The sequence below is a fragment of the Glycine max genome, chromosome 9 (genome assembly GCF_000004515.6).
Source record: "Glycine max cultivar Williams 82 chromosome 9, Glycine_max_v4.0, whole genome shotgun sequence".
In the NCBI taxonomy this organism is placed as follows: Eukaryota; Viridiplantae; Streptophyta; class Magnoliopsida; order Fabales; family Fabaceae; genus Glycine; species Glycine max.
In genome coordinates, this window is record NC_038245.2 from 6,794,123 (window position 1) to 6,866,211 (window position 72,089).

Genomic DNA, 72,089 nt, shown 5'->3' on the forward strand with positions numbered 1-72,089 from the left:
AAATGCCATTTCTTCTCCTTCTTTCTTCCAAAACCATTTCCAACGTTCCAAGATCTTTCTCCATCACCCACAACCACCAGTAGCCACCACAAACCGCCATTGTTCTCTGTTGAAACCCCACACCGAAAGGGACCCTTCAACCGAAGCGGAATCTTCCAACTTGCCTTGCGGCTTCGGTAGAGAACGAAGCCCTAATCTGACCTTTCATTTTCCTTCGAGGTAAACATGGTTCTACGCTTGTTTCTTGTTAGTTTTATCTTACCTTTGCATCATTTCTAAGTTTGGAAACCGTCATTGCATGTTTTACGCTTCCTCTGAACAACCCTAGAGCAAATAGACTTTGTAAAAATTATCCTTTTCTGAAATAGGTGCTATTTTCGTGACCTTCACTAAACCCCGATCACATTGGCATGATTGGAATTTCAAAATGATGTCCATTTGTAAAACCCAAAATGCTCTCAGCCCTTTCATGTAGTGACGTGGGTGTTTGACCCAGAGCATTGTTATTAGCTTTGTTTTCTGAAATCCATATTAAGTCTCCTTTGTTTTGGTATGGTAGAGGCTTGCGTGGAAGCGACGAGCGAGGACGATAAAGAAATCTCCAAGTGACGTGATGAGGAACCCACGAGTAGCTCACAATAGGTGAGGGGAGTTTATTATAAAATTTACCATTTTAACACCATAGTTAAGGTCGGGGAACTTAGCTATGAGAATAATTGTTTGTCCCTATTGCATGCTGATTTTTCCTTTATAGAAAATGATGTTTTTAACTAATGGGATGCAATATAATTGTCCTTGATGTGCATGCGGGTTTTCCAAGAGAAATAATGTTTTAACTAATTGTAGAAGCAAGCTTCATGATGTTGAACCAAGAAATTTTGATGATGCCAAAAGCCCAAGTGATTGATTCAAGATTGATTCAAGACTTCAAGATCAAGCATCAAGAATCTGATCCAAGATTCAAGATTCAAGAGAAAAAATCAAGAAGCAACAAGTCAAGACTTCATATAAGATAAGTATTAAAAGATTTTTTCAAAAACCAAATAGCACAGTTTTTTTTTACAAAATAAATTTCTCAAATTTTCTAAGTTACCAGAGTGATTACTCTCTGGTAATCGATTACCAGTTATCAGTAATCGATTACCAGTTACCAGCTTGGTTTTCAAAATGTTTTCAAATGGTTTGCAACGTTCCAAAATGATTTTCAAATAGTGTAATCGATTACACTATATTAGTAATCGATTACAAGTGAATCTGAACGTTGGAATTCAAATCCAATTGTAAAGAGTCACAACTTTTTATAAAATGCATTGTGTAATCAATTACACCTTTGTGGTAATCGATTACCAGTGAACAGTTTTGAAGAAAAAGTTAAATTATAACTCTTAACATGGTTTTCTCTAAAGTCACAACTTTTCCAATGGTTTCTTTGACCAGACATGAAGAGTCTATAAAAGCATGACTTTGGCACACATTTAAAAAATATATATGATATTCTTCCAAACAATTCTTTTTCACAATCTTTCTCTAACCATTGCCCATTGTTTTTTCTTTGCCAAAAAGCTTTCTAAACTTTGTTACAAAACTTTGTTTTCCTGCAAGTGGAAATTCTGCAGAAAACAAAAGTGTGCTATCTTTTCATCCCTTCTTCCTTTTGACAAAAGATTCAAAGGACTAACTGCCTGAGAATTCTTTTTTATTCTCCCTTCCCCCTCTTGACAAAAGATTCAAAGGACTAACCACCTGAGAATTCTTTTGATTCTTCCCTTTCCCTTTAAACAAAAGATTTCAAAGGACTAACCGCCTGAGATATCTTTTGTTTCCCCTTACAAAGATTCAAGGGACTAACCGCCTAAGAATTCTTTGTCTTAACACATTGGAGCGTACATCCTTTGTGGTACAAGTAGAGCGTACATCTACTTGGGTTGTTATACTGAGAATAAGATAGGGTACATCTCTTGTGGATCAATTCAAGTGGAGCGTACATCCACTTGGTTGTACAAAGAGAACAAGGGAGGGTACATCTCTTGTGGATCTTTGCTTGTAAAAGATTTTACAAGGTTATTGGAAATCTCAAGAACCGGTGGTTGCTTGGGAACTGGATGTAGGCACGGGTTGTTGCCGAACCAGTATAAATCTTGTGTTTGTCTTCTTCTTCCCTACACTCTTTAATTTTCGTTGTGTACTTTTCATTTCCACTTTACTTTTTGTCTAAGTTATTGTTTCTATTCTTTACTTTCTCATAACTTAGTAGTAAAGCCTAATTGAATCTAGTAATATTAAGAAGGATAATTTTTAATTAGTCAAGACACGTTTATAATTAATTCAACCCCCCCTTCTTAATTATTCCGAGACCACTTAACACTAATGGGATGCGATATAATTGTTATTGATATGCATGCTGATTTTTAGGAAAAACTATGTTTTGACGAATGGGATGCGATATATATATTTATTGTGATGAATGAAATTGGTGTCTTTATTTGATTTATGTTGTTTGAAGACCGGGGGAGTGTAAATCTCAGGCATGAAAGAAATATATATGTATGGAATGCAATTTATTGTTGATGTCTCTATTGAGGATTTTAATTGATATGTGGTGATATTGATAATTATGATGATATTGATTTGAGATGATATTGTTAATAAAGATCATGTCAACATGAATTGATGTTATTGTTGATGATTATGTGAATATGAAATGGGGTTGTTGTTGTTGTTGATAACGTCATTGAGATGAGATGATGTCTATGTTGAGAATGATATGAAAATGGAATGTTGATTGATGTTGGAAATGCATTAGCATGTGCATGTTGTGTATGTTCATGGGGGGTGCATTGACCTTGTCAGATGGCCCATTCGTGGGGGACTAGAATGGTTAAAGAATCTAAGCATTCACTGCAGGGATGCTTAGGCACTTTAATTTGTCCATCGTCATTGCACTTGATGGTGTCCATGTTCGATATGTTGGATGTTGTGTATGTTCGTGGGGGGCGAAGTGCATTGACCTTGTCGGATGGCCCATTCGTGGGGGACAAGCGTGGTTAAAGAATCTAAGCATTTCTGAGGGGATGCTTAGGCGCTTTAATTGGTCCATGGTCATTGGCACTTGCTTTTGGTCATGTTCATACGTCGTATGTAGTGTATGTTCATGGGGGGAAGTGCATTGACCTTGTCAGATGGCCCATTCGTGGGGGACAAGCGTGGTTAAAGAATCTAAGCATTTCTGAGGGGATGCTTAGGTGCTTTAATTGGTCCATGGTCATTGGCACTTGCTTTTGGCCATATTCATACCTCATACGACACAGGAAAAAAATAATTGTGGCAGAGTGTACTTTGTAATGAGGGGGCGTGTCACCTGGTAGGGAACTCCTTTGGGCCCCAAGCTGATCACCTATGGGGGGCAGTTACGTGCACAACCAGGTGGTCTTGACGAACTCTGCATGGTTTCCTAAGTGAGAGTACCGTGTGGACACGTTTAGGCTATTTCCTGGGATTTGGTTGTTGGTACGTACCACATTGCATCTGAGAGTTGAGTCAGGTGCATGCATCATTCTATGCAGTCTTGATTGGATCAATGGATGGATGATGAGTAATTGTTGAATATGGATGATGAGTAATTGTTGAATGTGAATGATGAATAATTGTTGGATGTGAGTGTTGAATAATGAATGTTGTGTAAGCTCATAATGTTCTGCTTATGTTTCTTGCTAATTGTGGTTATTTGGATTGGTATTGGTTCTTTTTATAATGAACACACCCTTGCAATTTTGTATCGTGTGGTTGATACCTGTGATGATCGTGAACATTATTCGTGGGAGCAGAATGACAGCAGCAAGGTGCAAGGAGTAAGATTCTGGTGAGGAGCCGCCAAGCCAACGTGACGACGTTGGCATTATTTTGGGAGAGAGTTGTATTTTGTTTATCAACTCCTCCATAGTTGGGTTATGAGTCATTTTGTTAAATCAAAGATGTAAACTTCAGATTTTACTTATATGCATGAACAAATTTTAATTTCCCATCATGTGGATGACGTGTACTAAGTTGTTGCTCCTATATATATATATATATATATATATATATATATATATATATATATATATATATATATATATATATATATATATTCACCTAAGTAAATGTGTATGTTTTAGCGAATGTATGTTGGGGCAAAATTACTTCTATTTTCATAAGCAAATTAAGGGAATTCTTTTTTTTATAAAAAATTGAAATTATCGCACATTAGAGTGTTGATATCGTAGCGACGAGGCGGGTCGTTACAAAGGGAAGGAATGACTTCTAATGTTTGCTTATTCTTTTTCTGGCCTTTGCCTTCTATAAAAAATTGTATTCTCTTGAATTATCCATGTGTTTTTCCTTCTTCTCTTTCCTTCTTTTATAAGTGCAAATCAGCTTAGTTTTCATGCAACCTTCGCGTACACACTTGTCACACTTAGTGAGTATGGCGGTAATCCTCGTGCTTAGGGCGTGACTTGCGCTAAACGCGTCTTTTTCCTCAATTAGCCCTACTTTTCTAAATTATCATGCTAGCATTAAGCGTGATGTTCCCGCTAAGCCTGAGCCTCGCGCTAAGCGCGCCTCTTTAGATTTCTAATTTGCTCTTTTGGACTTTACTTTACTCACTAAGCATCACAAATTCATTAACTTTTAATATTTTCTGCACAAAAACTTAAATGATGTTAAAATAACATTTATTTGCACAAAAAGGAAGAAATATGAGAGAAAAAAATACCAATCCTTATATAATTTAATCCCAAAATATACCTATAAATAGAAATTACCAAATGTCAAGCCTATGAAAACTCCTATGCATGCTTCCAATCCTCTGAGAAAGACGAATTAGGTAAACTAGTAGATTAGACAATCTACATAGGCATGATTAGATCTCTTTTGTATCTAACCTCAAGTAAACCTGATATTATGCATAGTGTATGTATGTATGCTAGATTTCAAGTTAGTAGGATATTGTTATGCAGACTATGTAAGAGATAGAGAAGAAAGAAAGAGCATAAGTGGAGGATGTCACTATATTGAACCTTGTTTGATATCTTGGGCAAGCAAGAAACAAAACCACATTGCTCTATCTACAACTGAAGTTGAATATGTGTATACTACAAGTTGTTGTTCACAACTATTATAGGTAAAGTATCAACTGGAAGATTATTCTAGTTTTGAAAACAATATACCAGTATATTGTCACAACACTAGTGCAATAAACCTATCTAAAAATCCCATACAACATTCAAAGACTAAGCATATTGAGATAAGATATCATTTCATTCATGATTATATGCAAAAAGGTGTCTTTGATATAAAGTTTGTAGACATAGATCGTCGATAGGTTGATATCTTCACTATGCCTTTGTCTGAAGAACACTTTGTTTGTATAATGAAACATTTAAATATGATTAGTTTATTAAATTAATGAAATACTTATTTTCAAACAATCACATCGTCTTATCTTATTAACCTATTGGACTAATGTTTGTTGAAGTGTTTAGACATAAGAGGAAATGTGTTCACAAAGACAAAAATGTTTCAGTTTTTATTGAGAAACATGGACCACGATTCCTATCGTGATTGAAAAATTATTTTCAAAATATTTAATGAGATTTGATAGGTTACATCAAATTCTCTTTCCTTCTCTTTTTGAAAACTATAAAAGGCAAACACAGGCACTTTGAGAAACTCTTAGAATATATAAAACTCTCAAAAGTATTTATGCTTGTGCAAATTCATCATCTGAAAATTCAAAGACTTCAAATACTCTCTATTTTTTCCTTCTTTTCAAAACCTTTGTGAACAATGGCACCTCCAAGGAGGAACAAGTCCTCTAGAATCCACATCATCAACAATGTTGACGATGTCATTCAAGCCTTCCCCGAAGGTTGGTTTATCCCTAGAAAGTGGATAAACTTTCAAAGCTTGAAGGAAGAAGGCTTTGACATCAAAGGACTTTGATAAGGTTGGTTGGACACCTTTTCTAGAAAAGTTCAGTACCTGGCATTATAGCCCATACACACTCTTCTGGGGAACAACATGGCAAGATGGAGTTAGCATCAAAGGGACTATTGTTGAGACCTAGGTGGTGATCTCTCCTATGACCATTGTTGTTGCGTTTGGATGTACACCAGAGAGTCTGACCATGAGTAAAGACTAAGAAAACAAGATAACCCAGGAGACTATGGACAAGCTGCTCTATGGAAAGGCTTGCCCAGACGAAGGTGACACGAAGGCTCTCAACACCTTCTTGAGGACAACAAACCTGACCTACATGTGTAGGATGATCCACAACATGTTGTTCAACATAGTCATGCGCAGGGTTGGCTTCAGAGATCGTTTCTACATCTATAAGATTATGGTAGGTGAAAAGGTGAATCTTCCTGAGATCATCTTTTTAGATTGGATGCAAGTGTTTAAGGATAGGTTTAACCCCAAGGTGAAGAAGAACCATATTCCTTTTGGAATATTCTTCACCCGGATCCTGAGGCTTGCTGGGGTGGAGGTTTCCTTTATGGAGCCATCGGTTAGTGCCACTCAACTGAAGGGGGCAACCTTTGTGAAGATAGCAATTGCTGAAAAATTTCCTAAGTATATGCAAAGGCACATAAAGAAGAAAGTGAAAAAGGAGGTGATTAAGACTTCTTTGTCTTATGATGATTAGATGATAGGAACTCAAGTAAATCCTTTGTATCTTGAGTCTGAAGCATCTTCTCCACAGACGTAGAAGGAGCAAGTCAAGCCTAGCCAACCCAAACACAAACTACCCACCAAAAGAAAAGATCACCCTCCATCATCTAACTTTCAACCCCCACCTTCAACCAAAAAACCAAGAAACCAAGCTCTATGTAACCCTAAAAAGAGAAAGAGTTCAGACTCTAACCGAGACCATACACCCAAACTCAAGAAACCTATCATTAGAATCAAACCATTCCTAGCTTAAGCAACACTATCCATACCATCATCTCCCCAACCTACTCTGAACACTGAATCTTCCCAACCTACACTAGCCACACCATCATTTAAGGTGGAAATCCTAGAAACACCTACCCATGCACCCTCACCTTAACTAGTCCTTCCTTCCCAACCATTACCCAAGTCTATTTCACCCCCTCCCAGCATGGCCAAAGTTACTGCCATTGCCAAAGCCAAGCAATACTCTCTTGCAGATGCTGAGAGAAGAGCAAGAGCAGAAAAGGCCATGAAGAAAAAGCAGCAAGGAAAGCTACCACCCTTGAAGGATAGGCTTCATAGGAGATCCCTGAAGAGATTATTATTGAATCTTTAAAGACCTTGACAAGGGAAAAGGAGCTACGACAGACAACTACCAGTGATCAACTACCTAATGAAGTGGTACTTGAAGCTGTCAAACCTAGGTTTGAAGAAAAGTTGTGGAAGGCAGAGTTTGATGTCAAAGTACAATCAGCCTTGGAAACAAGTGCTAAAATATTTTCTATAGCATCTACTGCAAGAGACACAGAGCTCCAACCAACTATGGTTCATGAAGAAATAGTTGAGGACGAAAGATAAGCTCTACATGTTGCAATGTTTCAGTCTGTCATTGAAGTATCATTCCAAGGGTTTGATATTGGTGTCATTTCAAACTCTATTGAAACAAACCCTAGAGTTGCACCACTGCACTCCCATCCAGTAATAATCGATGATGAAGCTATTCTTGATGCTTTGCTTGCTAAACCAATGTCATAAGTAGCATTTCAAGATTAGAAAGCATTTATGGAGCCACTAAGTTTGTCTCTTTTGATGCAATTAAGGTTAGATTAGAAATCAAGAAGAGACTGGAGACTATTATTGCACCTCAATTCTATTGAAACAAATCCTAGAGTTGCACCACTACACTCCGATCTAGTAATAATCGATGATGAAGCTATTGTTGATGCTCTGCTTGCTCAACCAATGTCATAAGTAGCATTTCAAGATTAGAAAGCATTTGTGGAGCCGCTAAGTTTGTCTCTTTTGATGCAATTAAGGTTAGATTAGAAATCAGGAAGAGACTGGAGACTATTGCTGCACCTTAACTCTTAATTGATATTTTCAAAAAATTGCATCAACTTCTGAACAAATCATACAGAGACTCAACTGATTGGTTATTGCCTTCAAGATCTCAACCTCATACTGAACCTAAGCCAATGCATGTTTCAAACAAAAACATCAGATTTTATCATAGCTTCAAGGTATACAAATTGTCTGAAGAGAAAATCAACAACCAAGCATGGAGAAAGAAGATGGATATAGGCAGCCAACGCTTGAACCCATAAATGTAGAAGATTGAGCTTCAAAAGTATGATTTGGTCAAGCTATGGAAAGGTGTTGATCCCTTCTCTTACTCCTCTTCTGAGACCCTTGTCCAATTACATTAATGATCGAAGATCTTGTCCGACAAAGCCAATTAACTGACGATGATGGGAAAGAGGTCATCAAGGTACTTTGTACTCACCAGTAGAGATGCAAAGAAGTAGGCACGGGGGTTGAGAGAGAAAAAGAAGAAAAATAATTTGGTGTAAAGGATCCATCCTATTATTGTGTAAATCTTATTAATCTAAGGGTGGGCAAAAATGATCATCATATATCACATGATCTCCTTATTTTATCCTAGAAGTCGACTTTATTTTATGTTTAATTATAAAAATGATACTAGAACTGTTGAAAACAAAAGACAATACACAAGATAAGATATATAAAAAAATGTCATATAAATGTTTTATTATCCAAACCACAACCTTATAAGGCCAAAATTATTCCATTTTTTTCCTTTAACAATTCACTCTTCTTCATTGCCAACCGAAATTTTGATAACTATAGCATCATAGCATGACGTTACACCACCGACCATAACCAACTTCAAATTTCAAACATTCGAAAGCTTATTTATTTTCACATTAAAATATAATATTCAATACATTTATATTAATTAGAAAACTTTATAAGTTTGACGTTTATATATTTAAAATATGATGTATATATATATTAGTCTTAAGCAAATTAATATATCTAACATAATATAATATAATGTTATTCAATATAATATAAAAAAAATTAAAAGTAAAAATAACTGAATAATAAATATTAAATAATTGAAAATACAAAAATATTGTCGTATGCCTTTCCAGTTTCCATAATAATGTAAAATAAATACTGCACAGTACAAGGACATTATAGTAAATTTTGGATTGCTACTTTTGTGTGCATGAAACAACATTACAAAATTGTTTTTATAATAAATCGATCATCCTCTAATTTTTTTTTTTAAATTGATCACCAAATAGAAAAATGAACAAAAAATAGTCCATCCGTCATCTTATTTTGTACACTGTTCTGATTTGTTATAGTTTGTGTATCAAACTCGTCCGAATTATTTTTACTAACATAAGAAGAACATTGAATATTCCTATATTTCTATTAATTTAGGGATGATTATACTTTTTTTTCTCCTAAGGTTAACGTTAATTATACTTACACCCTTGAGAAAGCATTGACTTTTTACTTTGTTATTTTTAAGGGTATTGTGTGGAAATACATAAAAAAATATAAGAGGTACGTATAGTTTTTAAAAAATAATAGATGCCGACATGTGAAAATAATATATAAAGTGAAAAAGACGAGTGTGGTTTTTCAATAAAAAAAATGTCTACTTGTTGGTGATAAGCTCAAGGAATGTACGCAACTTGTTTTACTAGAGGGAATCAATCTTTTTTAAAAATACAGTAATAATAACCTAGATCAAACTTAAGTTTTCATACATTTATTCAACCCTTCCTCACTAGATCAACCCTAATAGATTGAGGCAATCAATCGTCTAGTTCTTTTATAACTAGTCAGGCAAATTAAAGTAATATATGATAGGAAGAGATTTAGTTAATGTTAACCTTAAAACATGCTGTTTTTAAAAGATAAAACAGCATTCCAAAGAAGCTTTCAAGTTATAAGAAATAAATATGCAGAGGGAGAGAGAAAATTCTCTACAAATGAAGGAGTTTTATCCAATTTTGGCAATAATTAAATTGAAAAGAAAAAGTTATATATGGAAAGTATATCATTATATATAATAAATTTATTAACTTTTAAAATAATTTAAATAATAACATATTTATAATTAATATGTTTGAATAACCGTGTAAAATATTCAAAATGGATAAACATTAAATTTAAATAAAAATTTATTAAGGAAATAATCTCCCAATATCAAGAGAGACCCTTAATATAAAAAAAAGTGTAGGGAATTCGTTCAATTATGGAATTCTCTTATTCTTTTTTGAATAACTCTGATTCTGCAAAAACAAAATCTTCTATAATTGACTCTCTTTCAGTGTAGAAAACAGAAATATTCTTTTTTTTTCCTTTTCCCCAATTAATTTCCCAATGATCGATGAAAGGAAATTAGCAAGTGGCCACTGCTGTTTTCTCTACTATTTTCAAATTCTGTAGTGCCACTCCGTCTGACCAATTATGATAGCAATTTACGTGGGAAAAGTCCTGTTTAACAACTCAAATTGCTCTACTTGCTAACTCCCCCTTTCAAAAAAACTAATAATTAGTGTTCAATCTCGCAACACGCCTCTGTTGGAAAGAGACATTATTATCCAATTATCATATACAAGGATTTAATGAAATCTTAATAAACCATGTATAGGTCTCTTTACCTGTGATGAATAGAAGCAAATTTGATTTCCGAATAGATACAAAATTGTTTTTTAGCATTTAACCATAGAGGCTTCCCAAAACCCTAGGCAAAGAAAAAGAAAGAAATAGAACGTGCAAGAGATACAGGACACTTATCTACAAATTAATTTCTGGTCACTCACCCATCTTTGTTCACTGCCCCCCTTATAGTACATTTTTTTGTCTGCTCCTCTTAGTCTTCTCTAAAATAGTAAATATTCCATGACACATTATATCCAACTTGCAAGAAAAAAAATTATATTCTCCCCTTCAATGATAACATAACCACCACGTCTTTTAGCTTAACTACTTAACATTAATTGATTTTTTCTCAATAAAAATAAATTAATATATAAACCCCCTCCAATAATTCCATCATCTAAACTATAACCCCCATTGGATAGATAAGGGTGTGTACTGTAGTTAGTTGTCTACAAAACAATATTCTTCAAAACTTGTGTTCTCTCCCAATTTCATCAAAACAAAAAACCCCATCATGGGCGATGTTCTAAGCCCCTTCACAATCTCATCCCCTCCTCCACCCTCCTCCCCATCAACCAAGAACAACAGCATGCCCATGTTGTACTACGGTCTCGTGGTGGTCGGAACCGCGGCCATAGTGCTAGCCATATACAACCTCGTCCTCCTAAGACGGAGCCAAACGCGCCACGCGCGGCCGGCGCAAAGTATCACGCATAATAGAGATATTGTACAAGTTGTTTCCGAAAGAACAAGGAGCTTCGAGGACAGCCAACAACGAAACTTGTTGTCGAGCTTCAAGTACAAGAAAGAAGTAGTGGCAAAAGAAGAAGAAGAAGAAGAAGAAGAAGAGCAAGATGATGAGTTTGAGTGCTCCGTTTGCTTATCGGTTTACGAAGAAGGCGAAGAGGTGAGAAAGCTTCCACAGTGCAAGCACTATTTCCACGTTCTTTGCATAGACATGTGGCTTTACTCCCACTTGGATTGCCCAATTTGTAGAACTCCCGTTGATGTTTTGTGTCCGGGGGAGAATTCTCCTGATGGGATGATGGAATCCGGTGCTGGAATGGCAGCATCTCTCTAGATTGAGTTCACAAATTATCGTGTAGGTGGAGAGAAATAATTAGATAGTCTCATATTAATCATATAATTTTGATCAGTTTTCATATCACACATAATTAAAATTGAGTTTAATGACAAATACTGTAAAAAAAAAAAATCATTGACATCTAGTAAAAAATTATCAGAATTGGTTTTTAAGATAATTATTTTTTAAAGTTAATAAATTTTTTATATCTAATATTTTTATCAGATAATAATATAAAATTATTTTTATATTATTATATTTTATACTTAAATAATGTGTCACAGTTAATATGATGTGAATTATATGGATTTTGAATCATACAATAATTTATGGTGGGTGGGGCCTTGCTTCTTTGGTGATAGATGTGACATTGAGTCAGTGATCGACAACTTGAACACCACACACTAGGTTCTCCTTCGGAGCAATTTAGGAATTAGCACGGAGGAGCAAATTTTTACCTGTTTTTTCTTCTTCTTTTTTTTTATCACAGCACTTTTATTTAACATTAAATATGTGTAAATTATTTTTATTTAGATTTTTAATATTAAATATGTGTTAGAAAATAGACATATTTTTAATACAATTTATAGTCATTACACTTGAATGCAAGAAATTTTTTTTAATCATCATAGTTAGAATTTTTTTTCTTTTTCGGTAGAATTTAGAGATATTTTTACAAACTTCATTATCTTGAATTAATGATGAGATTAACTCTCAATCTAAAATTTAGTTATATTTAAAGTTATTTTTCTCTTTCAAAAAATATATTATGTGGAGAATTACAAATATCCAAAGACAAACATGCTTAAAGCATTATTAGACACTATGAATAAAAAAACATTATTAAGCACTAAATACTTTACCAAAAAAAGAAGAGACTAAATACAAAAGCTTTTCAATTTTTTATATTAATATTACTTTTTTCTTTAAATCCTAATTTTATTTCTTTTTTAAAAAAAATTATATTATTTTTTCTCAAATCTTAGAACTTTGTTTTCAAATTAATTCTATTTTCAATTTTTATAAATTTATTTATCCTGAATTTAAGTCATTATATTTGTTTATTTGAATTATATATGTTTTATTTTGGAGTTACTTCAACTGAAAAATATCTGCATGATGCACGAGATATTTATACTAGCTTTATGTATATATTTATTTATAGTTAAATAAAATTATAACTATAAAGATCCATAGTTAAAATATGGATCAAGTTGAAGATTTAGCCCTTTTCAATTTACGGGGCCAGGGCGGCTTCTAGCAGCATTCTATTGGTTGGGCATATACCATTGGTTGTGGTCCACTTGTGTCCACATCTTTCAACTGCCTTCTTTCCCTTGATCTATTGATTATTGCTGGGTTGTTATTATAATTATAAACGTGTGTCTTAAACATATTATTTAGTAATAAAATAAATAAATTTCTTTATATATTAAAATTTAGAATTCAAATTTTATGCATGATATGTGTTAAAGGGTTTTTTATTGCCGACCTAATATAAATCTAAATATAACTTTTAATGCAATAATTATAAAAATCTACTAAACTTACCGTAAATATTAATATGTAATTCAATGATAATGTAGAATCCTTTTGGTATATAAATTATTTTCTCTCTAAGTTATAGTAAAAATATATTAATAATAATAAATTTTATATTTTATTAAAAAATCATTTTTAATTTCTTAACTGGAGTCTACTTATTATTATTATTTGGAGTTTGTACTTTATCATTATGAATCCATTTAAAATAAATATCGATACATTCACAATTAACTTTTACAAAATAAAATTAAAATTCTAAATTCAACAAAAAAAAATGTTTTAATTTTCTCACTTTAAAATCTAGATCAATTTAGAATAATTCTTTACCGTTTTAGCGTGTGGCAGTTGAGCTGCATTTATACCGTTTGTCCCTTGATGAACTTCGAATGTCAATTTAAGACGTGGTAAAAAGTACTTTACATATGGGAAAGTTCTCATGACTCATGGTGTAGCATCTTCAGCTTCAATTCCGGTCTATTTGGAAGATAATGTTCGCAAGGAACAAAAACGACGTATAGCATATAATACCAGAATTCCATAAACAAAAATCGACACCAAATTTGTGTTTCTTTCTTTTCATTTTTTATTTTTCATATTTAATTAATTTACAACAAAAAGAGGGCAAATTGCCCTAAATGTACTACTTTTCCAAACTTTTTTCTCAAATGGTGCTGTTTTGAAATTTATTCCTGCATATGTCTGTTTTTTTTTTATGTAAAATGCAGGCAGGAAAGAAGGAAATTGTCAGTCCCATATATTGGCGAGTTTGGATTGGCGTCGACACGTGGCGCGGAGTGCAGTGATCTCGCCACTTGCACTGGCGATTTGACCATGCACGGGACTAGCCAGTTTGACTGACAAGTTACGCTAGGGGGATCTGCTTTTCATGATTGCAAGCACGCATAACAGAAGAGCAGGGTGCAATGAAGGCAGCAACAGCAGGTGGAATCGTAGGCTTAAGTGGCGATTTGATGTTGGAGGAAATCGCAAGCTTTAGTGGAGATTTGAGGTCCATAAATCCCTCCCTCCTCCCTAAACGAGCATTCACTTAAACGCAAGAAAGAAGCAATTGGTGTTGGTGTTGGAGTGAAGCTTTCCCAGAACAAGAACGTGTTCTTCCACTTTCAGTTTTCTCAAAACTTGGTAAGTTTGTTTAATTTTATTTTTATTTTATTTATTTAATTGTTTGTATTCTGATAATTAAATTAGTTATTTTAGATATTATAAAATTTGTATAGAGTTTTAGGTATAGTAAATTAGTAGTGTAAGTTATTAGTTTTCTATGTTACCTTAGTTTTATTTTTAAATGGTAAATTAGATTTAGTTTGATAATTTAGTTATAGTTAATGTAAGTTATTAGTTTTGTACATTAGGTTTAGTTTTAGTTATATGTATTTTAAGTTATTAGTTTTGTATGTTAAATTAGTTTTACTTGTGGTCCAATTGTAAGTTATTATTTAAATATATTTAAATTTTCTATGTTAGATTAATTATATGATACCTTGTATTAATTTTGTATATATATTATATTAATTTTTTGCCACAAATATATATATATATATTATGTTATTTATTTAAATTTGTGTTTGCATGTAATTTAATTTATTTATAGAATATATTTAAATAATGTTTTATATATTTAAATTATGTTATATATTTAAATTTTGTGCTTGATGGGTATCTAAAATAGTTTTAGTTATAGGTAGTGTAAGTTATTATTTAAATATATTTAAATAATAACTATGTTATTTAAATTTTGTATGCTAGTTATATGATACCTTAGTTTGTAGTAATTTTGTATATATATTGTTTTAATTTTTGACCGCAAATATATATATATTATGTTATTTATTTAAATTTATGTTTGCATGTAATTTAATTTATTTATAAAATATATTTAAATTTTTTTATTTGTATAATATATTTTGTTATTAAAATATTTGAATTAAAAAATATATAATCTGTTAATTATTTAAAGTTATGTTTGCATATATTTTAATTTATTTGGAGACTACATTTAAATTTTATTAGTTGTATAATATATTTTGTTATTCAAATATATATATTTTGTTATTTGTTCAAATTTTAATTATGTGGTATATATATTTAATTAATTTTTTGTAAATATAGTTAATTTTTTTTCTTTACAAGGAATGTATAAAATTTATTGTCAACTTATTATATTATATTTTATTTTGCAGTATCAATGACATCTTTTTTGTCATGTTCATCAAATATACAAAGTAAGTCTGGTCCAATTGATGATGACGTTTTATGGATGCAAACCAAGCATGTTTCAGAACATATTTGGAATGAGAAAGACGACAGAAAATTACACATCAAACGAGTTGTCCCCACGTATCAAGGTCAAGAAGAAATACCAGAGGAAATTATTCCTCTACTTCGGCAATTTGGTTTTTACTGAATTATGAAGATGGGATACTTTAAAATAAATGCATCATTAATTAGTATCTTGATTGAAAGATGGAGACCCGAAACACATACGTTTCACATGAGATGTGGAGAGTGTACTATTACTCTTCAAGATGTGTCTGTTTTGTTAGGTCTCCGTGTGGATAGGGCAACATTAATTAGTTCAACAAATCTTGATTGGGCTGATTTATGTGAAGAATTGTTAGGGGTCAGACCACAAGAATGTGAACTTCAAGGTAGTGTGGTTAAATTAAGTTGGTTAGCTCACCATTTTTCACAGTTAAATAACCATGACGGCAACGTACAACAACTAGAAAGGTTTACCCGTGCATGGATCCTTAAATTCATAGGAGGTGTCCTATTTGTTGACAAAGGCAGTAGCAAAGTTTCCCTAAGGTACCTGCAATTTTTACGTGACTTTGCACAGTGCAGCACGTATGCATGAAGACCTGTCGTGCTTGCTTATTTATATAGAGAGATGTGCAGCGCCACCGATTACAAAACTAAATCAATCGGAGGTATGTGCATCTTAATCCAATTGTGGGCATGGAAACGATGCACAACTTTGGCTCCAAAGAGGACTCCTCCCGTAATAGAAAATAAACCCCTTGAACACAGGTTAGTCGTTTAAAAAAATTGATTTCATTTGAAAATAATTAATAATGTAACGTGTCAACAATGATGATTTCATATTTTTTTTAGGTGGTTGCGACGTGGAAATCAGCATATTGGCAATGATGATCTGATAGTTTTTCATCGCAAATTGGATATCATGAAACGACATGAGGTAAGAAGATCGTAATGTATTGGTTAAATAATAAATAATGTCATGTTTCAGTGAAAATTAACAATTGTCTTGTTATATGCAGTTTCTGTGGGAGTCTTACACAACAACTGTTATGTCAGCGCTGCCTTCAATTTGTTTGATTGGAAGTGTAGCATGGTGTGCAGTGGTGCCACTCATTTGTTTCCATGTTGTTGAGTGGCATCAACCCGATCGAGTTTTGAGACAATTTGGAATGCAACAACCTATTCTCGGGTGTCCTTCGCAACCGTGAATATTCATGGCATAACGCTGAAAGACAAACAAGATGGAAATTGGGGACAATTATTCGCCCCAATTATTAGTCAATGGAACAATCGAGATGAGTTTAGGGTCGACGTTTATCCTCGACAAGAGGGCCTATTGAGTTTTAACTCCGACTACATGGTCTAGTATAGGCGAAAAACAAAGATGTTTGTTCACCGGAACAATGCAAACACAGCTACATTGGTATTTTATTTGTTTTTGAATATTTAAGTTCAAATTATTTTTTAAAGCATCGACATTAATTTCCTTACCCTAATAATTGCAGGCTGAAGTTGCGGAGACATTACAGTATATAGTGTCACCACATGGGAGGAACACATGGACAGTTGATAATCTCGTGCCTTATGTGGAGAAGATAACGATTTTATCCAAAGAGCAAGTGAGAATCATTGAGCCCGTGTCACATGGTCCAGCATCAGAGCGTCAATTTCCAGCACAAGAGTTTCACATTCTTCAGTCAAATGTTGAAACTCAGGGTATAGGCAGACGAAGGGAGGCTGTTGAAGCAGAAGAATATTCGCAACAAATGGTGGACCGTGGCCATGGAATGTATTACACGCCACCAACATTTTCTCAGTATCCTTCACAGATGTATCAATATCCTTTCGAAGGTCATCACATTGATACTTTTGCAAGCGAACATTCGTTCGGTGGTGTTGCGGAAACACATCCTCATTTTTCATGGCCGACTATGACCCCTTCACAGCAACATGATGTCCCAATTGTAACACCTAACGCCAGAAGAAATCCTGATCGTCAAGTACGAAGATTATGGGATCAACCATGTGTGCCGTCAACTTGTATGATTGGCTTATAAAACTTGAAAGCCTCTTTACATTGACCAAAAGTCTAAAACACTCTATGAAACTGACGGTGTTCGAGACTAACCGTATTCCCAACAATAAAATCATCATGTAGTATTTGAAAATATGATCCAGGAGAATGATTTTGCATGTGTGTTAGCCACGGCGAAAGTTTAGAATATGACTCTTCCCAATCGTCATATTCAAGTGCAATGGTTTTTTGTTTCGCCAACCAAGCTTTTTTGTACGACACCTTGTAGGCAAATTCATTGTTAATCCTCTCTTGAATCAAAGAAACTTTTATTGATGGATCTTCTCTGATCATGCATGTTAATAAAATAACAAAATTTAAATGACAATTAACGCAAAAGTAGCATAATATGAACAAAAAATACGTACCTACTACACAAGTGGCAATTAAATCTGAATCAAGCTTCTCGTGATCTTGTGTCATGATCATATTGAGACGTGTGTGGTCCACCCCATTGTGTGACTTTCCATGAATCAGTTTTTAAATTGCCCTCATATAGAAAAGGCAAGGACACTCTGTACTTTTATTCAAGCAACAAACGACATACTTGTTCAATTTGCTTTCAACAACTTTGAAACTTTGATGCACCTTCATAACATATAGTTTGACTGCATTTTTGACCGCATCTTTACTATCAAAATCCATGTCAACATATAATTCTTGGCCAACATTAAAACTCGATGGCATCTCCAAACCACAAATGTCTTCCTCATCAGGATGACTCCAGTTGATATTGTTATAATGCAAAGCATCATTACAAAATGGATTTTGAATTCCTTGTACACCTAATAGTTCAAAAAAAAAATTCAAATCATACTTATTTAACATTAAATACAATTGTCATCAAATGATAAATGTATTCACCTATTTTTTATTTAATAAATTATACCTTCTGCTGGGTGAACAATTATTACTGGTTGAATCATGTCGGTGACTTCATCGTCTGTATCAGATATACCGTCAACACTATCATCTTCGTTTAAAGACTCTTCAACGTATGAGTTAGACACAAGATAATCATCATCATCATCATCATCATCATAATCTTCATCACCATGTAAGTTGCTCACATTTCTTGGCAGTTGCGCCTCATTATTAGATAAATTATTTCCACATGATGTAAGAGAATTTGCAAAATGAAACATAGAACCACCAGCCACATCCTTTTCTATGTACAATTCCAAAACTAACATTTGGTTTTGTTGTTGAAAAATTTCCAGCATGGTTTCAACATCTTCGTCATCACAAATTTGCAAATCAACATATTTTCCAGAAACTAAAAATCTACAATTGATAGCAGAAATAATTTCATTATTTTCTAACTTTACCTTATCTCCAATTTTTTTTCTAAAGCATTGAAACTAATTCCACGTTTAATCTGAATCGCTTTTTTATTGTCTTCAAATATTATACCATCATTCTCTTCATATACCATTCCATTGAAATACAACATTGTTATAACTGAGTTCATCATGTACCTACAAAAACACTATTGTAAATAATTAATCATAATAATAATAAATTCAAAATAAAAAAATCTAATCACAAAAAACCTCTTTACTGAAACTTCACATTAAAACTTTATTCTAAATAAAAATTATTAACTTCAACTAAATATGATGAAAGAGACTTAAAAAAGTTGAACGATTTGAAGGTACTAATTTTAAAGGCAAAATAATCCATCAATGAAGCAAAAGGTAGTAATTAATCTTAACAATAATAACTTAAAAATAAATAAAGGTCATTAATTAAATATGATGCCACAAACTTAGAAGTAAAAAGTAAAAATTAAAAAAGGCAGAACAAAGGAACGCTTTCAAAGTAGACATTTTAATTACATTACAAAGCATCAACCAAGCTATTATTATAAAGTCACACGAACAAAACATCAACAACAAGCTAATCTAATTAAAAAAAAAATACTACACACTTCATATTGAAAAAATTTTCCGCACTCAAAATACTTACTTCAAATAAATATGATGCCAAATAAATTTTTTATTTTAAACAGGGTTGAAGTTCAAGGCTCGTAAATTTTTAACACACACGAACAAACCATGAACACCAACCTAATCTAATTAAAAAAAAATACTACAACTTCATATTTAAAAAATTTTCCACACTCAAAATACTTACTTCAAATAAACATGATGCCACAAAAATTTTGGATTTTAAACACACTTCAAAAAAGGCTCATAAATTTTTAAGACAGTAATACAACATCAACACCAACCTAATGTAATTATAAAATGACTACAAGCTTCATATTCAAAACAATTTCCCGACTCTAAATATTTTGTTCAAATAAATATGATGAGACAAATTTTGTTTTTTAAACAGACTTTTACTTCAACCCTCACAAATTTTTAACACCAACAAAACATCAAATACAAAGCTAACTTAATTATAAAAAAATTATAATAAAAACTTCATATTCAAACTTTATTCCGGCGTAAAAAAAATTACTTCAAAAAATTTAATTTCATGCCACACACATTTGATTGTGAACTTCAAACCTTGAAGGCTGACTTGAAGAATAAAAGGTTCAACAATTATCAGAAAACGGAGAGCAAACAATTTTAAAAACTGAGCAATTTTTAAAATGCACAGCAAATGTGGGAGAAGCGCCTATTTAAACCTGATGATCTCGCCAGTGCCACTGGCTATATCAGTGATCTCGCCAGTAGCACTGGCTATTTCCTTGTCATCTCGCCAATACCACTAGCTATATGCCCTGAAAAGGCAGTGCCTCTGAAAAGCTGCATCTGAACCCTAAAAAAACGCTGCCAAAAGTTGATGCCCTAACTGTGCAAATCGCCAATACGAGTGGCTACTCCCCTCATGGTCAAATCGCCAATATGACTGGCGAGACCATTGCCACGTGTCGACGCCAGCCCAAACTCGCCAATGGGGCTAGCGATTTCCTTCTTCCTTGCATGCATTCACGTACAAAACAGACCCATGTAGGAATAAGTTTAAAAACAACACCATTTGAGGAAAAAGTTTGGAAAAGTAGCCCCTTTAGGGCAATTTGCCCGAAAAGAGAGGTATCATTTTCTCTTGCTTTCTAGGTTTATACACCGTTAGTTTGAAAACACATTATTGTGTTTAATTTAATATCAAAACAAAAAAAAGTATGCTTTATTTATTTGGTTTAGATTGTCTTGAAGTTGGAGATTAGAGGGTGCAAAATCATGGACCAACTTGGCTGAGTCAAAGCATGGGCCTTATTATTCAATGGGTGTAGCTAAAGTTATCAAACTCAAAAAATTTCATAAATTCATATGAATTATGTAAACTCAACTAATAGACTTGAATAATTTATTTTATATAAAAAAATAATAAAATACTTATAAAAATAATATTTCAATTCAATATTTCAACATTATAATTAGGATCAGTCTTGACGTTTTAGGGGTTATAGGTGAAATAATAAATAATGTTTCTAATATATTGGCAAAATAATAAATAATAATTCTAATATTTTTTTTGTAATTATGTTATTTGTATGAAATATTTATTGATTTTGCTGAAATTTTCAACAAGAAAACTTGACTAAGAACTTTTAATAGGACATTTTTTCCAACCACTTTTTTCATCTAAGACTGAAATCTGAAGCTTTATTTCTTTAAACTACTTCAACTTATATACATATATTTAAAAATGTAAATATATTTTGCATAAAGAATAGACACCTGATTTCATTAAAAATGATACATTTGATTACATTCAACAAACATATGATTTTCATTCAATTTATGTCATCCAAAAATTTACATACAGCCAAGTATTTATGTATAAGGTTACATCTTAAAGAGAAAACATATACACAATATGCATATATAATTTGTTTATGCAATTTGATTTCTTAAAAATTATCTTCATTTTCTTTTTCTCTTTTCTATTCTCTTCCCATCATAAATTTTTGTTCTTTATTAATATACTAAATTTTAAAAAATTATAATTTAAATTGTTGTATGTGCTTCTTATCTTGTTAAAAATAAACATTTTAAGTTATTATGATATGTTTCTTACATATTAATTTCTCACATTTACTTAAAAATTCATTTAACATGAATTTATGAATATGATATGACACATTAGAGAGAAAAAAAAACTATTTTTTTTTACTTTCTACTTATATGTCATATTTTTATTTGACTAAAAATAAACATAAAACCAGAAAATAATTTTAACTTATTTATAAAAACAATATAGAAAAAAAATTCTATATAATTATATTTAAAAAAAAATTGGGTCTCTTTTAGCAATGGATCCTAGGCAGTTGCACTCCTGGATTATGCTTAGGGCTGACCTTGACCATAATATTGCAAAATAGCAAATCATAAACTTCATAATACTAAAATAATTAAGTGTAATAGTAAATCACCACTAGATAAGTTCAAACTCCACCAAATAAAACATAAATAATAAGTTCACACGATTACAAAACATAAGTTCTTAAAATTGATAACACTTAAATAACTAAAAAATGACAAATATCACTTAGATAATCCATAAAATAACTTAAACAATAAAATGTAGTACATTACATGAACATTTTGAGTTAATTTTTTTAATTCGATAAACTCGTACTTAAACTCACGACCTTACTCAGTTTGCTCCAAGTCTACCGAGTTTACCTGATTTTGTGTGAGTTTACTCAATTTCTGAGGGTTAATCCATGGAGACAAAGTGAACTCATAAAATCGTACGATTTTACAAGTTAAAATGCGATTTCGATAACCATGGGTGTAGCTTTAACACATCTTTTGGGAGGGATAAAGAGTTTAAGTGTGATGAAGCTCTGAACCGAAGATTAGTATTATAGTCGGCCTAAAGAAATTCAGCTAGCATGTGAGCTTTTAGCTTTCAACTCTTAGTTTATACCTTATAAATTTTTAAGTAATTTATCAATTAGTTTTATCAAATATAGCCTAAGTTTGTGGGATGCTTTAGAATAAAAAAAAAAACAAACATGTTAATTAAGGTGATTTAAAAAAAATGTGAGCCTTAATGCTGTAATTCATAGCTAAATTGACCAATAGCCGACCTACCTTGCAATCTACAAGTTCGAGTTTCTATAAAACATGTGTTTTAAGAAATCAAATATGTTAAGGTGATAGTCATGGACTACGGATGGTTATATAGAAAATAATGGCAGTGATAAATTGGTGATTATAATACTATATAAGATGAATCTTACCACCCAAAATGAGAGAACAATGAAGACAAAGGCTGAAAATGTTTTTTTCATAAAAATGTTACCCTTGTGGCTTGAAAGGACATTGGACTCGTGTCTACCATACACGTATGCCCAAATATCTTACTCAATTCTATCAAGTATCCACTAAGGAAATGAAAAAATGTTGCTGAAACAAATTTCACCCAATACAATGACAATGACGATATATATTGACGCAACACATTTTGATGTGTTAGAAGTCCTTTAGCAACTCGAAAGGAAAAATTAATCACTTGATTGATGGTGAGAATGTTTGCATGTGAATAACAAAATCCCAATACACATGTATCTTATAATTCAACACATACTCAATTTATCATTTGCATATAATCTTAATCACAATTTCATAATCTCAATATAATAATTTGGCACGTATCATGAATCATATACACATCCATCACACTCAGTAGTAATATTTGCATGACATAAAGCATATATATATATATATATATATATATATATTAAATCAAACTATATTATTTTAAATTAAAAAGAGTTTCTAAAATAATTAAATTAAAATTGTATCAAAAGAAATTACTACTAAGCATTAACTATACAACTTTCTTTGATTTATTATTTTATTACTTTTATTATTACAATGTATATATAACATGTTGATCATCATCGTGGGAAGATACATGACAAAGATAATAATTTGTATAAAATAAGCAATTAAAGAGAAGATTATTTAGAGTACAATTCATGTTAATTGGAAGAAAAAAACCAAATTTCTAGGATTCACACTCAACACAAGAACACATCAATTTCACAGCAATTTTGTTTTGGGACATCAATTGGCACGTCAAACATATATAATTCATTGTTATAATTGTAAAGATAGAATCAAAATTGCATCAACACCCCAAAACTCATCCCAATTGTTCATCTAAAGATCCCTACACATGTTCTCACTACTCCCCAACTTGTGAATAACTCATCACTTACCTCTAAGCAGGTATGTGTGTAGTCTGGTAGCGATAGCGGCGTCTCTAGTGATTCTCTAAGATTACTCAACCTTTTCCTTTGGCTGCTCTGGTAGGGTTTCCAAGCGTTAAAGAGAAGGAGAAGGGATTGAAGCCTCAATTTCACTATCTCCATGCGAAAATGAGTTTGAAGGTGATGTCTAAATTTCAGGACGATCCAACGGTTAACGAGACTAGGATCGTAATTTTAATGAAGCAGATTTGAGCGTATGCAAGAAAAAAACAGGGTTTTGGAAGAGGAAGAAGGAGAACAAATGTGGAAATAAGAGAAAGCGTAGAAACATATCGTAGATATAAAAATTGACCTAGTATGTTTTTATTTATAGTCATGGTACTCTGAGTCTATTATTTACTCTATTTTTTTTCTTTATTTTATTATTTTATAAAAATAAACTCTATTTTACTCTTTCATTAAATAAATAACCAATTAAAACATCTCTTTATTTTCTAAAATATATTTTCTTTATTTTTTTCTAATACTATGAAACTCTTGTTTTAATCAACAAAAACTCTTTCCTTTCGTTTATTTACTTTCTAAAAACTCTATTAATTTTTAAATAATTTTTTTTATACAAAAAATAGGGTGCTACACTATCAACTAGAGATGACCTTTAGACAAGAAAACTTCCCACAAGCCTCAAGATAGATTGATCAAACAAGCACACAAAGAGTCTCAAAGTTGGAAAATCATAAAGGCATTAACAAATCAAAAATATGATTTCACAAGGCACAATAAGAAGAATTCACCATCTTTTCAAGTTGATAGAGTTGATGAACTATCACTTCTTAGGGTTGATACAATTGAAAGAAATTGTTGCCCTTTTAGGTCAACATCCTTGAGCTACGAGAAAAAAAAGAAGGAAATATCCATATTGGGAAAAATGAATTACCCAAAGCGTTAGGTATATATGCCTCAACAAGTTCATACCTTATGTTATCATAAACTACCAATTTTTGTCCCCTATTTTACTCAATTTGTAATTTTTGTCCCCTTATAAAAAAAAATAGAGTTGGAAGACACAATAAAAAAAAGTAGCATTACCTAATAAAAATATATGACTTCGCAAGGCACAATCAAAAGAATCCACCATCTTTTCAAGTCGGTAGAGTTGGTAGAATTGTGACTTCTTAGGGTCAATACAATCAAAAGAAATTGTTGTCTTTTTAGGACAACATCTTCAAGCAACAAGAAAAGAAAATAACCATATTGGATACATTAAACTACCCAAAGCATTAAGTAAGTCTCAACAAGTTCATACCTTGTGTTACCACAAGTTATCAATTTTGGTCTCCTTATTTTACCTAATTTGTATTTTTTATTCCCTTATAAAAAAAAAATAAAGACAACCGGATGCCCTATTTTTTAAAATCAAGAATTTTCGTTCAAACATCAATTTTAGGGTGTCGATAGTTAATGGAAAACATTGACGGCTAAATCATTGATGTGACACTATAATATTATATTTTTAATTATTAATTTGATTTGTAGAGAATTTAATTTAATAATAATTTAATTAAAAACTATTAATCACTAAAAAAACCTCTTTAAATCAGCTAAAAATTTAATTAAAAATTTTAATATTATAATGTAACACCGACGATTTAACACTCAATGCCTAAAAATTAAATATAGAACCAAATTGTTGATTTTAAAAAATAAGGAAACTAAATATCTTTATTTTTTTTATAGGAGTCAAAATTGTAAATTGAATAAATTATGGAGACCAAAACTATATTTTAGTCTTATTTATATTAAATAATTTTTAATTTCTTACTATATATTTTACAATCATTTTTTCATTAATGATAAGCATATAAAATATTTAAAAGATTAAGAAGACATAATAATACAATTAAAATTAATAATAAAAATAACCAATTAATATTATCATGAAACTTTTCAAAGGAGAAATATATGAAAAAATTATTATAAATTTAAATAGATAAAAAGAGAATACAACGAAGATAACTTACCAAAAAACACACTGAATTATTATTTTTTATTAAAAAAAAGGCTTACGACATGGGTTTCCTAGGAACTGATGTAGTAAGGTTGTTTTAGAAAAAATAATAAATACAAGAAACCAATTTCTCAATGTCAAAATGAAAAAAAAAAAATAAACAAAGGTGAGAAATCGATGTGGGAGAACCGATTTCTCACCTTGTACATTGATTGGTACCATTTATATTTATGTTGAGTGTTTAAATATATGTATTTTTCTTAAATATTATTTGAGATAAATTATACTTTATTATAAATTAAAAATCAGTGTTTAATCAAATTATCTTATAGAAAGTATCTTGTATCGTGCACGATATTAAAAAAAATAACACCTGGAATCAGTTTCTGGTTAACCGAATTCATAATGTAAAAATGAAGGTAAAAAATCAGTTTCACCTTAAATAGTAGTGACCTGTATAATTTGTGTAAATATTTTTTGAGTTGTATTATTTGAATAATTTTTTAATTTTTTTGTATTATTTGGATGAAAAATTCAATCATTGTGAACTGACCATATATGTATTTTGATACATAAGAATAATAAAAAAGTCGGGAGAAAAAAAAAAAAAAAACACACTTGATTGTTACGTGACTATTCCCATTAGGCCAAGCCAGGGTGCGTTGCAAGCGTTGTATATGCACGGAAGGACGTCAGTAGTCAAATATGGCGTCATGTGGAAACTAGCCAGCGACACACCTTGTGAAACATGTCATGTGAGGTAGGCACAAGCTAAATTTTCCTTTTGTTCTTTAAAGAGGCAAGTCCTGGTACGATTATGAACGTGCAACATGGAGTTTTGTCTTCCCAAACGACAATTCCAGAATGTTTTCAACCATTATTTCGAACATGATTCAAGAAGCTATATAGTAACCTTAAAAATGACCATTCTAAAATATATAAAAATATTTTTCTTTTTCAACCATTATTTTTTTATTATTATGGAACATAAATTTCAAAAATTATTTTTTTTTACTATTAGTAACACCTATTTTAGAAGGTGAAAATTATTTTTTTACTGTTATTAAACATTTATTTTGAAAAAACATAAGTTATTTTTTATTGTTATGAAACACTCATTTCAAAGACGAAAACGGAAAGAGGAGGATGTCTAGAGAAGGAGACGACACAGGACAAGAAGGATCTGTCGTGGGAAGAAAAGCTGTTGCACGGGAGGGAGCTGTCGTCACGGGTTGGAGGTGCATCGCGGATTGAATGGTTTCTTAAGGAGGAATTGTTAGGGTTAGGGAAGGAGGAACTAACTTATTAAAGGTAATTTAGTATTTTACAAACTAAAATAAGGAATGCAATATACACATATAGGAGTGTAGGATTCAAATCTCGTCACTGAAAAATGGTCTTCCATTAATTTGCAGCTTGACTTTGTCTACGTCATTATTAATTTTTTGAAACTACCAACCCAAGTGTCACAAATGAGTTGAAGAAATACTGTATAGTTTGTATATTATTCTTACACGGTATAGATAAAATTAAGGATAAAATGTATTAGTTCCCTTATTTTTTCTTCTTATAAATAGTGAATTCTATCTCCCATTTTAGTATCCTAAGTTTTATGAAGAGAAATTAAATTAATCAATTTAAAAAAATAAGAAAATAATATATAAATATACTAATAATAATGTGTGACATTTACGTGATACCTGCTTTATGTTCAAAATAGAAAGTGATTTTTTTCCAACTTACATCATAAATCATCCTTAATATCTCTTTTTAAAATAATTATTATAGAATTTCACAAACATATATGATAATAGATCATAAATGGATGTCCGTTTAAAGTGCATGCCTAGTTCATTTTATAATGTATTAACATTTCATCAAAGTTTTGAAAATTGGACAGAACCGAGTTCTATCGGTTGAACCGAAAATCGGCCTGTCATTTGGTCCGGATAATCTCTGAAACTGGCAATTAACAATCCGGACAGGAAACCGTTAAACCGGTGTAAAACCGTGAAAACTGATGGTTTAGCGGTTTTCAACTGTTTTTGGAAAAAATTTCTCATTTTCTCAAAATTAAACGTGCTTTGCTACGAATTCAGACACGCAAGCTTAAGCCACTTTTGTACCAAGTCTGCAGGGAGCTGACACCGTCACAATGCATGAAAAGAAGGAACTTTGACTAAAGTTAAAAAGTTAAAACTTAAAAAACTAAAAAAAGAAAGACAAAATTATAAATTTAGTCTTCCATTTTATCTCCAATTTCTAATTTGGTCATCATTAATTTAATTCACAAAATTGGTCTTTCAATAATTTAATTCACAAATTTGATCCCTTATCTTATAAAATCGTGCAATGTTGGTCTTTCAGATCACAACGTTGACCGTTAACATGTGACCGTTAACATCACCTGTTAACGGTCAACGTCTAATTGTGATCTAGAAAATCAATAATAGTGTACGATTTTATAAAATAAGGGGACCAAATTTGTGAATTAAATTATTGGGGATCAAATTCAAAATTGGAGATAAACTGAGAAATAAAAATATAATTTTGCCAAAAAAAAAAAATGAAGATTACAAACTGAACTATATGCTATGCATAATTAGTGACATCTATTTGTAAAAAATAAAAATAAAAATTAGTGACATCTACTTTTATTTTCCAGAAACGATTTTAATTCTTCTTCCCGGGAGTTCACACATCAAAAAAATATTCAATATTGTTTAAAAAGCCATTAAAGTAACATTAATTAGTTTAGACACCTTTGCAATAAAATTAACGGATAAATATAAGAGTTTTTAGGAAGTTTATTTAGATTTATGTAATAACCTGTTACTCTAATAAGTTTTTTATGACTTATTTAAATAATTTTTTGATAAAAATTATTTAAACTCATATTTTTAAATTTTCAGTGATTAAAAAAGAATATTCATGTTATTCTAAAGTTAAACGTGATACTCTTTCAACTGTATAAAAGTTTGACAATAGTTAATCCATTGATAAAAAAAATGGCGTTAATTTAAGTCTTTAATTATTAAAAATATCATTTTTATTAAAATAAATTAGTGTTATTTGTATTAGATTAAAAATATATATTACAGTATGTCAAATGTGATATTATATTTATTTAGTATTATTGCATAAACTATTTAATTATTACTATCTTATTCAACCACAATTCAATTATAATTAAACCTTTAAACTTTGGCCGATTCAATGACCAATTCAATTTTAAAAACCTTCCATTTTATAGTCTGAGCAGAGTTTGGATTCAATACTAATTCAATAAGCAAATTACATTACTAGAATTAAAATTCCCACGTTGATATATACTGTCATTTGAAGATATTCTCAGAGTCACGGGACATTATTCCATTTTTATAATATCCCTACAACTACACACATCTTAAAAACCCATTTTGACAACAATTTACTTTATGCACGAAGAGAATCAGTGCACATCAAAATATCAATCGATATGTACATTAGATACACAACCTACACACTGTTACTACAAAAATAAATAATTCAAAGGATACTCCATGTTACACAACACTATTTATTTAAGAAAACCATCATTTTATAACCATGAGTTCATCAAATCCTCGCACAACTTCTCAATTATGCTATATGGTACAAATGAGCATCAATTTTCCCAGTAAAACTAGAGTCCCTGATATCATAGAGGAAAGATTACATCTTTCTTAAATTGTCTAACCTTGCCTGTAAATCACTATCTATCCCTCCATCATCATTCCCAGTCGTTTCAACTTGTGGTACCTTTGTCTTTGCAGCCGGGGCAGCAACAGCTGATGATGGTGCATTTACAAGCTGTATACATCAAACAAAAAACTTATTAGACTTTGTTATAGTGACCCGGTCATTTACTTTTTTGGGTGAAAAGAGATGTTGAATGGGGGAAACCATAAGCATACCTCTTGGTTAATGTCAATGCCAATCTCATCAAGAACTTGGTTAACTAGGTCTTCAGTTTCCTCTTCATCTTCTTCTCCTTCCAAAGCATCATCTATTGCATCTCCCATCATCTCAGATGTCAATTCCATCTTCTCATTCTGTCTCTCAAATTCTTGCATGATTTTCTGCAATGATGGCAAGTTCATCTGCCTATTCATTTGCCCCATGGCCTTTGTCACGCCTTTCATAGCCTCACCCATTGCTTGTGTTGATTTCAAAGTCTGAACAATTGTATTACAAAAGAAACTACCTTTTAGTACTTGAATATCAAAAGACACATCTGTTTTGATAAAAGTTTTGAGACTGTTGGCCAGTTAGTTATATACCAATAAAAACAAAATGCCATGAATCTTAGGGAAGAACCATTATCCTATATTAACCATATATGCTAGAACAAATTACAAAGAAATAGATACAGTCACCACAATAGCATACCTGAATTCTGAGTGATACACCTTGGAGCTGAGATTTTAGCTTATAAAATTTCTCAACCTGATGCCTTGTTCTAACAAGATCTTTTGCCATAACTCTAACAGCTCCCTGGACAACATTACATGAAATACAATATTGGCATTTGGTGAAAGTGAAACATTTGCCACCCACCTTAAAGGTTAAATAAAAATTTAACTATAAACAGCAGATAAACACGTTAAGGCATTACAGACAAATATAGATTTGGGGTAAAATTCTAAACCTGTCGGTAAAAAACATTGAAACGAAACTAGATTTCATCATGAGCAAGCCAGTTCCACTATCTAGAGGAACCACATTAGTTAACATTTCACAATTTAATGCCATACTACTTTTCAAATTAGAATCCTGTAGTAGATAGAAATTGAGATAAACAAGAGAACAGAGGAAAAAAAAGGAAAAGAGGAGAGTTCCTCAAGCAAATTAGAATGATCTCATCATGCTATTTTAAGAGGGATACAATGGTATTTATTTACAGATGATTCAGATTAAATTTATCCTGACTAACCACTAGATCTGAACAATAATCATGAATAATGCCAGTCTGGCAATCAGTTAATTATCAATTGACTGTTACATCTGTAACTACTGCAACTACCTAGCAGAACAAATAAGTTAAGCTAATAGCTAACACTGTGTTTCTACTCTAGCAGTGTCCACTCAAACTCAAGTAGGCTCAACAATTAAAAAATTGTTCAACCACTTTGAGTTTGCTTCTTACATCACAAAATCTGGCGTTGCCTAAGTTTGGTAAGTATAACAACAATCTGATCATGAGCTGGTATATGACAAACACTGAGACTTTTAACCCTTTCTCTTACGAAGCAGAGGTCCAATTCCATGAGTTCATACAACAGTTAATTAATGGATTATAAGCCAGTGACAGTACTTAGGTAGTTATCACAGTAGACAACAGGGGTTACAATAGGAATTTGTAATTCTTGTAGAAGAGACTGAATCATAGGACCTCAGTTGTAGTGATTGCCAAGCTGTGATATTCGGCTTCTGCAATAGAGCAAGCAATCAAGGTCTGCTTCTTTTACTACCATGAGATCAGATTCTGGTCAAGGTAAATGCATGCCCCAGATGTTGATCTTCCACCATCTGGGTCTGAGGACAATCAGCATCACAGAATGGGTGTATGGCTAGCTATTTGAGATCAGAAGCGGGTTGAAAAGGTAACCCATAGTTGATCATGCTTTGGAAGTATCCAAGAATCCGCCTGACTATATTCCAATGATTGTAAAGGGGCTGAGATAATAACTGGCATGCCTAAACTGTGGCTTATTTCTTGCCTAACATTTGTTGCATATTGAAGAGCTCCAACAATTAATATGTAGATGCTGGGGTCCTGAACATAGTCTGATCCAAACATGGGAGAGTTTGGAACCTCCAATCATGGGGTGTAGAAATTCCCTTTTCTGTTGACTTGTTGGATTCAGCAAGCAGATCATAAATATATTTCCTTTGACATAAGAGGATGGAGCCACTACAGAAATATTTAAATTCAATTCCCAAGAAGTAATCTATGTTGATGTTACCCAATTGTTTAAGGGGAAAAATTGAGTTAAGATTAGTTATCAGCTGCTGAATGAGGATGAGTATTTCCCTTGTGATTAAAATGTCATCAAGATAGACTAAGATGTAAATAAAGCGGCTGAAAGTGGTTAATATGAATAGAGATGAGTCACATTAGAGAACATCTCAAGTAGGGCATGTTTTATTCCATATAATGCTTTGTGGACTTTGCATAGAAGAGCTTTGTCAACAGCTTCAAGTTGTGAAGGCTGGACCACATAAAGCATTTTTAATATCTAGTTGTTGTATTGGTCATTTATTTGTTAAAGCAAAATTATGTCTCGGATAGTGACAGGCTTAACTACCGGAGAAAAGGTATTTTTATAGTCAAAACCATGTTGATGAAATCCCTTTGCAACAAGCTGAGCCTTATTTTTATTGATTGAGCCATCTGAGTTTTCTTTGACCTGAAAAACCTCTTCACATCCTCTTGCTTGCATGTGAGAAGGAAGGGGTACTAATTGGCAAGAAGAGCTGAATATTGAGCTTTCTAAACAGAAGAGGGTTCCCGTGTGACAAGAGAGTAGATAAAGGCTGAGGTTTGTAGATGCTAGACTTCATCTAGTCTGCATTCGATGAGTGGCAAGGAGGATCAGTACATATGTTGAGGACATCCTGACAATCAGAAGAGGCAGTGGAAGAAGAGGGAGGCAGAACAATGTGAGAATGAGAAGAAATGGTGGAAAAGGAAGAGATGAGGAAGTGGAAGATGGTTGGGGATAAAGTCAGGGATAGAGGAATAGACAGGATTTCATTGAATAAAACATTCTTGGAAATTTATAGCCTCCCATCAGAAGAAAGGCACTTGTAGCCTTGTTGACTTGTTGAGTAGCCAAGAAATATACACTCTGTGGAATGAGTAACAAGAAAGGATAGCAGGCACACTCACACCCCCGATCATATTAAGAGAGGAATATGCAGGATTTGACCTGAATAGTTCGGTGAAAGGAATTTCACCATTGATTTGACCTGTATGGCTGTATCTTGCTGAGACTGAGATACACCTCAACTATATATATTCACCAATATAGTATACATGATTCAACAACATAATTCTCATATTTTCCCTAAATTGTGTAATGTTGCAAATAAATGACATGGTAGACTAAGAATTTCAAAATTGAAAATGGAAATTGAAGTGGAAAACACATTCAAGACACCCAATGAAAGAAGGATTCCAGTGCTGCAGAAAGGTAACATTTTCAAAAGGAAAAACAAAACTTCTGATGCATTAGGAAAACAGGTATCATATTGAGTCTGCAACAGCACTAGGAAAGCAATTCCCAGTGACAAGCACAGCAACAACAAAAAGTTTCATCCTCAAAATCAATGTGAATATATATCTTAGTTAATACAAGTGATAACATTAAGTAATACAATTTCCCAAACCACAACTATCAATAACAAACAACCCACACAGCAAGGAACAAGGAAATCATAAGAACAAGAAAAAAATAAATAAATAATATCATCTCAGCCGCCAACACAATCAGACCCTCTTCCTTCTTTCTAAAAAAGAGCAGCAAATTCCAATCCAAATTCTCTACCAGACAGCAGAGGTTGGGTGTTTTAAACTTGCATCGAAAAACAGCTAAACTAACATATTCACAGTAAGACATGTTCACCATACATACCATTAAAAACAAAAGGCAAATAATACACAATTAACACACAGTCACTGTACCATCTGGCCCTGTTTGGCACTTTTCTTTATCTCCGCAATCAATTTCTTCTCTTGCGTTTGCAAGCCTTGCCGCTCGCGCTCAATTTCTCTGATTGATTTGTCCAGCATCCTCTTATTTTCCCGCAGAAGCTCTGAAAGTCACAAACTTCATGGTCATGTACTACGAAATCAATATGCAGTATTTCATAATTGCAATACCCTCACAAAGACACCCCCATTTGAATCAGGTACACAACTAAACGAGCCAGCAAGTAGTTCATCAAAATTATGAATTATGATTCTCATAGTTACAAAGCATAATCGAAATTGAAAAGAAAAGGGATACAAAATATAAATCATAAGGCAATTTCTGAATCTTATCAGAACTAGGAGACAAAAGCTAACAAGAACATAAAATAGAACAAATCATTAGTTAAATCTGCAAAACAACAACCACACAAGAAAGAAAAGCAAAGAATTTAATATTTGCATAAACGAAAAGGTTTTGCGGTACATCTGATTATGTCGAATTGAACATAAATTAAAGAAAATGTAAAAAAAAAAAATGATGATGGGGATAACTCTACCATCAAAATTGAGCAACCCCATTTTAAAAAATCATTTTTTATTTTCGACAGAGAACGCGATGATGAACAAACCTGCGGGTGTTTTTCGCTTTCCGAAGATGAAACTCATGGCGGTGGAAGGAACAACCTTGGTTGAGATCGAACAGAAAATTTTGTAGAAGACGAGAGAACAGCGCCTAATAGATTAGCCTCCGATCCCGTTGTTATGATATGCGTTTGGGATTTGGTGATGATGCTTTTGGTTTGATCACAGGTTGAGGTTGCTTACGCGGTAAGCGTTGAAACGAGGAATCATCAACGAACCATGATCTCCGTCGTTTTCCACACGTGCTGCACTCGGTGTCGGACCCACCGTTGCGTAGTTACTCAGTTAGTTACTTAGTTTCCTCGAAATAACCACACCCTAGGGGTGGGTATGGTTGCGGGTGAATTTGATAGTGAAGAGTAAATAATGAAAAAAAAAAAAAGTCTGTAAAATATTTTAAGTAAAAAAGAGAAGAACAGAGATGTGATCCACACAAAATTTTGAAATTTTCTCATAGTTTTTCTCTTTTATTTCTTGATTACTAAACACACACTAACAGACTTTGAGTTAGGTTTGTATTTTATTCGGATTTTAAAAAATTATTTTAACATGCTAAAAGACCTCGAAGGAATGCTGTGATTATTAGAATTTTTTAAAAGACTTTTTATTATTAATATTTTAAGTTTCAATTTTAATGAATTTACATATTAAGAAATTTAAAAATATTTCATAAATTTTATAAGATTTGAAATGATTTAATAGATGTAAAAAAATAGTAAAAAATTATTGGAGTCAATGAAAAAAAATAACAAAAAAATAATGAGGTTTGAATAGAAAAATTAATATGATTTTATAAATCTTTGTGAGGGAGTTTGTTCACGAATAATTTTTTAAGTCACAAGAATAATTTTTCTTGGGAATATAATATTATTCTCGTGTATTATTAAAAAATATGTTTTATCAACTATTAAAATTGATGGAGATTATTTTTTATATTCACATGAATATGATTAAAACATATGTTTGATTGAGTTATTTTTTTTGGGAATATATATTATAATTATTAAAATATCCTTATTACAAAAACTTTCATTACACTTATTTCCTCTCCATGTGTTGGATGATTACGATAAATGAAAAAAAAAAAACAAAAATTGCCTATTAAAAAATGAACATTGGAAGAAAAGGAAAAATTATCATAAGATGTAGAAATAAAATTAACACTAAAACAAATTGCGGGGACATTAATTGGGCAGGAATGAAATTTGTGAGATTGAAAATATTTAAGCATGCATTATGAAGGAACAACAAAGAGTGGTAGAGTAATGGTTAGTAAAAGGATATATATGAATTTTTATTCATGAAGATGTATTCATGTCTCATGGGAATAATTTTTCTCCACCTCCTCTATTGGAACCAATTGATATAATATGAGATTATGTCCTTTCCAAAAATAAAATATGTCCAGGATTAACTTTTTTACAACCTCATAACAAATGTGATATAATTTTCCACATCTTTTATTCTTGGGAATAAATGAATAATTCATTAAACAAACATCTCCTAAATAGTTTATTTATTAATATATGTCCTTGTATACTATCCTTTTTCTCCATCAGTGTCTTTTTTTTTCTGCTGGTTCCTCTTCTTGGATTTAAACAACAGATACAAAATTATCATTTTTGTTTTCTAATAATACTTTTTAAAAGTAACAAAAGAAATTATTATTACTATTATTATTATTATTATTATTATTATTATTATTAATTAGATGTAACTTGTACTTAAAAGATATAACTATGGTTGGAAGTTAAATAAAATATTATGACAATCGATTTTTTTTATATTAGATTCTTTTAGTTTTTTAGTTGTTTGCAAGACATATTTTTTCACATAATTTTAATCTTGGTTATGGCCTTTTTAGTTTTAATATTTTTTATATTTTATAATTTTTATATAAGTGAATTTAATGAGACAACTTTTATGTCTTGAATTAATAAAAAAGATTTAAAATTATGTCCTAAAATTAAAAATGAATGTTATAATAAAAGAACAATATTAACTCAAATTTGAGTTAAGGAATCAAAATAATTTAACAGAAATAAAAAAAATATATTTTGAGTAAAAAGTAAGAATTAAAAATATATTTTAACCTTTAAAATATGATCCTACGTAATATATATTTTGTTTACGAATTTTATACTTAGAAATGAAAATTATAGGCATGATTTGACTGAACCGTTCCTTAAACGCAACTTAATATCCTAATATCTGATTTTTCATTTTGCATTAATTACCAACACAGAAATCACAACAAAAGAAAAATTATTCATTTTGCAATAATGGGCCTCTCTGAGTTATGATTCCTTTCTGGGCTTAGGAAAAGAAGCCCATGATCGTAGTTTGGAGACAAAATCTAGCGGTGGTCCTCTCTGTAGCTTATCCCTTTCATTCTCTCACAATTAATATTTTTATTATTATTTACTAATTCAAAAAATAATCTATGTGCTTAAACTTGCAGGTTACCTATATACATAATTGGGTGTAATTGATTTGGAAAGAAATAAGTATTGTTGGAAGTTAAAATAAAATGTTATAGTAATTTATAATAATTGAGAATAAAAGTGTCTAAAAGAAAGATGACACTTAATGGGATTATTTCTTTTATAACAGTTGATGATAAAAATATTCAGAAGAAATATGACATCAAATGAAATATTTCCTTTATAATAGTTATAGATGAATTAACTAATAGGTTTTTTTTTTTGTATAATAAGGGAAGAAGGAGTTGGTTGAGGGTTTTGTGGTTTTTTTACTAGGTGGTGGGCATGAGGACATTCATAAAGAAGGAGATATGCTTGCTTTAGGGGACTGCATAATATTTTATTGGAAAATATCAGAAACTAGCATCAACAGAGATGGTCAGGTTTGAATGCTAATAAAGCAAATTATTAGTGCTAGTTTTTGTGATTGGTTTTTATCAGAGGAGAGGTCGTTGATGAATAATGTATTTTGTATTATGATTGGTGTGGCTGTGTGGAGCAGGAGAGATTATCTGAAAACTGATAGAAAAAGAAATAAATTCTAGCAAAATTTCAAAGATTTAAATGAGATTGTTTAGTGAGTGTGATATTTATATTTTTTTTTACTAAAAAATTACATAAAGTTTATCGAAATTCATCCTAGACAATAATCAACTGAAATATGTATGATTTTGAATACCATAAAACTTCTTTTAAGTTGTGAATAATCTCAATTGAATACCATCGAATTTCATTGTCGTAAAAAAATAATCCTTAAAGTGTTCATTGAATATCATAAGATTTTTTTATCATGTTTAAAAATCTTAATTGAATACCACTATAAAATCCTAATTGAATATCTCCCCAAGGAGGTGCAGGAAGCAATAGCCTGAAATTCAATATAGAAAATGATTGAGCAAAAGCCATGGAGGGTGTGACACATGGATGATCTATGATCATTACCTTATAGTGCAAATTTGGTTTCCAAAATTTAATTTTCCAATAGCCAAAATTGGCAAAAAAAAACTAATGTGTGGATTTGCTTCCCAGGTTTGAATCTTGTTTATTATGATGAAAGCATTTTGTTGGAACTTGCTTCTGTAGTAAGTAGGTCGACTTATCAAGGTGGATAACCATACTTTGGATGTTTGACGTGTGCACTTTGCTCATGTGTGTGTTTATGTCGACATAGATTTGGGTAAACCTTTTGCCGGGAAGGTTTGGCTGAAGGGATTTCGGTTTAATCTCTCTCACACACGAACTCTGCAGTTGTTCATAAAAGTTGTTCATATTTTATTCTTTAATCGGTGTCCTCAGAACAATGCTATAATTGTTAATCAGATCACAAAACTAGTTTTTTTTCTCTCACTATTGGCTCATGCAAGTTCATTTATTATGACATACATCTGATCTGAATGTAGGAGTTGCAAGTTGGATGCTTAAGAAACAAAAAGAAAATGAAGTAGATTCATTCTCTGTATCCAATTTCAACAGCTATATAATTTACACCCATTACTTATAAGCTTCGACAAAACAATAGCTACTCTGACTAACAGAAGCTACATTTACTCCCTAGATTCAAGAGAATAACTAGAGGTATATATAGCCCAAGGTAGAGGTGCAAGTAGCACTAGTTCTAACATCTGATCCTCTATGGAAGAGACTTTATATAGCAAAAATATAAACTAAGCAAATTAATAAGAAACACCACCTCCACATTTTGTGAACCATCTGCAGCCACCCCTTTGAGAATTCTCACAAGTATTGTTCATGTATTCTGGCACGGTTCTCTTCCCACCACAGTCTAGCATGCATCTCACCAAACTTTTCTCGACTGCATCAAATATGAGGAAACACCAAAAGAAATAAATTTCATACAGTTCTACATGAGAATTATAACATGCTAATGAAATTGAGAGCAGAATGGCTAACAGCAGACAAATCAGAATACAACATATAAAGCATCAGAGTAGTAATTTGAACTTTGATGTCAGTTTTGACTTTAAACTGACTCTAGTCTGATTGTAAAAACTTCTACTATGATTTGTACACTACATTCCACAGGCTTAAAACAAAGGTACTGTCAGCGAGTTCAGGACTAATGCTAGATTGAATTATTTGTCAATCCCATAAGCAGATAATCCTGAGTTCTATTGACCAGTGTGGCTTCTCTAAATGAAGCTGTGAAGGCAAGATTGCATTTCAACCCATTTGAAGATACAGATAGTTGTCTGGCCCTTGTGACACAATCAGTTCAATGTTGTAGGAGGATTGACCAAATTTTGTAGGATGGTGAGAAAATTAATCGTACAGTTGTCAAAGGAAAAAACGGTGATTTACTTTTCTTTTTTTACCTGGTCAAACAATCAAGCTAGATAACCTAGACTTTATGCATGATCCATAAACTACTATGAACAATCATTGTCAAAGGCCATCATTTCAAAAATTAAAAAACTTAAGCTGATGAAGCATGAATCATGAACCATGCTCACTATATAACTTGTAATTCAACTTTACTTTCATCATGAAAAATGGGGGAGCATTTGGTCATAAAGCTTTATGTCAATTACCAACTAGTCATAGATCTTTAAAACCTTATTTATAACCTGTGTTGGTCTAAAGACACAAAATTTGTAGCAAGCATACCTGAACCTGACTCGTCTGAGCTCCTTTTTGCCACCTGGGAGAGCTCTGATGGTGATGTAAACCCCAGGCTCATCCTGCTCAACCCATTCAGTGTCAAGGTCACTGGCATTGCTGATTGACAGGTCCCCAGAGCGATCAGCTTCTCTAGAAGAGCTACTTCTTATGGAAGCATCAACATCCATTGATGATGAGATATCTGTCTTGGCAGCAGCACTAATGGTGGAAGAAGCTTTTGGGGTTGAGTTAACGTCATTGGGGTCATAGTAATGCCGGGATGATTGCATTGAGTGATGATCAAATGAATCTGAGGATGAGTACCCCATTCCCATCCCTCCTCCTCCTGCACGGAATAAGTTACATGGTGGCCTTTCCCTGCTCAGTGGAGGTGTCACTGGGAAATCTTCTATTGATTCACGCTTTGAACTCTGCGTTCAGCCCACACAGAAAAGCAAATCAAGAAGAATAAAAAAATGTGGTCAAAAGTTTCATCTTGGTAACTATGAAAAACATGAAGACAGGGATGGCAAAAGCATATAACTGTAACAAAGACAGGTGGCTTCTAGGGTGGGAGAATAAATAAAAACTAGTTTTACGTTTATTTTAAATTATTGGGATTTTTTTGCTGAATAAATACAAAAAAACCCAAAGAATTTAAAATAAACGTAATTTATTAGCAATATCGTAAGTTTTTTCTGAACAGAAAAAGAAAAATAATTCCACATTTTTGTGATGAGAAAATAATTTATTAGATATAAAGAAAGACGCATGTAGAAAACTAATTTATTCCAATGTAATTGTGTAAGGAATTGATATATTTAATATATTTTTTAATTTGTTTCGGTGTGGGGATGTCTATGATAATTCCACATGTATCTAAAAAAAGGTTTATATCTTACGGATCATATTTGTTTCCCCCGGTTGGAAATTTGGTGTAATGCTAACCTTGGAAGCCACCAATAAAGACATGCATGTTTGGATTTGAGTTCCAAAAGCAACCCAAATCTTACTTATATAAAACTAATAGTTTTCAAACACTTCACCAGAGTTGTCACTAACAAACCAAACATATAATTCAACAACAACAACAAAAAAGTATGGCATACCATACAAGATAGAATTTCTGATTTTTAGATACTCAAAGTAGCCATTACATTCTTATTCTTATTTTTTTTTATCACATCATATTTCTTTATCATATTTATATTTTAATCTGTATCTCTCTCCCAATATCTATCCATAAAACATTTTTCTACAAAATAAGTACTATTTTTATTTCAATAACTTTATTCTTACTTCAAATTCTAGATAACCTTTTTACAACTCATTTTCTTGTGATTCTCTCTCATACTTCACTGATTTTACAGTTTTCTATCTTCTATTCTTATTTCTTTCCTCGTCAAGTGTTGTGGAAAAATGAGTAAGGATAACATTATTATGTTTATATGATGTACTTAACTTTATAAATTAAAATGATTTTAAATATTTAAAAGTATATTTTCATTGTTAAATAGTACTGCTATAATCTTTTCAAGTGGAGAAACTATTAATAGGACTAGAATAAAGTCAGCGTTGGTATTTGCACCACCACACGTCTGTATCTACATTCCAAATTACAAACAGTTCACACAGCGTAAATTCAGAAGTTACCTCGTCTTCAGATCTAGGCGGAGTTGGAAGAGGGAAAGCTTGACGATTAAGCCTTTGCACATTGTAAAGTTCCATCACCTTGTCATAGTTCTCTGCCCACCATCTTTGAGCTTGCCATTTGTTAAATATCTCACGGCTATACATAAAATATAAACCTTAATTTAGTTCACCACTCAGTTGTTAAGTCATCATATCATATGAACTATCGTAACTAACCATCCTAGCTAATAATTAATATTTACCGATAAAAAAAATGATACATATATAATTTTGAAATTAACAATGATATCTTAGTCTAATAATAATAAAAAATAAATAAATATTGACAGCTGAACCTTTCCTACTTTTTCATTTTTTGTCTTTTTGTCAGTTCTGTTGTCATTTTTTTCTCTTCAATCTTGCTAATTATACAATTATGCTTTTTCTATGTGTACCAATGTATGGAGTGGTCCGTGAAACTAGTCGCAATTTGCTGCTATGATGATTATGTTATGTTTTGTTGACCAAAGTTTTCTTGGAAGAATTTTTAATTGTCAGTGGTACATGACACTGTTCTCAATTATGTTAGGTCACTCGAGTAGATGCTTTTTGACAAAGAATTCTCTGATGAATAATTAAAAGCAAACCCGATCATTCCGTGAGGAAAATAAAGTTTGTTCTAAGGCCAACATTGACCATACAGTGGAGTTGTCTAAGCAATCGAAAGCAGGTGGGTCCAAACTTTAGTCTCAACTACATCACTAATCACGCCAAACAAAGAAATGATTTAAATGTTTCACTAGGATTTAATATATTAACTTAAGATGTGTTGGAATTTGATCGTGATGTGAACTTTCACATGAAATAAGAATAAAAAAATTAAATAATATATAAATGAAAGAACTATAAATCTGAAATTTAAAATTTTGGGATAAAGTTTGATTTTAACCCTTGGTTTCCCAACAATACCTATCTACTTCAATTTCTGAGCTAAAATTCATGAGGAAAAAAAGGTAAAGAGAAAATCATTTATACATTGACCCACCCACCAGCAACCCTACAGCCATATTGGTTGGGATTGCACCACAAGTCACCTAGTAGGACGTAAGATATAAACTGATACCATTGATATTTGATGCTTTTATCTCACGATGAGATAAAAGACAAAAATATAAAATTTGGAAAAAAGAGGACAACACTATAAGCTATGATATTGCTAGCTATCTAGTATCTACAACTTTACTAGGTCCCCACCTTGCAGATGTTCACATTTTGTCTTGTATATAGTTATGGAGTGAAAGATGTGGGAGCATTCCGCAGCAAATTGCAGATTAAAAGACAAAAACTGTTATAGGAGGAAGACAAAATTACGAAAAATCAAGCAAGCATGAAGAATAACTATTATTGTTTGTGGAAAATATATTTACTGTTTGAACATAAAAACAATTGGCATCATATATGAAAATGAAATTACATATATATAACTATTTCCATCTTTCATTTTAATTCTTTTTTTGTATATTCATGTCTTAAAATACTCTGAAATTTAAAAAATATTATCCCATTTTATCCTTATTGATTTCCTAAAAATAATGCATAAGAGCTTCCTCCGACCAAACGACAAGACCCGATTTTAAAGGTTCCAAAAGACAATTAACTCTGGCCCACATCCACTCTCAAGCCACAGTAAGTTTTACTTTTGGACCCACTTTTTGGATTGCTTTTGGCAAAGGCGAGAAATAACAGGGGAAAGTGGACCCACCTAAATCCTTTCATATATGCAGAGGACGATTCATTCATATTAATTATCACTTGTTAGGACGTTGAAAATTTGGAGTTTTTAGATGCTACACAGTAATCACATATATGGCATAATAGACAATAATGATCAGAAAGAAAAGGATCAAACTTATGTTACCTGTTCCAATCCAAGTTCTATTTCTAACAAAACAAAATAGAGACAATGGTTTGTTTGTCAGCCTAAAGTTATAAAATTTGGATTTATTTCCGAAAATAAATATCCTCAGATGTTTGTTGGAGGATCATTCTGATATGCTCAAATGCTTGTTTGAAGATCATTCTAACCTCATGCAAAAACATGCATCACGCGACTTAAAAATGCCTTTCTATGGTCTAACACTCAATTCGTAAATGTTTCATTATTAATTCATTGCGCAATTTATAAACGTCTTCTATATTAATAAGTACTTTTTAACTTTGAAACCACTTTAAAAGAAATACTAACAGATATTTCTTTCATGACACATTTTTTATTTTTTTGGTAAAAGAGGAAAGTGAAAGACAATAGGACAAGTTAGAGGCCCCGTTATGGATACATCACACCCGCTTCATCAACTAGAAGAAGCAGATCATGAGGTAGCACACCAAGCTTTGCTAAAATTTACTTCTTTCAACACAAGTAACATTGACTGCCCAACCCAAATCACTTTAAATTTAGGTAGAATTAAAATTGCAAATTTGAAAGAGAAAATATTGAAAATTATTTAAAAATATTGCAGATTTTTTCTAATAATATTCTATTTTTTGTACAATATATTTATAATTCAAATTTTTTGTTATCTATTTGATTAATGTTAATGCAGCATATATAAAATTTAAGAAACAAAACTAAAATCATTTTTTGGTAGAAAATATTAATTTGTTAGATCATTATTACATCCACACATTCAATTATAAACTGATAAACATTTGCATTTTTTAATATAAATTTATAAATACCTTTTTTTTTGGTACATAAATAATTACCTAGGCTGGTCACATTTTTCAATTTTTTTATTAAAGTTCTAGTATTTTTTTTGTTAGTTTTATCCTCTTGTATGTAAGTATTAATTGTTTATCTCTAAATACTAGTAAAAATATATGACAAACTACGTTATATTTCACCAACCAGAGGTGTTCAAAATAAAAGAAACAAATCTCTTAAAATAAACTTACTTCTAAAGTGAATAAATGAACCCTCAATTTAATATAGAGTAGATAGTACATCTTTTTAACTTTAATTAGAGTTTAAAATTGAAGTGAGTTTAGATACTTTTTTCAATACCAATGAACAATTATTTTAATGTGAAATAAAATAAAATAAAACCAATCATCATACTTGTCAACATATCCCTGTTAATTTCATAGTTGCTATGAACCAAACAAAACAACACAAAGAAACCGAAGGCATTAATCTCAAAACCAACATATGAACTTATAGTAAAACAACTGGAGTATATAAACAAAGTAATTTAAACAGAAGATTAGTATGTAGCGTTGTTATCAAAATCGAACCAACGAGTTAATTAACTTTTAGTCCCTATAATTTTAGATAATGGAACCTGAAATATATTTAGATTATATAAGTATAGAGAGAGCAAATAAATAATTAAACTTTTTTAATTTCAAGAACTCTGTAACAACTCTTATTAGAAATGCTGTAAGAAACTTAAGAGTCATTGTTTTTTTTTTTCTGAATGAGAGTCATTGGTTCATTTGTACTCATTAAATCGACTAGGTCATTTATGCACTAAAGAAAATTTGCCAAGTTACATTATATTACACCAGTTTTGTAATGTTTCCAATCCAACAATTTCCCAAATTAATTATATCACTGTTCCTAATCAGACTGAATATTGCAGGACTGATAACAAAATGACTAAAGCAACTTCGCCATAGTTTGTATGACTAAAAATGTTGCAAGTAGACAGATATTATGTAATTTTTTAAAAAATTATAAAATGAGTTTAATCATCACTAACAAATTTTATACTAATGAGACTAGATGAGTTGTGAAATCATTTTAACACTGTTAACTCTTTTTTCTCATAAAATTTACATGTTAGGATTTTTAAAAACAGAAATTGTTAATTGGATTGAACCATTGACAACGGATGGTCCCATAGGATTGGTAGGCATGAGATGAGTTACAGATTAGTGAGAGCATTTGAAACAGTTAAATAAAATACATAAATTATTATAAACTTTTTAATACTAATATTATTTTTTTATTTTTACAGATAAAACAATAATAAACAATCAAACAATAACAAAAAATAAGCAGCTACTGTCGCAATCACTAGGGCAGCCACTAGCCCGAATCTAAGACCATGGACCAACTAACACTACTACAGTGTCACCGTCCAAACTCTAAACGGCACCCAAACCTAACAATTAACCGATTAATATACAGCGAAGAAGAAGAAAAAACATACAGGAGATGGTGGGAATTTGCCCGCAAATAAAAATTAACAATTAACCGATTAACATTGGCCGAGCACGTACCTGAATCGTATCCGTTTGAGATGGTTCCCGCCACGGGGAAGCGACACGAAGGTGATCAAAACGCCGGGCTCAACCTGCGCCACCCACTCCTTCGGCTCTTCCTCGTCTTCAAGCAGCAGCACCACCCTCCTCCCGCTCGAGCTCGGCGTCCCCTCCCCGCTCGATATCCCCTTCAGCCGTGCCTCCAGCTCCTTCCCCCACCGCCGCCGAGACGAAGACGACGACGACGACTCCGAGTCCAACTCGGTTCCGCCGCCGCGACTCACTCGACTCGGCGGCGCCGTCGCGCACGGCCCGCCGCACTGCTTGTACGCCCCCGACGCCTTCAGCGCCATCTCCTTCAGCTGACCCGTCAGCGACTTCACTCCCCGCGAACTCGGATCCTCGCTCGCTGCCGAGTCGCCGACGAGTTTCTTCGGACGTGCTATGCACGTAAGCATTATTTTTTTTCTGGTGTTTTGGATCGAGATAGCGAAATGAGGTACTTCTTATTGGGTTACGGTGATGTAAGGGATTCTTCGAAGGGAAAGGAATTTAGGGTGTGTGGATTTTGCAAATAAAGAAATGAGAAAAGAAGGAGCTAGCATGTGCTGGGTCTCGGAGTAATGGAGGATTCTGGTGGGAATGGGAATTGGGAGAAGGGGTGTTTGGTTTTTTGTAACTTTTGTTTACGTGAGAGAGAGAGATAGAGAGGAATCTGCTTTTTTGTCTTGGAAACTTGGGTTGGGATTCTCACCCTCTCTCTGTCTCTCTCTCTCTTTTGTTTAAAAGTAATCAAATTAAGGCTAAATAAAATAAATCAGAGGTCCCGGAATTATTTAGTACTAATATTTAATTAAGTCTTTAAATTAGTGCGTGTATAAAACGATTTGTTAACTTCCACTCCCTGTATCTTTTTTTTTTTTAAGGAGGAAGTTAGTAAATTATGTATCTGAAGAAATTTGTAAGTTTATTAACTTATTTCTTTTAAAAAATAAATTTGATGTAAATTTTGATTTATTAAGTTTCACTATTATTTTATTTTGATAATAAAGTTTAAAAAATTTTATTTTAATTATTTATGTTTTTAAAATATTTCGAACTGATATTTTTCTTAATTTTTTTGTTAGAAACATTAAGTTCCCTTAATCTTCTAATTTTAAAATAATTAAATTAAAAATAGAAACAACTAAAAATCATTATGATCTTTATTTTATTTTAAAAATTAAAAAGCACTAGAAAAATCATCTCTTCCCTCAAGCACTTCGCAACCTCAACCCATCCACGGAGCGACGCCATGTGTAGCGGCGTCATAATCCCTCGCCTTCATCGGCAGGCGATAAATCCTCCTCTAGAAGCTTTCGCACTGTTGTGGGGTCATTTTGGTGCCTATGCCTCACAATCTTCGACTCAAAGGCACTTCTCCTTGGTCATTGCCACATTAACTTTAACTAGATTAGTTCAAGTTCACTACTCGTGCGGAGGCACAAAATTAAATATATAATATAGTTATATACATTTAATGATAACTGTATAAAAAAAAATTAAATGAGAATAAAAATTAATATAATTGAAATATATAATATATTTTTTAAAATAACATTGTTTATTGAACTTTGGTAATATTCATGTTTTAAAATTTTATAAATAATAAAATATATGTATTTAATTTTATTGAGATTATTATTATTATTAGATATAAAAGATTTAACTGTTAACATATTAAAATGCATTCATGGTAAATATATTAAAGAATAATTACAAGACTAATTTGGAACATGCATACCAATGTCATATGATAAATAATTTAATAAAAACATGAGAATAAATCAAAGTATTTTTTTAAAATTTAGAAAACAAAATTAAAGCCAAAAAATAAATAAAAATAAAAAAGTATTTAATTTTATGTTTATATATAATTTTTTGTAAATGTACAAATGATGGTTAAGATAAGCATGATGATGGAACACCCACCACGAGATTGGATATTATTCTTATACTTGTTCTCTAACATTATCTTCATTCGTGTTCCTGATTCGTGATGACCATAATAAACAAATATAAAAGATAGAAAATAAATATTAGTAACTACAATAGTTTCCAGATATGATTGAAATATATAATATATTTTATAAAATAATAGTGTCTATTTAGATTCGATGATATACATGGTTATTCATATTTTAAAATTTTATAAACAATGAAATACATATTTAATTTTATTGAGGTTATTGTCATTAGATATATTATTTGTATATTGTTTACAAAAAACTAAACTACGAAGTAAAAATCTAAAACTACTAACATATTGAAATGGATTCATAATAAATATATTGAAGAACAATTGCAAAACTAATTTGGAGCATCAACTTGACAATGTCATATGATAAATGATTTAATAAAAACATGAGAACAAATCAAAGTATTTCTTTTTAATTTAAAAAATAAAATTAAACCCAAAAATTAAAAAATTAAGAAAATATTCACCAACATTTGTGTTTAATTTGAATTATTTACACACAAATCATAGAACGAGAAAGAGAGATGATGGATTAGGTCCGGTGCAGGTTGATAAGTCTAGTTAGTGCAATTATGTTCAACAATTTTAATAGTAAACCAAGGTTGTTCCATTACATGCACACTACACATGTGTGGCACGTTCTGTTCTGTTAAGGAGATCAGAGTAGCTTTTTGATGAAGTGTTGAGTCATGCCAACCAGGACCCTGTATGCTAAGAAGCAATCTGGATGAGTTTTTCATGGAGTGTTGAGTCGTATCAATCTAGTGTATCAAGATTTTTTAAAACAATTTTTATTACAAATAAACTTTGCAACATCCATGAGAGATTGAGCCTAATACTTAAAACAATTTTTATTAAAAATATATAATGTATCTTAGTATGCAACATACCAAGAGAAACATTCTTGAGAGAGCATGCATGGCCAAGTTTGAGTGATTGAAGACATATTCTTCTGAGCTCCTATTATTTTTCACATGAAAAAAAAGGTGAACATTGAGGAGATTCTTCATACAATGAAGAAGATATTTAATAATCCCAGACAACCGGGCATACTGTGTTGAGGAACTTTGATCTCAGTTCACTTGCAACCCTAAAAGTGCATGATTTAAATGATGAGAGAATTCACAGTCAAATGTTACTTCATTTCCCTTAAAGAAGAGGAAAATGAAGAAAGGTGGAAATTACAATCAAACATTACCCAATGTTACATAATATATGTCAAAAACCTGTCTAGGAGGTATAATTAACTTAAAGAGATCAAATAAAAATGAGATAGAAATGCATATCAAAGAGAAGTTGTAAACAACCTTGGTCACTCTAAGGACTGTAGTGCGGATTGATTGATCATTACTTCTAACAAATTGCAGAGTCTCATAGAATCATAAACAATTGAAAGAGGAATGTCCTTGCTAGTGGAATCAAGCAAACCCACTACAACATGAATGAATGTGGGTTCCTTAACTAATTGCCCTGGAGTTGGCGGTATCTCTTGACTGCAAAAAATGCCCCATCAAACATATTAAAAAAATCAAAAGGAGAAATGAAAGTTGATAATTGTATACCTAATTTTTAAAGAAAAAGTATGTGCTTTTGGATTATAAGAAGTATTTACTTTGACAAGTTGTCCCAGCTTGAGAATACTTGCATGGTAGTTGATAAGTTAATACAAAATGAGTAAAAAAAATGTAGGGAATTAGAAGGAAAAAATACAAACAATAGCAAGAAAGTTACATAATATGCATCATTAGCATCTCGCATGGCAACAAAAAAATCTTCACATATCACAACTTGGCCATCAAGTCTCTTAAAATAAAGATTCATGCCCTGAAATCCAAGGAGTTTGTAAGATTTGAACCCTAAATTAAGCGGAAAATAAAAAAGCAGACTCAACTCTAAAATATAAATTTATTAAAATGAACCAATGAAACATAATGATAGAGTTTCTACATAAAAAGCATGAAATAAATCAACAATACTATTCTATTTTCCTAAAATCAGAAGTTGTGAGTTCAATACAATAGGTAAAACAATATTTTCCTGCGTCGGAAACTTCCTCGCTGACTTAGAGTGGAGGCAGTCCATTATGGAGGGAAAACATGTAAGGCAACACAACACAGTACCGGTGCTCGAACTTACCTAAAATATATATCATCAAAATCATCTTAACCTTTCAAATTTCAACCAAATTGAAACACCACAATATATAAATAATAAATAAACAATCCAACCCTCCAATAATGCATGATAGGTTAACTAAAAAAACAAAAAGTTGTCTTAGAAAAACTAAAAGAAAGATGAGGAAAAAATTAAAATAATGTTTGCAGTCCAAAGGATTCCAAGAGAGATGAAAGATCATTATGCAAAAATATACAGTCGATTATATCTTCCAATAAGTGGTGTCAAACTCCTACAATTAACAAATTCAAAAAAACCAAATAAATAGGATGTGGAATTCTCCTGCAAAAAAAGAAAAATAAAAAAGAAAGGTAAAGAATAAGAAAATTAAGTTCATAGACACAAGCGTCCTGAACATCTTTGACTGCAACCTGTTCAACAATGTTCCTCACCACAAACCTCTTCATAGCCTTGTCCTGTTATAATTATTTTTTTTTTACAAATCACACAATTGAACGTTTAAGAAAGTGAAATAAGAACGAACCTTATGACAACATTTGTTGTAGTTGGAGCATCGAATGAAAAGTTCTTCACACATTTGGATCCCATTTTTCTGAGAAAATAATCACTTTGTTGTCAAAAGTTTTTTTTTTCCAGAAGTTGGCAAAAAATCAATTATTTTTCTAAATAAGTGGTGCCAAACACCTACAATTAGGAGAGAACTAACGTGAGAGTGAATAACCTGACAGAAGGAGAGAAGCTTCGAGATAATCGTTGTTGTTGTTACCGTGAGAGTCGTCGAAGCTGGATCTACGACGGGAGGAATCAGAGGAAATGAGGAAGGATCTGTGACAGCAAGACCGTGGTGGTGAAAGGTGGAGTGGCGAGAAGTCGACAGTGACGAAGCTCGAAATGGAGCGAGCGGTTCAACTCAAAAATAATTTTGAATGGAGCGGGCGGTATAGCTAAGTTTTGTCTAGGAAAAAGATAAAGAAGAAGAAAGAGGAAATTATAAAAGCAAAAAATTTGAAATTCAAATTTGAAATTTGAAAAGCTCATCACAAGAGGGAGAGGAAGAGGCCCGGAAGAAAGCGGAAATGGACAAATTATAAAATTGAGAAAGCTATGGGTTTTGAAACATGAATTTTATAATAGCGTGCTTGTGGGGCTTCTATGGAGGCTGGATCTTTGAGCTTCAATGAGGTCCTTTAATGGTGATTTTCCACCATGAGATGCAGCGGAAGACAAAGGAGAAGAGGTGAGAGGAGGCGCCATCCACTAGGGAATAAGCCATGGAAGAAGGAGCTTCACCACCAAGATGAGCCTTGGATAAGAAGCTTGGAGAGGATGCTTCAATGGAGGAAAAGAAAGAGGAGAGAAAGAGAGGGGGAGCACGAAATTGAAGGAATAAAAGAGGGAGAGAAGTGGAACTTTGAAGTGTGTCTCACAAGACTCTCATTCATCAAAGTTACAACAAGTGTTACACATGCTTCTATTTATAGACTAGGTAGCTTCCTTGAGAAGCTTTCTTGAGAAAACTTCCTTGAGAAGCTTCTTTGAGAAAACTTCCTTGAGAAGCTAGAGCTTAGCTACACACACCCCTCTCATAACTAAGCTCACCTCCTTGAGAAGCTTCCTTAAGAAGATTCCTAAAGAAGCTAGAGCTTAGCTACACAACCTCTCTAATAGCTAAGCTCACCTCCTTGAGATGAGAAGCTAGAGCTTAGCTACACACCCCTATAATAGCTAAGCTCACCCCCATGACAAAATACATGAAAATACAAAAAAAGTCCCTACTACAAAGACTACTCAAAATGCCTCGAAATACAAGGCTAAAACCCTATACTACTAGAATGGCCAAAATACAAGGCCCAAAGAAGGAAAAACCTATTCTAATATTTACAAAGATAAGCGGGCTCATACTTAGCCCATGGGCTCAAAATCTACCCTAAGGCTCATGAGAACCCTAGGGCCTTCCTTGGATCTCTAGCCAATCTACTTGGAGTCTTCTACCCAATGCCCTTGCGGGATAGGATTGCATCATAGCGGAAATTCATGGAGTTGACATGTTATCAGAGGTGAAGCGGGAGTAAGAAAACAGAAGAAGAGTTGAAGCGCAGTTGCCGGAGGAGATCATTATTTTATTGCCAAAAATTTGTGGATGCTTCGTTGTTTTATTACTAAGATATAGATATTTTGTATGATTTTCTATTATACCTAAATGTTCATACTTATACTTGTTTGTTATCACACTTTAATTAATATAAAAAATTGATAAATAAATAATATTGATTAAAAATGCTATAGCAATTAAATTTATATTCATTGAAAGATATTTTATACAGCAAAATTATAATCATAAAACATCACAAAAATTAAAATTATATTAAAAAAATATAAACATATGAAAGTATGTATAAAAATTTAATTGAAAAGTATTACTTTTGTGACATAATTAACTTCATACTTAAAAGGTTTAATTACAAATTTTATCATCAAACTTTCATTATTTTTGTGAATTTTATCACTTAACTTTCATAATTTTGCGTATTTTACCACTTAAGTTTTTTTTTCACGAATTTTAGCATTCAAGTTTTAACATTTTGCATATTTTACCATTCAAAATTTTGATTTTTGTGCATTTTATCATCATATTAGTAACAAAACAACGTCATTTTGTTTTATCTTTAATTTTTCAGTAAATACTCATATTGGTCCCTTAAAGTGTGAGGTGATAAGAAATTGATCCTTGAAAGATGAAAAATTTAAATTTAGTCTTCGAATATGCAAAAGTGCAACAAATATTGGTTCTGTCGTTAAATTTGTAAGATCATCTTGTCATTAAATTGTAATATTCAAGGATCAATTTAATAATAAGTTGTATTTTTTAGAATCATTTTGATATTAAGTTGCAAAATTTTGGGATCAATTTGTCATTAAATTATCTGCAAAATATATCACATTTTTTTATACATTTGGGGACTAGATTTGAATTTTTCATATTTCAGTGACCTATTTGTCATCAACTCACATTTTTAAAGGACTAAAATGGATATTTATCCCTTTTTGTAATAAGTGGTGGTAAAATGTGCAAAAAAATTTAAAAAAAAAACTAGTTTAGCTTTTAGCTTTTCTTACTAGTTAAAAATTTTGTTTGATTGTTTGGTAATCAAGTTTTTTTTAGTAGCTTTTAACGTTTTTTGAAATGTTACTTAAAATAATATTTTTAACATATTAGTTTCTAGTCTTTTTATATTTTCTTCCATTTTTAACCTCAATATATTTATCCAATCTTTTTAAAAAAATTATAATTTTATTATTTTTACATTATTTTACACTTTTCAATTACTTCAACCACTAATTTTATCCAATATTAATAATAATTTAGTAAGCTAATTTTTTACTATCTAGCTTTTAACTAATTTTTTAGTTAATTTTATCAAACATAATCATAATTTCATTTATGTCGTCATTCCATTAATTAATAAATCCTGCACAATAACATCTCCCCTAATTTTTTGTATAATTAAATGGAAATTTCTGGATAGTTCAATTATCAAAATTTTGAACTTGCTTTGTAATGGAACTAAACATTTACGAAACACCGAATAATGATACATGTCATACAAACCTTCAAAACTATGTTGAGAGCAAAATACATATTTTATATGTGTTCAAAGTCCTAGAAGAATATTTGTTATTGTTTTTAACGAAGGTAACTTTATACCAATACTATGGTTGCAACAAAAACCTTGAAAAGCTATCGTATTTTGTCGTGTGTCATTTCAACCTGTTTATGAATTCTTAAATTTTTAATATTACAGATTAACAGATTATTACATTTAATTACATTAATGGTAGTTATAATTAAACGGTTTTAAATTGTATTGTATTTCTAATTATTTTTAATTTTTAACCGTTAATAAATCAATCTATTAAAATTCTAAAATCAGAACAAACAATTACGACAACTAAATTAATATTTATGTTAACCAAAGTTTATTACTTTTAAATTAGTAATATAATGTTATACTACTAATTGCACAGGTCATTAACTAAGATAATTGCACGGGTAAAAATAAATTAACTAAGACAATTATTTTTTTTAGGATAATAAATGTGATTTGAAAATGGGCAGAACTAAGATAATTGTTTTAGGATAATAATTTTTTTTCAGATTTTGTTTAGGCCATAATTCTCTATATCATGTTAAATCGGGTTTGAAAATGGGCAATAATTTAATTAAAATTTAAACGACCAAAATAAATGTAATTTCAATTTATTACCATAAATATATAAAGTTCTATTAAACTGTTTCCAAATTGAATTATGTTACAAAATTGAGAATTATTATGTTCCGTAACACATTTCGGTTAGTTTTTAAGTTTTTTATTAGCTGAAAAGTTCATTTAACTGTTTGGTAAATAAGTTTTTCTTAATAATTTCTCGGTAGCTTTTGGTATTTTTTTTTTAAACTTTACTTGAAGTAACATTTTTTAAAATAATTGTTTCTAATTTTTAACTATTTATATTTTTTTATTTTTTATCCTTAATGTTTTTATCAAATTTATTGTTTACCCTTTTCAAATAGATTAGGACTTTTTTTTTCATTTTTTACTCATCCATATATTTGTCGTCTCCTTTTTTGCTCTAACGTGCAAATCCTGTCATTTTGTTTTTACAACTTGCACACTAACTTTTTTTTATTTGGGTAATGATATTTTAAATTTTATTTCATTCTCATATAATACATTGATAGGTTTTCTTTACAATATTTTAATTGTGAAATTTTTAATATGAATGAGTAAAAAAAGAAAAAAAAAGAAACATAGGGATTGATTATTTAATTTTTTATATTATGTTTTGGATATTTTTATATTACTTTCTTAATTTAATGATTATACTATTTATTTTATTAATTTAACATTATAAATCAAAACATTGATAATGATAGATGATAGGTTTTTTTTTATTCTATTTTATATTTTTTTACCACTTATAATATTTAATTTATTATTTCAACACTATATTTTGTTTATTATTTTTTGAATAATTTTATATTTTATTATTTATTTTGACTATTACACTAGTTAACATAATAAAAGTATAATGTCTATTTAAGTATATCTTCTTATATTATTTTTAATTTGATTAAAAATATTTTAAGAAATAATATAAAATTAATAGTAGAATATTTAACATGAAAAATGTAACATAAAATAATAAAATATAAATATGTCTATTTATATTATTTTACAATTTTCAATTACTTTAACATTTCTAATTTTATTAATTAATTTTTCAATTTTTAACTAACTTTTCATATTCAAATTAATTTTTTCAGCTAATTTTATCAAATATAACCCCTGTATAAAAATTGTGTTACCTTTTAGTAGCTAAACACAACGTTGTAAGTTTCTTTCTCCTCCATCCTGCATTCTACATTTTCTTTCTTAAACAAAGAGAAGCATCTTTTTTTTTTCTTTTTTAAATTAATACAAATTTTCTTATTGTCTTTTTTTTTCTATATCTTCCATTGAACAATGACTTTTTTACTATTTTATTTTTCTTTCTTCCATTGAAAATGGATACATATTTACTTATTGTCTTTCTTTTGCAGTCATTTAAGTTTGTAGAGCAAACTCTTTCAGAAAGGTTAGTATTTATTCCACATTTTACAAAGATTTATGTTATATATATTTTTATAATTCCTATTTTCTAATTTTCTATCTTTTTGTAGATACCTCTTTGTGTGACAATTAATATGCAAAACTTTTCTTTTAGTCTTGTTTCCTGAAACTCACTCTTGCAGTTTATAGTTAGCTCATGCTTAATCTTACTCATTTTGCAACTTCTAAAAGTTGTTTTGGCTATAGTGCCCGGTATTTGAGGTTTAATTTAGCAAGGAAAGATGACGGATACAGTTCCTATTGCATACTGAGACACGAGGATCATGAATTCCTTTTCATGCTATTTCTCTTTTATTTTTATCTTTCTTATTTCTTTCTTTCCTATTTATTTCACTCCCAATACAAACAAACATGTGTCTGTGTTGTTAAATTCTTTAGCAGTACACATAATACCAGGGGTTTGGGTTGCATCAATTAATAAAATTAAACTTGTATTGTTTTCAAAAACAGAGAGGAACGCTTTATAGCCCCATCTAGGATGAGGGATCAAAACTATAATCATAAATCATAATTTTGTGAGGAATATTTGTGTGCACTAGGTTATATTATAATCAACAACTTCTCTTTGCCTTATACTTTAGATTGTCGCCGAGTTGAAACTAAAAAGTGTACAGAAAAATAATAGAAAAATAAAATATTTTTTTTTATCTAAAATATAATTTTTTAAACTAATTTTATCTTATTTAATATTATTATCTTTAAAATATCTTTCATTTAATTGAGATGCTAGTTTTAATGACTCATATTCTTGATATTAAGTTCCTATGAAAGATAAGTTGAAAAAATAATTTTTAATTAAAATTTATGTAATTAAATATAGGTAATTAACTTTCTTAGTTAAGGTAATATTTTTTTCCTTCTTATATTTGAGACCGGAGGAAATAATGGTTTAATTTTCTTTGTCAATAATATAGGTAAGAGTGTCAAAATTAACATATAACTCACATGGATTAATTAAATCATCACCGGTTGAGACTTAAACGGACTGAGTTAGTCCGACTTACTTTTAAATGAGCCACAAAAATACCATTCCAGTCTAGCTCAGGTTGGTGGGTTAGATGGATTGGCTCAATAAATTTAAAGATCTAATATAACATAAAAGTAATCAATCAAATGTCTCAATTCTCAAATACATAAAATAACCTTCAAAAGTCTAAAACACCAAAGTCTTAAATCCAAATATAAGTCATAGTTTAACAACATTATAGTCTTAAAATTAAAAATATCAAATTGTAAAGACAACATACATAATTGAAATTACTAAACAAGTAAGCAACTACTTGAGTGAGTTAAGTAGCTCAACTCGACTCTAGCTCGAATCCACCTAACCGATGGATTAAGTAAACTAGGTTTGTTTTCTCTCACTATTGCGGAACTTAGTTAGCCTCTGGAACACTGTCAGTATTGCTGTGAGTTACTAATCTGTATCCCCTAGTAACTGATGTCCATCTCTCTCACAAAAGCAAATGCGTTGTTTAATTTTGGATCTCTAGCTTTTTTGTGACAAGGGAAGACTTGCAGTTGATTCAAATTAAATCACTTTAGATAAATTTTGCATTCTGTATTTATACAACTTGTTTGTTCATGTGTTTACATATACTTAAAGAGTAAGAACCAAAAGGTTTTTCCCATATAGTTGTATTCAAGCCTGAGCTAGGTTACCAAAAGGAATTGAAGACATGAAAAACTCAACTGTTGCACATTTATCTGTCATAGTTTCTAGCAGTATTTTGAAAAAGAACTGTTGTTCTATCTTGCAGGGGTCATTGACAGGCTGAAAGCCTCTAGAGAGCTGTGTATAAAGCAACCTATTCTTTATATAAGATGTAAATAGCTGAATTCAAGGTTGAGCTAGGTGACCAAAAGGAGTTCAAAACATGTAAACTCAACTTTTCCAAGTAAATCCTTCTTTAACTTACTTTCTCATTTATTTATCTATTTATTATTCCCGTAGTTCTAGATACTGATGGAGATCCGTGCCGATGAAGAAACCAGATCCTTTTCCAGGTTTTCTGTATGCTTCTCTCTTTCTTGATTACTTGGTTTTCAATTGTATCGTATAATACGTGGGGGATGTCAAAGCTCATTTTGATATAACAAGGTGATTACATTGTTATAGGGCTTAAATACATTTTTTTTGCTTATAATTTAGTATTTTTTATTTTTATTCCTGTAATTTTTTTTTTGTTTTAAGCGTTTAAGATAACGTTTTTATTTCATTATTCAAAGTAATTTTTTTTACTGTTTAAAGCGTTATTTAAAGTGTTTAAGGACGAAAAACAAAATAAACATAATAAAGACTAAAACGAAAAAAATAATTTATAAGAACAAAAATAAAAAAAATTAAATTACAAGAGGACAAAAAATGTATTTAACCCATGTTATATTTTAGTTCAATACAGCTGTATCTGTCTTCAAATTACCTGGCAATTGTGTTGCTTCTCAATCCTGATAAGTTATTCCATCATTATTATATCACATAAATTTAGTTCATTTGATTATTCAATCAGGGATTTTTCAAATGCTAATATGATAGGAGCAAAAGGTTAACTGGGCAACTCCTTGCCTGATTTGGACATGCTGCCATTTGGATGGCTAACTAATCCTTGTTAATGAGGCTTTGTTGCTATTTTTTCTCTTTCCTGTATGAATATCAAAACCCTCATACTTTTAATCAGTTAGCTATCGCAATGTACTTTAGACCAAATTATTTCACTTTTCCATATTTATTAATCTTTCCTCTATCTTCAGCCATTTTTGTTATTTTATATAAATAATTTTTTTTTTGTGAAACCAGAATCTTGAGGCATTGTTAGTATTTGTCTGCATTCTATTAGGATGAGGACATTTCTGGCTCACTGAAATTGTTAGATTACAAAACTCAAAAGATGTTTTGTAATCTCTTATGATAGAAAATTGCTACTAGCTGTTTGAATTTAGAGTCACAGGAAAATGGATTATGACACTGCCTTTTCACCTCTCTCTTTTTTTCTATGGAAGGTTCAAATGAAGGTCCACATAGGTATAGTAACCTCAATTTAGAAGAGAAGAAAACACAGGTATTGACAAAAGCACAACTAAGTTGTTTTCCAATATGTTCATGTGTTAATTTTAACTTGAGTATATCAATAGGTTGAGTGAATGTGTTCTTATTCCACAGATGATTATGTGGTCTATGGACTATGGCAAAATCTCCCCTTATGTTTTAAGCTAAAATCTAACAGATTTAACCCTTCAATGAATTATTTTTCTTTCCAGACCATCAAACAGAGAATAAAAAATAAATATCTGGCAATCGAGAAAGTCAATTGTTATTGCTTCTTTGTTCACTTGAGGTATGTTTTGAAGGACTATTGCTTCTTGGATTTTGTCGCGGTTTAACATCTGTATAGGGAAAAAGAACCATCCACAATTTTTCACCCTCATGGTTGCTACTATGCTCTTGGTAAGCAATATTGTCCACCTATGCCTTGCTCATTCACATGGTTGAATCTACTGCAACTAGCTATATAAGTTATACTATGTAATTTGTTGATCTAAATGATTTTTTTTCCTTCTTATCTACAAATTCTCGCCCTTAATTTTCATGGTTGCGAGTTTCAAAGCTAGTTCAAGTGGCTTTTTCTTCTTCCACTTCTTTTTTGTAGTTTCTGTTATCTTATAAGGTGAGTTGCTGACTAATATCAACCTTTTTTTCCAAATAGCAAAAGTTGTAGTTCTTTTTTTTCTGCAACTTTATTGAATGATATATGATATCAATTTGTGACCTTTTGCAGGTGACTCATTTACATATAATTTGTATTGGATCTGGTTTTAAATACTCTTTTTTTCTTTCTTTTTTTTTCTTGGGAGTTTATTGAATGAGGATGCCATTGTGTGAGCTTATTGAAGGACGGTAAAGGTTTCAACAAAGAACACAAGACTCGGCTATTGCGGTTTGTGACATGCACATCCAAGGTCTATTGCTATCCAGGACTTTGAACATTTTAATTTTTTATAAGCTACTAAATGTCTGGTTGTTTTCCAACTATTTGAACATATTATTTCATAATATGATAGTTATGTGTAATTATACCTATTTTCTTGAGATCAATTTATTTCTGAAGCATTTTAGTCAATCAAGAATGAGTCTCACCTCACATGATTGAACGTTACTGCAGAGTATGTAAGGCTTTGGAACCTCACAAAGAATATTGTGATAGTTGTAATTTGAGTGATCTGAAATGAGGATGGATCTATGACTTAGGCTTTTTCTTGCCTACGTATAATGATCTAAGTAGTGTTGCTTACTATTCAATCTGCAAGTCTTAATTTCAAATTTATGTTGTATCAGTGGAATGCAAGATTTAATGTCTCATGTGAAAGGGATGTGACTTATTAAGGATTAATAAGTAAATAGTTAATGGTTATGAACTAAAGTGTAAATTGGGTCATAGGCTTAAGTGGAGTAGTTTCTAAAGATAATTGTTGTTTGACGGGGAACAATGATTTTAAAGGGGTTAATATTTATTTACGTGAAACAATGTCTCCTTTCTAACATTAGAGTATTCTCTTAATCCTAGTTACCATCATGAAAGATACAGAAAATAGAAAGAAAAGTCAAAGAAAACAAAATCTTGTTTTCTCCTCTTTCAAGGAATCAAAACGTACTAAAGAGAAGTCTCACTAATGGAGAAAGAAACACACTTTCTTCTATTAATTGTGAGAATCGTATATTTTAATATTCTATTGGTTTTCTATTGAGAACCCTAGAAAGTCATAACGTCATAACTTACACGGAATAGTTGATGAAGGATTTGATTTCGGTAGATTATTGAATGAACTCTAACATGTAATACTGAATTGATTGTTTTTGTGTCCATGTGGACTCTAACTTGGAACTTTTTCTCTCTATTAATCTGTTACTGAATAAATGGTTATAAAACTTTTGTTGGTTATTTAGAAAGATGTATAGGGTTATAGCAAGAATAAAAGAAAGATATTGAACTGTAGAAGGTTGTATTTTTATTGAATAGCATAACGTGCATTTATACAACAATAAGAAAACCAAAATCCCATAAAATTTGCTATTGATTGGCAAAACAAATGCCAAAAAAAAGAGAATCAAACATTCTATTTCTAGCAAATTATTTGACTACAAATTAGGAAGCTTAAAAAGGTGATTTGGCAGCTTAACAGGTCATTGCAATCAACACTCCTCCTTGACACTGAAGCTGCATATTCCAAGTCTTTTCCTGAAGAACTCAAATATGTTTTTAGGAAGTGCCTTTGTTAGAATGTCAGCATTATGATATTCTATTCTACAATGAACAAGTTGCACTTCTCCATCCTTCTGAACTTCTCTTAGAAAGAAAAACTTGATCTTGAAGTGTTTTGTTCTTCCATGGAACACTGGATCATTTGCAATTGGAATTACAGCTTGGTTGTCAACAAATATCTATGTGCTTTCTATTGGTTATGTGTGCAAGTCTATCATAAGCTTTCTAATCCAAAGAGCTTGGTTTACCGCAACAACATCAGCTATATACTCTGCTTCTGTTGTTGATTGAGCTATAACTTCTTGTTTTTTATAACACAATGAAAACATACTAAAACCTAAAGTAAAACAATAACCAGAAGTGCTCCTCTTATCATCAACACATCCTGCCCAATCACTATCAGAATAACCAAGAAGATTGAAACTTTTAACTTGACTGAACCTTATTCCATAATCAATTGTGCCTTTAACATATCTAAGGATTCTTTTTGCTGCTTGAAAGTGAATTTCACTAGCACAATGCATGTACCTTGATAGTAAACTCATAGCATACATAATATCTGGCCTGGTTGCTATCAAATACATCAAACACCTTATTAAGCTTTTGTACAACCTTTCATCAACCCTTTTAGCTTCATCTTCTTTGCAAAACTTTTCCTTTTGATTCATTGGAGTTGCAGTTGGTTTGCACTCTTCCATGTTGAACTTCCTAAGGACTTTTTTTTGCATATTTTTGATGGAACACAAATATTTCATTATGCTTTTGCTGCACCTACATACCAAGGAAAAATTTCATATTTCCAAGGTCTATCATTTCAAAGGCATCTTTCATTCTTTCTTTGAACTTATCAATAAGCTCATTATGACTTCCTATAACAAACAGATCATCAACATAAAGAGATACCACAAGTATGTCATTATCAACCTTTTTTATATAAAGGGTAAATTCACTTGGACTTTTTACAAAGCCTAAGTTCACTAAGTGTGCATCAATTCTACTATACCATGATCTTGGTACTTGTTTTAGGCCATATAAGGCCTTATTCAATTTATACACCTTCTCCTCCTGTCCTTGGACAAAAAAACCTTCTGGTTGCTCAACAAAGATTTCTTCCTCCAAGTACCTATTCAAAAAGGCAGACTTGACATCCATATGATGTATGTTAGACAAGTGGCCTCAGTATCTTAAGAAGGGGGGTTAAATTAAGATACCAAACTATCTCCAATTAAAATTTAACTCTCTTTTTAATTAATAATGAAACCTTAATTATGAATTATTTCAAGAACAATTCAAAATAAACTTCTTTAAAGTGAAATATAAACTAGAATAAATAAAAGAAGTTTAAGGGAAGAGAGAATGCAAACTCAGTTTTTATACTGGTTCGGTCACGCTCTGTGCCTACGTCTAGTCCCCAAGCAACCCGCTTGAGATTTCCACTATCTTGTAAAAAGCCTTTTACAAAGTCTGAACCACACCGAGACAACTCTTCCCTTGTGTTCAGATAACATTACAACTTAAGAGACCCTCAGTCTCTTAAACAGATTTCTTCCTCCAAGTACCCATTCAAAAAGGCGGACTTGACATTCATATAATGTATAGCCCAACCATTTTTGTGCAACAAGCGCGAACAACAATCTTATCGTATCCAACCTAGCCACTGGAGCAAAGGTTTCAGAAAAATCCACCCCAAAGATTTAGGCATATCCCTTAACAACTAGTCTTGCTTTATACTTGTTTACAGAACCATTTGGATTAAGCTTGGTCTTGTAAATCTGCTTAACTCCAATAGTTTTCTTATGATTTGGCATGTCCACCAATTCCCATGTCTGATTTTTTTTTCCAATCATCTTGAGCTCCTCCTGCGTTGCACTTATCTATTTTTTATTGGTTGCAGCCTTCTCATATCCTACAGGTTCCATGATAGAAACATTACACCTTTGATAGATATCAAAAAGTGATCTTGTTCCTCTGTTAGGTTCTTCATCTACGTTCTCATTCTCCTTCTGAAATTCAATCTTCTTGTCATCTTCCCAGCTCCAACTATACAGCTCCAAGAATCTCACATTCCTGCTAACAATTACTTTGTCATGATGTGGCAAATAAATCCTGTAGGCCTTTGAAATTAGGTTATAGCCTACAAAGATTCCAAGTTCAACTTTATTGTCTAGTTTGTCCCTCTTAACTTAAGGAATGTAAGAAAATCACAAACAACCAAATATCTTTGTATTGAGCAACTCAGGTTTATAGCCATACCATGCTTCAAATGGTGTCTTCTTTGTTGGCAGTCTGTTAAGCAAGAAAACTGCAGTATTTGTGGCTTTTGCCCAGAATTTCTTTAGGAATTCTTTTTCATGAAGCAAGAACCTAGCCATCTCCATAATCATCCTATTCTTCCTTTCTGCGGTGCCATTTTGTTGAAGAGAATAAGGTGTTGTCAACTAGTGTTCTATGCCTGCATCTTCATAAAACTTATTAAATTTGTTACAGGTATATTCAATTCCATTGTCAGATCTGATTACATGTAGTTTACAATTGCTTTGAGTTTCCACCTAAGCTTTGAACTTCCAAAAGATGTCACCAACTTTATATTTAAACTTCATAAAGTAAATCCAACACATCCTTGTATTATCATCAATGAAAACAACATAATACTTACTCCCATTTAGTGCTTGTGTTATCATGGGTCCTTCAACATTTGTGTGTATCAATTGTAGCCTTTATGAAACCCTCCAAGTCATAGTTTGTGGAAAATGGAGTCTTGTTTGCTTTCCATATTGGCAGATAGAACATGTAGGAAGTTCTTCTTCGAATTCAAGTGAGTTTTTTTCCAAGATTGTTCTTCTTCATAAACATTAGAGGTTAGTAGCCAAAGTATTGTGCTACTAACCTCTTTGTGCATTGTAGCTTGCTCTTTGTTCATGAAATCCAAGGCAAAACTGTTGCCTTTCATTTGAACATTGAACACCTCTCTACCTTCTGAGTCTTTAATCATGCAATTTTTTTCTTCAAACAGCACCTTATAACCTTTTTCGAGCAACTGAGGAACACTTTAAAGGTTTTGACTAATTTTCGGGACATATAACACATCAGAAATTAGTTTCAAACCAATGTGGCCTTCAATTGCCATAGTTCCTTTGCCTTTTACTTCAATATATGCTTCATTTCCAATATTGACTTTAGGAAAAATAGCTTCATCAAGTTCTGTAAAGAGTTCACGATCATAGGTCATGTGGTTTGTACAACCACTATTAATAAGCTAACTTTCTATAGAGCTACTGGCAGCAAAGCATGATACAACAAACAACTGCTCCTCTTGTGATTGGTCCTCAGCAACCTTGACTTTTTCTTGTTGTTGTTGAAATTTGCATATTCTTTCAACATGCCCTCACTGACCACACCTATGACACCTTACATCTGGCCTCCACCAACACCTTTTTTTTTGTGGGTGATTAGTTTTTTTACAATAAAGGCAAGGCAGATGTACCTGAGTGTTGTTGTTTTGATTTTTGTTGTTTGCAAAAGCTTCAAGTTTTTTGTTATGGCTTTTGCCATTATTGTTGATTTGCAACTTGACTTGAAATGCACCCTCCATTGATCCTTCCCACCTCATAAGCTTTCTTTGCTCTTGTGCCTTTATAGCATGCAAAACTTTTGACAAAGTGATATGGGATATATCCTTTGTGTTCTCCAAAGTTGTTACAGAGGCTTCATATTTTTCGGGAATTGTTACTAGTATTTTTTGTACAATTCTTGAATCTTCAAATTTTATGCCTAACAACCTCACCTTGGTAGCAATGTCAAGCAGTCTGTCTAAGAACTCTTTGATTATCTTAGACTCCTTCATCCTTTGTAATTCGAGTTCTCGAATTAAATTCAAAACTTGCATGTTTCATATCCGATCATCTTCTTCATACTCCTTCAAATAATTCCAAATGGCACTTGCATTTTTTAGTTTCATGATTCTTATGAAAATTGTTTTTGAGACTCCAACAAACAGACAAGTCTTTGCCTTTGCTTTTATGTTTTTTCTCTCCTTGTGATTTTTCATCTAGGCGACTAGAAGATTGTCTGGTAGTTGAGGAACATCATAATCCTCTTCTACAACCTCCCAGACTTCTAAAGCCTCCAAGTAATTTTCCATTCTCATCGCCCAAAGGTTATAGTTCTCTCCATTAAACACTGGAAGAGCAACCTGTGAAAAGCTTGGCTCAATATCCGTGGCAGAGGTCCCGTAAGAAGTTTGCTCTAATTACCAATTTGTTGGTTATTTAGAAAGATGTATAGGGTTGTAGCAAGAACAAAAGAAAGAAATTGAACTGCAGAAGGTTGTTTTTCTATTGAATAGCATAACGTGCATTTGTATAGCAATAAGAAAACCAGAATCCCATAAAATCTGCTATTGATTGGCAAAACAGATGCCAAAAAAAAAGAGAATCAAATATTCTAATTCTAACAAATTATTTGACTCTATTGCCTACAAATTAGGAAACTTGAAAAGGTGATTTGGCAGCTTCACAGGTCATTGCAACGAATAACTCTATTAGAACATGTCATAGATTTTTTATCACTTTCAAGTGTAGTCCTAAGTCATCTATAGCTATAATATAATCATTTTGAAAGTCATTGTTGGGGGAACAATATACATGAGCACACCATAATGGTTCTATCAAATAAAGCTTTTGTAGAAAAATTCTACTTCGGGACATTTGGGTTGTATTGTTCGCAAATAGGTCTCTCTCTACGCATTCAAAGAAGCATGTAGTGGACTTCCTCACATGACATTCAAACAAACCGCATAAAGAAATATAAGATTGTTCTAAGGGTGAGAAGGGAGAAGAGAAAGGAAAAGAGATGACCTGTTCAAATTCTTATTAATAAAAACTAACAATGCACAATTAATATTTTGTCGATTAAAAAAAATTGCTTGAAGATAATACTTAATAGAATAATGAAAGGGGTACTCAGATAAAGGTCGTGACAACTGTTAGCATCAGGTAGATTGGGCTCTGGCATGTAAACTATATTAACTCTTTTCATAATCATTTGTTGGGTTGGGACTTGGTGGAGGTACTCAACAATGAGCAGCATTGGGATTGCAACTTTCTTGCACGAATAGAGTGAATGGTCATAAATTGGATTTGGACATCTCGTTTATAGTGTAGGGAATTTATATTTGAATAATGTTAGAAGAACCACTGAATAAGTTCCGCCCTCCATCAACACCCCTGAGGTGGAATAAAATAATATTATTTTATTATTTAAGAATTTTAATAAAAATGCAAATAACAAAAAATTAAATGAAATAATAAAAAAATGAAAAGAGAGAAAAGGGGGTGAGAAAAATTTCAAAACCCAAATTCTTTGAGTCTCTCACTTGCCCCTATTGTGCTTCTTTGGTTTCTCTTCCGTTTGCATCATGTAGAGGTGGTTCACGACGAGGCCCGCAACGCTTGCTTTGGTTCTCCCGTTTATGTGGCATCTCGTTGGCACTGGCTTATAGGTGATTTGTTTTAACTGCTACCATGAGGTCCACACTTGCCTGCTTCTCCCGTTTCTCTGGCATCTCCTTGGACCCGACGTCAAGGTGGTTGTTTTGCAGTTGTAGTTGGTCGTGTACTCTTCTCTCTCTGACCTATAACCCTAAAGCACACAATTTTTAATTTCGTTGTGTGTCATCACACCCCACTTCTTCTATTTTGGGCATCTCCTTGCACGACCTTATACCTCTCCCGCTATTACTCCATTTCTTTCTCCTATTGCTCCATTGGTTACTCCAGTCGCACCTTGTATCTTCTATTTCTAGGTCATCTCATTCTCTGTAAGTAGTTTTTCCCACATAATTTTTAATTTTATTTTGCTTTCAATAAGTGAAACTGATAGAGTATGAGCCCATGTCGCCACCTATTTTTTAGGTTATGCAATAATTTCCTTGAAAATGTTGACACTACGTAGAAACAAGTGCTTTGATTTGCATGTAGTATTTCCAATTTGTGTAGCTGTAATACAAGTTCTCAAAACAAGATTGGTTGTCAATACAAGTGGCATGATATATTTTTAAGTGGAAGATAAATGCATTAAAATGTATCCATTTGCCCAAAAGAAAGCACAATCTTATCTCAACTAATAGACAATTATAATACTTGTCTCATTAACATCTTCATAGATTCATATATAATTTCTTCCCTATGTTTATGCAGTGTACAATGTTTCTTTAAGAGTGTTTTGTGTGTTCAAGTTTAACTTTAATAATGTCTAGTTATTGAAGTCTAATATTAAAATGTTTAGTATGATTGGTTTAGTCAAGTTGAAATAGCAAAAATTTTAGTTCAATTTTCTTTTGACAATAATGTGCTCGTGGTGCTCACATAGTTACATGAGCAAATTGTGTTTACTTTGGTAAAAAAATTATACATAATTGGATTCTAACAAACATGATGATAAAAATAAATTGTGTATAGAAGTATGCAGTGTTGAATAAAAGGTTTATTACCTATTGAGTTAGACTGTTGAAGTAATAGTCTTTTCTCATAGAGTGCATAGTACAAATTTATGAATAGTACAAACAATAAAGCCTCATATTTTTTGTTTTTTTTTCTTTCCTTTGTTTTTTTGGAAAGAAACTAAAGCATATTTTAATTCACCAGATCATTCTTGAAACTTCTACAAAATTTCCTTGCTTCCTCTTGATAAGATCCTACTTCTTCTCTAAACTCCCCCAATCAATCCTAACTTGGTCATGAGCTTTTGCAACCTCTAAAGTGAAACTCTCCAATGTTTTAAAAATGGAAATCAAACCAGCTTTGAATTATTATTTTTTTATTGTTTCATTAGTTCATTTGATAAAATCCAAGTCAACAATTCATCTATTGACTAGTAGTTCGTAAAGACAAAGTAGTCATTTAAGTCACGTGATTTTTTTAAAATTTTTTGTGTATGAAGAACAAAATACCACCAGGGACAAACCCTTTGCTTGTGACATGGATCTAAAAGAGGAACATTTGATTTGGCCATGCATTATTTTTCACGAGCCCTTATATACGTGAAGATGGGGAGTATGTAGGTCAGAAAATGGTGGGTCCCACATGCCATGTGTAACATCCTAAAATTTGAATACCACCTCCGAAACTTATTTTTGCACATTCTCACCATTGGGATTTTCAAAATAATGTTTGTAGAGAGAGAAATTCCCATCGCACGAAGATAGTGAAATTGAGGCTCCAATCTCTTCTCCTTCTTCTCTCTAACACTTGGAAACCCTAGCAAAGCAACCAGAGGAAAAGCTTGAAGAATCTTAGGGAACTGCTAGAGACATCGCTACCGCTGATGGACTACACACGTGAGCCCGTTTAGAGGTAAGAGATGAGTTTATCGCAATTGGGGTTAGAGTGAACATGTATAGGCATCCTTAGAGGATCAAATTGGGGTTAATTTTGGGGTGTTTTATGCATTTTAATTTTGTTTGTACAATGATAACTACAAATTGTCTGTGTTTGACGGACCAATTGATGTCTTGATGCGAAATTGTTGTGAAATTGATATGTTCTTGTGTTTAGTATAAACCCTAGAAATTGGGATTTTTCCTAATTAGCGTGAATTGATGAAATTAAGTAAGGAGGGATGTACCGTAAGAGGAAGTGAGATAATGATTTTGTATTTTCCCCTTTTTTGTGCTTTATAGGATTTTTTTTTTAAATATTTAAGATTAACTCAGGTTAATAATATCATATTATGCATGTTAGTTTGGAAAGGTATTTTCAATGGCAACTTCAGTTACTATATAAATATTTACTTATGATAAAAATATTTATATAATTGAGTCCAGTAGATTTGCTTTCTACTTTTTTATATATTCGAATTGTTTACTCTTATGCCTTGTTTCATGTTATATATATATATACACACACACACACACACACACATATATATATATATATATATATATATTTGATGCAAATAATATTGTAGTGTTGTTATAGTATGATTCCGAAAAGTATTCAAGTGTTGGAGTTTGAGAATATTATTTTTAGACTTGATATACATATGTATTTTGTACCTTATGAATATTGTTATGAATGTTAAGAAGATGTATAAATAAACATGAGACGTAATGACATATCATTTTGGGATTATGAAATTGTGATTGAGAGTGAGTATAAATGGCAAGTTAAGCATGTGCTAATCTATGGGATACACATGAACATGTGATGATGGATTGTGACATTGTGAGTTGTTAAATTGTAGACATGAGATATGGTTGTGATTAAGTGTGTGGTTAATACTTGATGTGATATTACTTGTGGTGTGAGTTGTGAGTTATACAATAATCCGACTGGTGTTTACCTTAAGAAAAGTTTTTATGCGCGAGGTGTTAAATTATAGTGCAATGTGTTAAACGTATTTGAAAACAAGTGTGAGGTTGTGGGTATTGTATAATTCATGAGTAGTGTTTGCGTGCAAGTTGGACCTGAATCAGGAAGGTGAGACCCTAACGGATTCTTCGGAGTCTAGGCCTTAGGGATAAATACACTCGGTTTGAGTGCTCTTTTAAGCCTATGTTGGTCCCATATGGTTGGAGCACTCTCGCAAAACAGAGTGGCCCTGACTAGTCACCTTATGATTTTACTTAGTGAGAGTGATCTGACATGCCCATTGTGTGGCGTGTCTTGTTATGTACTCCTAAGTGCCCTGGTGTTGTTTTTCACTAACATGGTATAACATTGCATGTAGGCTTAAGTCTTAGTATAATTGTTACATAACACATGTGAATGATTTATTATGAAATTGGTAAGTGTTGTTACTTCTTGAGTCGAGTGTGTGATTCATGTGTAATGTGATTGGTGATTGAAAAATGAATTTTAAATGATAAAGTGGTGAAGTGATGTGAATTGTATTTAGTTGAGCTATGTGATAAATATTTCTATAATGTATTTTGCTTATGTCTTTGTTTATTTGTATTTTATTTAGAAATGTGATAACTCACTCCTTATTATTGTTTGTGTTTGGATCTTATGATGATCTTGAACCTTGTGTTCGTGGGAGCAGATGACTAGTTGGATGTTTTTAAAGAACCTCGTGTAGAGGACACTGGGACACAATGCTTTGATAGGATGTAACAATGATACATGGGTTTCTGTTTCAATTGCATGATGTTCTGAACATGTTATTTTACTATTTTATTCCACTGCTTAACTTGAGTTCTTTTGTAAACTTGGACGACCTTATTTTGAGTCGGAGATGTTTTTAATAAGTTTTATTTGATAGTAGTGAAACGAATGTGACCTTTTTACTGACGTGGATTTGTTTACGTGATTTGAATAAAATCGCATTTTTATATTTTTTTCTTATTTATATGTATATCAAGGTAAAGGGTGTCACACCATGGCTTCCTCATCTTGTTAAGCTTTTCATACAAATTTTAACCATGGCTCCCCCATCTAGTTAATAAAAAAAATTGTTTTAAGGTTGAAGAAAAGTTATCAAGGTAAAATGTTCAATGAGCCCATATTCTGTTGATAGAAATTGGAATTTGTGTTGCATGTTTGCAAGATGGTGTGTTGTGCCCTTTGTTGCTTAATTTTCTCCATTAAGTTTGTATGACTGCATGTATGATATACAATAATCTTTTACCATTTATTTAGGATTTGCATGAGTTTTATGTGAGTCTAAACTTTTAACAAGTTTAAGTGTGTTTTACTTGTTAAATTACCTTGTCATTATATATGTCAGAATTTACACACTATGCAATATTCTCAGGAAATGGAACAAATTGAATCTGAGTTATCTTACAGTAATGCACGGTCCAACACACCAAATGAATTTCAAGCAAATACTTTTATGAACTTAAAGACTTATGGATAGATACTTTGCCATTGAACTTTGCATACGATCTCTTCCACTAATATATAATTGACATTTTTTTGTTGGCTTGGTCTAAAGATGCTTAATAGAAGAAACTAGAGAGAAGGAACCGGGTAAAGAAAAAGAACCAAACATTTGGGTAGGCTTTTATTTATGTGGTGTTAATATAAGAACTATCCTGAGGCCAACCTTTGTATTGACATGCAACATTAATTTTGTTGTGAAGATCTTAATCAAATCCTCATGACATAGTAGAAAATAATGCATAGCAGTTGCTTGTAAAATTCTTCCTTGTCTTTTCCTTTCTTTTTTTCCTATTATTATTGTGTTCTTAGAATTCAACATTTTCATTTTCTTCCAGCAGCTATAGTATGTTCACTTTTTGTAAATATTATTACCCTACCTATGGGAGCTTCACTTTTAGAATTGTAGATAATTGATTCTTTTAAATAACTTTGCTTGTTGTAATGTATAATAACTCATGAGTATAATCATACTACTATGGCTTTTAGGCCATGTGGTTCTTTACGAGTAATGTTCGTGTAACTAATCTTACGCCTCCCCCCCTCCCCCACAATTAATTTTAAAAAAATGAATGGTGATGATGAAGAGTAACTAATCTTACCCATGGATTTGCATTTCACACCGTGCTTGTACCATAAGTGATTAATTTCATAAGGTTATTCAATATTATCTATGGTTAACTATATTTGCAAGGATAGTTAATTTTGACTAAAATATTAATATTGTAAGTTATGGTTAAATACATATAAAATTATGGTTACCATTGCCTACAAAATAGATAAGCATAAATTAAGGTCTCAATAGTCAACCCCTTATGGTTAACTACATGACACATGCTTTCCTCACATAAGTTTAATCAGTCCTTCATACATCAGACAAACAAATTCTTGTTCACATAACTTTTGAGTAATTATATTAGAATGATTAGAGTTAACCACTTATGAGAAAATGTAAGTCGTTATTTAATATAGACTTAATCGCCTTATCCATAGCACGAATACAAATTTTCATCATATGGTGTGCCCTAAATGTAAAACAATTATAAGATAATGGAAGTTATATTATAAACTTATCAAATCATTTAGGATAATCATTTTTAGTAGTTCTTTAATGAAAGTTTGAATGTAAAACAAAACTCAATCGAATGTAACCACTTAAGTTACTAAAGTAACTTTACTTTGGTCATAACTAACAAGTGAAAGTTTGAATGTAAAATGAAATCCAATCAAATGTAACAACTTAAATTATTAAAGTAACCTTAACTTTTGGCATAACTAACCAGTGAGAGTTTTGATGTAAAACGAAATCCAATCGAATGTAACCACTTAAGTTACTAAAATAATTTTAACTTTTGGCATAACTAACCAGTAGAAGTTTGGATGTAAAATGAAATCTAATCGAATGCAACCACTTAAATTACTAATGTAACTTTAACTTTGTGCATAACTAACTAGTAAATGTAGCTCTCGTGATCCCGTATGATAGAAGTTGAATTATTCTCAGATGACATGACGCATGCTTTCCTCAAATAAGTTATGTCATTGATGCATAAGACAAACAAATTCTTGTTCACATATGACTTTTGAGTAATAATATTAGAAAGGCTATAGCTAACCGTCAATGGTAAAGGATAACATGTATTTATTATAGACTTAACCACCTTATTCATAACATGAATTCAAAATTTTATCATATGATGACATGACATACACTTTGATCATACAAATTTAGTCTTTCAGGCATGAGCTAAAGAAATTCATGTTCACATGTGAGTTTTAAGTAATAATATTATAAATGTTAGAATTAACCACAAATGATAAGATGTTAGCAATTTTTTATGATAGACTTAATCACCTTATTCATAACACGAATACAAATTTTCATATGTTGTTTCTAAATTTCAAATAATTTAA

At 31.5% G+C, this 72,089-nt stretch overlaps 3 protein-coding genes and 1 long non-coding RNA gene across 11 annotated transcripts; 2 read left to right on the top strand and 2 right to left on the bottom strand.

Annotated features, from left to right (window-relative positions):
• The first annotated feature begins 11,194 nt into the window (after positions 1-11,194).
• LOC102662517 (RING-H2 finger protein ATL1) lies at positions 11,195-11,761 on the top strand. The gene has a single exon (XM_006587963.1). The coding sequence runs from the start codon at positions 11,195-11,197 to the stop codon at positions 11,759-11,761; it is 567 nt and encodes a 188-aa protein (XP_006588026.1).
• A 17,528-nt stretch (positions 11,762-29,289) lies between these two features.
• LOC100526885 (vacuolar protein sorting-associated protein) lies at positions 29,290-34,468 on the bottom strand. Its single transcript, NM_001248573.2, has 5 exons — positions 34,202-34,468; positions 33,564-33,694; positions 30,266-30,370; positions 29,791-30,051; positions 29,290-29,686 (listed from the first exon to the last, which is right to left on the bottom strand). The coding sequence occupies exons 1-5, from the start codon at positions 34,236-34,238 to the stop codon at positions 29,549-29,551; spliced, it is 672 nt and encodes a 223-aa protein (NP_001235502.2). The 5' UTR covers positions 34,239-34,468; the 3' UTR covers positions 29,290-29,548.
• A 3,647-nt stretch (positions 34,469-38,115) lies between these two features.
• LOC100793326 (protein Brevis radix-like 4) lies at positions 38,116-46,002 on the bottom strand. The gene is made up of 4 exons (XM_003533731.5): positions 45,233-46,002; positions 40,970-41,105; positions 39,323-39,747; positions 38,116-38,510 (listed from the first exon to the last, which is right to left on the bottom strand). The coding sequence occupies exons 1-4, from the start codon at positions 45,670-45,672 to the stop codon at positions 38,432-38,434; spliced, it is 1,080 nt and encodes a 359-aa protein (XP_003533779.1). The 5' UTR covers positions 45,673-46,002; the 3' UTR covers positions 38,116-38,431.
• Positions 46,003-56,287: 10,285 nt separating this feature from the next.
• LOC106794542 (uncharacterized) lies at positions 56,288-60,417 on the top strand. Of its 8 annotated transcripts, none has more exons than XR_005886523.1 (5): positions 56,376-56,445; positions 56,797-56,915; positions 56,991-57,050; positions 58,037-58,095; positions 58,295-59,154. It is a non-coding gene; the product is annotated as an uncharacterized lncRNA (long non-coding RNA). The 8 variants fall into 8 exon arrangements; XR_005886524.1 differs by having other exon boundaries at positions 56,991-57,043; XR_005886522.1 differs by having other exon boundaries at positions 56,288-56,385; positions 58,037-59,154.
• The last annotated feature ends 11,672 nt before the right edge of the window (positions 60,418-72,089 follow it).

Coding starts and splice junctions, on each gene's coding strand:
- LOC100526885 (NM_001248573.2), bottom strand. CDS start 34,238: ATGAGTTTCATCTTCGGAAAGCGAAAAACACCCGCAG. Junction 33,695..34,201: donor AAAGCGAAAAACACCCGCAG/GTTTGTTCATCA, acceptor TGTGACTTTCAG/AGCTTCTGCGGGAAAATAAG. Junction 29,687..29,790: donor GCATTGACATTAACCAAGAG/GTATGCTTATGG, acceptor TGATGTATACAG/CTTGTAAATGCACCATCATC.
- LOC102662517 (XM_006587963.1), top strand. CDS start 11,195: ATGGGCGATGTTCTAAGCCCCTTCACAATCTCATCCCCTCCTCCACCC.
- LOC100793326 (XM_003533731.5), bottom strand. CDS start 45,672: ATGCTTACGTGCATAGCACGTCCGAAGAAACTCGTCGGCGACTCGGCA. Junction 41,106..45,232: donor CTCAAACGGATACGATTCAG/GTACGTGCTCGG, acceptor TTTTATGTATAG/CCGTGAGATATTTAACAAAT. Junction 38,511..39,322: donor CTCAGACGAGTCAGGTTCAG/GTATGCTTGCTA, acceptor TATTTGATGCAG/TCGAGAAAAGTTTGGTGAGA.